This window comes from Dryas octopetala, chromosome 8 (assembly GCF_963921425.1).
Source record: "Dryas octopetala chromosome 8, drDryOcto1.1, whole genome shotgun sequence".
NCBI lineage: Eukaryota > Viridiplantae > Streptophyta > Magnoliopsida > Rosales > Rosaceae > Dryas > Dryas octopetala.
The window spans coordinates 9,791,575-9,845,348 of NC_141373.1; the positions used below are offsets into that span (position 1 = coordinate 9,791,575).

The window sequence follows — 53,774 nt, forward strand, 5'->3', positions numbered from 1 at the left end:
GGGCCGCTCTTTTTATGAATTAGTTTTGAGTTGTCTAATCAAAAGAAAATTACAAGGATATTTCAATTTTTTTGTAGTATCAAAGTAGACAATACATGTATTGGGATAAAAAAATTTCCTAAAGGAAAAAATTGTTGCATGATTTGTAGTGGAAACAAGTTATTGTCTAAAAAGTAGAAAATTGTTATAGTGTGGACATTCATGCATATATATTGAATAATTTACAAATCTATCTTATAAATTTATAATAAAAAGAAGTGAACTCGTCGATCCAATAATGAAAAACAAATCTATAAATTACAGACATCTGCATATTAGTAATTTTCTAAAAATAATGTATCCATCAGTTAACAATGTGGGACGTTGTTTGTGATGGGAAAATTCCTATTCTTTTTGTAATCACTCACTCTACAATGACATTGGGCCATTTGATTTTATAAATTTTTTTTTTTTTCATTTCCCATCGTTACTTTGCTCCCATAATTTATTGGTGTCAAAACAAACTGAAATTCCACAGTAGAATTGATATGAATCTATGATTGATAGATTAGCATCTAATTCAAATAATTAATTTTTAAGCATCTAACTTTTGTAGCATTTTTAAGAAGAAAAAGATGATTAGTGTCACACCACACATCTAACTTTTTAGTTTTTCCCATGTTTTTCCTTCGGGCTCTTTTTGCGTAAAATATTGTTTTGGTCACTTTATTAGTTCTTATTTTCTCCTTAAGCATTCATATTGCTCTGTTTGTTATCTAATTAGTTGCTTAAAACCAGGTTAGTGATTCATTAATTTAATTTCTAGGAACATTTCTTGCAAGGTAGATTTTCTCCTATTGAGGCGTTTCTGAATTGGCAAATGAACTAAAAAATCTAAATCACAAACATGTCAACAGAGGGTCATTATCCAATAAAATCATGAAAGAAAATAATATTGATTATTAGAAAAAGAAATATAAAAAATAATGATAATATTGATTGGATTGTTGCTACTAAAACAAGAAAAATTGTGGGCTCATGTGGGCACCACGTATCTCTTTCCTACACTTTTCGTGCAAGTCTTATCTCATTGATGAGAACTAATAATAAAGTCTTCTTCCCAGTTCTCAGTTTCTCACCATATTAAATACATTATTTATATATGGAGCCATCAATACAAGTCCAAAAAATTCCCAAATTTTGGGTGAGTGTATTCTGATTAAGAAAATGTAATTATTTATAGGCTTTTTGTTGTTTTAATATTTTCATTTTTTTTATTAAAGAAGAAATTGAACTCTTAACTCATTTTTCAATTATTTTCCAGAACTTTAGTTAACCCAAGGCTTGAATGCTTGATGCCTTTGTCAGTTTTAGGCACAAGAAGATGCAAACTTTTCCGATGACATTTTATGCTGATTTTTTTTTTTCAAAAGGTTAGAATCAGAGCGGATGACATCACTAAGGCCTTCCACTATGGTAAACCCATCTTTTGTGACTCAAAACCCATTTTGGGTTACAAATAGTGCTGTGACCTAATTCTCACTGCAATGGTGCTGTGACCTATTTTGGGTCACAATGTTTTATACATATTTAAAATATGCCTAATATTGATTAAGTGATGTTTAATTGATAATTTAAAATTTAAAGTATAATAAAAATTATTATATTGGTTTTATTTTAATGAGATCTTTAAAATAAGGTCAATATTGAATATATTTAAAATAAGAAAATTTCATAAATTAGACAACATAAGCCTTACAACATATAATAATTATACAAATATATAAATATGCTTGATAATTTGATAAAACAAAAAATAATCATACAAATATATAAATGCATAAAAACTTACCACATTGGCATCATTTGCACCGCTTGCACGCATTCGCTCGGCCTCCAATAAGCAAGCATAAAATTTGTTGCAATCACGCGCAATATCTTTGAATCGTGCTTTAACACCGCCAACCTTACGAATGGTTTCACCCCCCATGTTACGCTTGAAAATTTGATAAATTTGTTCCCAAAGCATGGCAGCTCTATTTTGGGCACCAAGACAACCGTCGGGAGACCTCTCTAGGTATGCCATCACTAGGGCTTCATCTTCAGCTACCACCCAAGCATTTCCTCTAGGAGCCATGACAAAGAAAAAAAAAATTTGTGCAAATTTGGTAAACAAAGGTTGTAATTTGTGATGAAACCATATGAGTGTTGTGTGATATATATATAGACCCATTTGAAAATATAGCTGTTGGAGGGTTTGGGGAATTTTTAAAATTTTTTTGAAATTTTTTGGCAATTTTTCGGATACTATTTCTATTTTAAATGATTTATTAATTATTTGTTAAAAAAAAAAATTTGGCCGATCTGGACCGTTGATTATCAATGGTCCATTAATCTAGGCCTTTGATTTGTTGCCCGGCCCATCTAAAAAAAAAAAATGAAGACAATGCACAGCAGCCGTTGATCACCAACGGTCATCTCATCTGGACCGTTGGTGACCAGCCAAGCAAGCCACGCGTCAACAAATGGGCAATGCCAGGCGCGGCCCACGAGAAGATGTATACCAGCAAAGCCACCCGTGACTTCTTCTGTTCAGCCGACAAGCACAGCAGCAATGCCAGGCGTGGGGCCCACCAACTTTTTCACCAGCAGCTGCTTCTCTCTCCTCACGTGGGTAGGCTTCTGCTGGTTTTGGGTCACAGCCAATTTGGCTCACACTGAGACCCGAATTTGGGTTATACTTTGGGTTACTTCCTCTTTTGGGTCACATTTTTCGGCCCATAATGTTAAGGTGTGACCCATTTGTGACCCAAAATGGGTTTTGGGTCACACTTTCCGACTGCATAGTGGTAGGCCTAATACTACTATGACATGAGGTGAACTTACATATTTTTTATTGTATACAACATGTGAGACACTATTACATGACCATATTTGTGTCTCACAAGACTCACATGTTGTATACAATAAGAAATAAGTAAGTTTAGCCCTATGACATATATCAAGTGTCGAAGTAGCTTTTGTAAGTCCCACAGGGCTACGGAACACTCTTTTGGTATGGGTATGAATTGGCATTCTTTCTTGGGGGTTTTAGCTTCAAGCCAAACTAGAAGTCTAGAAGCAATTGCACTATGTAATTCAGTAAGAAAAAAAAAAAAAAAGAAGTAGCTTCTCAATGTTATTCAGATATATATTTTTTTTTTATAGCAAATAGATACTAACATTAAACTAAAAGAGATTACAAACTCTCCACAAGCTTCCCCAATAAATAGAACCCAAGAAGGGTATCAAGCACAAAACTACAAGCTCAATAACTAGAAATAGTTATGAACCAATGCATACTTAGAATTGGGTATAAAAAACATAGCAACTACGAACATGTGAATAATGTGATGAGATATATAAATACACTTGGTATATATAAAGAATATATGAAAGTTTTACTCCGGGCATTTTGAAAGTAAATTAAAAAAAAAAAAAAAACAGAGAGATTACCATTGATCCTTTTTTTTGTTTTTTGGGTATACATTGATCCTTGATTCTTGGGCTCTTTCTTAGGAGGGTGTATTCAATTAGGATTTTAAATGACTTTGGTGGAATTAAAAAGTCTGGTGGTATTCAATCAAAACTTTTAAAGAGTTTATAAAAGTCTAGTGGTATTCAATCAAGACTTTTAAAAAGTCTATGGTATTCAATTAAGACTTTTAGAGTCTATAAAAGTGACATGGTATTCAAAAAGTCATTGACTTTATTAAATGATAGACTTTAAAAGACTTTCATGGATTTTGTAGTGTAAATTATGTTATATTAAAGTCAATAATTCTTCAGAGTTCCCCCTGCAGATTTCAAAGGATTTCAAATATTAAAAATTTATTAAAAAAGTTGTATTTATTTATTTTTTAAAGAGTGATGCTAAACCCCCTAATCTTATTTTTTCATCCACCTCTTAATTTATTTTTTTCTATTTACTATATCCTCTTATATTAATTTTTTTTTTCTCTTATATTTAATTGACTCCTCATCCTGGGTTGGAACCAACAGCGTTGCCACAATACAATGTAACAGTAAGATATTCAAACCAACCACTTCACAGTCTTTAAGTACTCAACAAAATCACAAGATTATATATTCATAATTTGAAAAATAATGTTACTACCACATTATATAATGTTCTCAACCTGTCAATTCAATTAGACGAATTCTAACAACTCGTTAAAACATAATATTTGACAGTCTAACAACATAAAAACATAAAATTCAGAACACTTATAATAAATTATGGAACAAAATAATTTTGGTCCCTACAATTTTAGTCCTAACTTTTTATATTGTTTGCAATATTAGGACAATTTATAACACATGCATCTTGGTCTTGAAGCTCATCCCCATTCTACGCACTCACGGAGGACAAAAAAATAAAAAACATATTGGAGAAATCCTAAAAGAAATAATAAAAAATTATATCAAAGTTATTAGAAGTCTATAAAAATCCTTCAAAATCTATGAGGAAAGTCAGAGAAACTCTAAATATAATTCTGTCAAAGCCTATGTGGAGTTTATGAAAGTCATTAAAAATTCATCAACTCTACCAAAGTCAATAACTTTTAAAAACTCTACAAAAGTCCATTAAAATCTTACTTGAATACACCCCCCTTAGTTTAGGATATAAATTGATGAGGCTTGAACACGAGGAAAATAAGCCAATGGTCAATGGACACCATGGCCCATTTTTTATGTCATTAAGGCCACCAGGGAGATTAGGCATGTACACAATCACTAAATTTTATAAAAGACATTTTTATTACAGATAGTCCTTCAACTTTTATTCAAATATCAATTTGGTCCTAAAAGTGTATTTTCACTCAATGTCATCTCTCATCTTTGCCACCAAACATCAATTTGGTCCCTCCGTCTAATTTTATTTAATTTTCCGTTTAAAATACCATTTTTTCAAGGGCAAATACATCTTTATATTCTTAGACACTTTAAAAATTCGCCAAAAATAATTTGAGAATTGAAAAAATTCCCCGAAGCTTTCTACAGACTCGTCTTGACTAGTACTATTTTTATATGGGGTCAAATTAAAACAAAAGTTTATTTTAATTTTCAAGAAATTAGTTTAGAATTCCAAATTTTCTAGAAAATACTAAATGTTAATTTGATAATTTGACCCTATATAAAAATAATAGTAGTCAAAACAAGTTCGTAGAAATTTTTGAAATTTTTTTTCGTGTCTAGAACTATTTCTGACAAATTTTCAAAGTTTGTCTATATTTGCCTTGAAAAATGATATTTTAAACAGAAAATTAAATAGAAGTGAACGGAGGAACCAAATTGATGTTCAGCGGCAAAAATTAGGGATTACATTAATTGAAATTGCACTTTAGGGACCAAATTGATGTTTTGGTGAAACCTGAAGGGCTATTTGTACTAAAAGGCCTTTATAAAATAGAATTGCACCATCTAACTCATGTATCAAAAATAAACAAGTCATTCTAATTTCTAACCCAAACTCTCCTTGGACCTGGAAAATGGATACTTCACTGTGATACATATGTTAGTCCACAGGTGAGTAGTATACCATTAAAAGCATATGGAGCCTACACCATCTAACTCATTGACATGGTAGAGCCAACACCATCAAACTCCTTGATTATGTAGTTGAAAGGTGTAAATAGTTACATACATTATTCAATGCTTATCAATCTTTCTTCTGCTTCCTCTCATGGCTAATAAAGTAATAAGGTCTGGTGAGTACACAAATTAAGGTGGCATAAACTCTATGCAGCTGCTAACTTCCAAAACAACATTTCTAGTGTTACAAAAAAAAAAAAAAAAACAAAACAACCATGAATTAAGAGAAAATTTCTGGCCTTTCTAACTGGCAACTGACTATCAAAGCTCTCGCAATCAAAGACCCTCAAAGAATCGCATATGGTCTTCAAATGTCTCTCCATGTCGGATCTTGGCCACTGACCCATCTTCTTCAACCTGAAAACATTGCAAAAACTCAGACAAATAAGTTTAAGGAAAGAGAATGGGTGTTGGTGTTGGTGTGTAGAGATAGTTTGTAGTCACAATTCCATACCCAATATTCTGGAGGACGCATTTTAAGATTGTAAGTCGAGGCCATGCTCATGCAGTAAGCACCTGCATCATGAACAACCAGACCAGCTCCCTGCAATGGGAAACTCTAGTTCAGAAATCAAGCACCAAAATCCAAAAGAAGGAAAGATCCAGAGCATAACACTTGAGAAGATCATTGTCATTTCTATAGCTGTGACCCTCCCATAAAAAAGTATACAAATTACCTTGGGTGGAGTTGGAAGTTCTCTATCCTTCCCTAAGAAATCTGCAGACTCGCAGACAGGGCCAACCACATCAAAAGTAGAGATCTCAGCATCAGGTGGTGGAGGAGAAACGAGCTCTATATGCTGCAATCAAATTCGAACAAGTCATGTACCGAAAAAAAGAAATGGCAACAAGTCAATTGTGACCCAAACCAAAAACAAAAGGGTAAGTCTTAAAGAAGGGAGCTATGAGTTCAATACATTTTATGTCACTGCCTATGATTTTTCGAACATTATAGCTAATATGAAGAACAATAGGAGTGTAATATTACAACACTCTAGAACTTTCTAATGCATTAATACAACAGATGATTTTAAGAATATGAGATAAGGCCACCATACAAATTTTGGTCAAAGGTAAATCAAGAACAATGAACTCAAAAAGTTATAATAAAAGCACTTGACAAGACACCTAGAGTATTGATACAATGTTGATAACCGTTTTATACACAAAGTAAAGAAAAGGAACACAGTAAAACCACTAGATGAAAAAAATGATTTACACGCAGACAACACAAACAATAAGATCCAAGAGGTCTACATCATGGATTACTTTTATTTTTTCTCATGCAAGGAAAATTTTTGACTTAACATTAATGAATTTGATATCAACAGCAGTTGACTAAACTTGAAAACTTACTTGATAAGCACCATAGAGACTAGGACGAATAAGTTCTGCCATGCTGCCATCTATCACAATAAAGTTTTTGGTGCCATTTGTCTTGACCCCTGTTACTCGATTGACAAAGCAGCAAGAATTTGCAATAAGTGATCTTCCAGGTTCAATGATAAGATTTAGATCTCGTGATAGGACCACCTCACGAACCTACACCATCAACATCAATGTTGAAGAAATTCAGTGAAATTTCACATCAATCAAGAAAGAACAAAAATAAAGATACAAAAAACTGTTAGTTCTCTTAATTACAAATTTACAAAACCCACAAGGGGGGCCAAGCCTCGATTACTGTAGTAAGAAAATCTGAAGGGAATTCTAAGAGTCCAGGAAATATATAAAAAACAAAGATCCATACTAGACAGTCTAGACCTGGCATATTGGTATGACTAATGATAAGCTTGGAACAAAAACATTACAGATTGACATGGGCAGCTAATCCCTAATAAAATTAATATGATCTTCATAAGCCAAATCCTTAAAGAGGCTATACATTCTTGTAAAAAAAGTAGATGCAACTGTCATGCATGGACTCAACATTATAAGACCCATTCTAAATCATCTCATTTCAAACCTTTAATCTGTATGGTCCCAAGGACAAAACAGAAGTCAGTAGTCTACACTTGAGGTTTCAAGCAGCACCGTATCATGCAAGTGCATACTGCAGGGTAAAGAACACCCTTTTTTTTAAAACTAAATTAACCTAGTATCCCATCACTCATGCACACATGAATTGCATACTAAAAAGCAAGATTCAAAGAGATGATACTCACAGTATTAATGAGATCTCTGGGTGTTGGAAGCACAGCACCAGAATGATGGTAATCTATACCAAGTCCACCACCAATGTTTAAGTAATTAACTTCAAAACCTTGAGCTCGGATTTCGTCAATGTATTTAACCATAAGAACTGCAGCATCCCGAAATATATCCACCTGATAATACAAAAAGAAAAAGAAAAAAAGAGAGCTTTAGATTTTGTAATAGCAATATGGACAGCAACTGAAAATCAATTAAGACGGATTATCAGAAAACAACAAAAAGAAAAATTGGAGGTTAACAATACTGTACAGAGCAATAGGAAAAATAAATGGCAGATAATAATGTCTGCCAAGCAACAACCACTGACTAGCTGAATTGGCAATACACAAATTAGACATCCAGACACATTTGTAACTTCTGTCAAGGTTCACTTTTAAAATTTGTGAACTCTATTATTATGAAGTAAAAACCATTTGGTTATTATGGTTTAGGTTAGCTTATTCCAGAATTACTCATACAAACACGGATTTGAAAAATTTATAAAGATGTTAGAAAAGGATATGAACACAGAGTCATCAGCATACCTTGGTAATGGTGGATCCAAGATGACAATGGGCCCCAACAAGCTTTAGCTCATCAGGATGCGCCTTCACAGCATCCAAAAACCATTGCAGCTTCTCATTTCTAATACCAAATTTGGAATTCTTGTTTCCAGTGGCAACATAAGGATGAACCTAAGAAAATAACACACATAGTCAACAGTATAGAAATGGTTTAAGATTAATGTAAACGTCAAACCATTATTATAGACAACTTTAGAATAACATTCAAACAATAGCCTGAACTTGGTATGGAAACTGAAGAAACTCGTGGGGTAGGGGTGGTTTGCATAGAAGATACATTCAAAGTCCTGATTAATCAAAAAGTACCTCATCTTGTATATTCAAATGGTCCAATTTTTAATATAAAACTTTTTTTGGTCACACTGGAACTTGTTGCTGTTTCAGTTCAGTTCTAATTCATAGGATTCTCTTGTTCTGAAAAGTGCCTAAATTTTTCTCCTTCTTTGACATGCATAGTGGAAAAGGAAAAAAAAAATGAAGATATTCATTAATTTGACATTTCTAGCCACAAAATTTGTTGATTTAGAGGCACCTGATGCACTGATCTTAATTTGTTGATAGAGATGCATCCTGAATTCCAGAGTAAGCTTAAAATTGATGTCAAAATGCTTAAAATTGAAATTTGCCTTGCCACACTTAATTTTGAGATAGATTCATACCCAAGTGCCAAATATCCAGATTGTGATTAATACGAGGTTTATAGTACAACAAGGACATCTGACCAATAAATATAGGTTACTATATTGTATTTAATACTAAAGTAGTAAGTTTACTAAGTGCTGATTGGAATTCTATACCTTCTTTCCTAGACTGCAATGCATTCTTGGATGGCCTCACCATTGGATAAACCAAGTTCTAGAACTTTAAATATTTAGGAAACCATGATTATAGAGTTATGACGCAGCATGAACCTAATATATGGAGTTTTCGCTCAAGCATTGCAATGGCCAAATAATGGCTTTCAGCTAAAGATTTTATTTCCTAATTTTTCTTATAAGCACACTAAAAATCCCACATGTCCAACATATCCAGGGCCTTGATTTATGAATATCATCACAATGTAGTAATGGCATACCTGAGGGTCCACATCTGGGTTGATCCGAAGTAGAACATTGACCCTCTTGCCAGCAATTCTTGCAGCAGAAACAATATTTTCCAAGTCGAATTCACTATCAACATTGATAAAAACACCTTCTTGGGCAGCCAACACCAAGTCCTCCACCAATTTTCCATTCCCATTAAAAATGCACCTGCTCAAACAAAATGTACAAGCATTGTGAAACACAGTTAAACTAAGCAAAGAATTATTCAAATAATAGATAAACATATCACAAAGCAAGATGATTGACAAGGTCAAAGCGACTTAATAGTTGATACTAAGATGAAAAAATGTAACACAAAAAAGCATAATATAAACAAATAAAATTACATGGGTATATAAAATTTTACCTAGTGGGGTCAAACCCAGCTCGAAGAGCCAACCTGAGCTCATTTCCACTAACGAGCACAGCACCACAACCCAAAAGCCTCAAATGCTCCAAAATCTTGAAATTATTGTTGGCTTTGATAGCATACCCAATAACAGAGCTCAAGCCCTCCAAGGCCTCCTTATAAGCCTCAACGTTTCTCGTGATCTGAGGCTTGCTGTAGAGGTAGAAAGGCCGTCTCTCAACGGAATCGATGACCTCCTGCACCTTGAGGCCCTCACAGTAGAGAAACCCATCCGAGGATTTGGAGAAGCAGTGCTTAAACGGGGTCGTTTGAGGGTCTTGGGCTAGGGTTTTGGAAGGGTTTTGAGAAAGCACGGCATTGAGAACAAGGGGTTTTAGGGAGGGTTTGATTCTGAGTGGAGGGATGGCGATTTGGGAAAATGGGTTTCTGTTTAGAGGGTGTTTTAGGGGTTTGGAGAAGGATGATGGGGTGTGGCAATGAAGCTGTGTAGCCGCCATTGACAGATGAAGAAGAAGAAGTAGTAGAGGGACTGTGGTGAGCTGAGCTGCTTTTGACTGATAAAAAGGCAACTGCACAAAGGGCCACGTCAGGGAGGGACCATATTACCCGTGGGCTTGGGTACCCACTGGGCGTGCTCTACGAGGGGCGGGTTTCGAGAACTTTTACAAAACCCGCGTTGAGGTGGGACGGGTCCGGGTAATACCCATTAGAAACACGTCCCATTACATTATATTCGGATACAAGGCGGGTATTGGTATAGGTTTGCGGGTACCCGCCTCATGGGTATTTTTGGCCATCCCTGATTCCCTAGTCCATTCTAGCAACGAACTCTTATAAGATTTTATCCTCTGCGGAGTTCTAGTATGCTGAATAGATGTGAAATGATCTACAGCCGTTGATCAATTGGAATGGAGGAAGATATAGAAAAATGACTGATACAATGGTTGGGAGGGGAATAAGACCGGCTATGATGGTGGGGAGGTTGATGATGATGAATGATTTGCAAGAGTGCTGCGTTGGGGAGCTCCCATCTAATTATTGAAATCACATTTAATGGTCATTATTATTCGAGAAAACAATTAACTTGTCATGTTTAAAGATTAAAGACCGGTTGGATGTAAAAAATTTTACAATACAGTTATCAAATGTCATATTGTTATATTTTTTGTTTTTTTGAATGTTGAATTTATTTTTTCATTATTAGAGTATAAATTTTCTATCATTCAATATATTTTTATTATATACAAATACGAAGAAGAGAGACTTAGAGTTTAGTTCATTTTACGAGTCTTTTTTATACTAAGACCGGTAGTGATTTCGGATTTTTAATTAAGTCATTTTTTTTTTTTTGACGGCTTTATGTCAGATTTTAACTTCAAGATTTTGGGCGAAATTAAAACCTAACATGCAGCCTTTACAAAACCCACTCTATACCCTAGGAGGGGAAATACCTTTCAAATAGAGGGAAATACTCTTCAAATAGGGGAATAACTTTATTATGAATTAAAAGAATTTTCTTATAAATTTTAAAACACCCCTGATCTCCATCTAAAAACTATTTTTCTAAAAAATCTAAGACTAATTATCTCTATGAAGAATGATCCATGACATCTTATTTTTTATACAAATTTTTAATGTGACACTCTATATATGAGTTCAACGATTCGAATCGTTTATTTTTTAGGTCTCTATTAAGAGATCATCCTTACAAAAAATTAAGTAAAACAGAAACTATTTACCATATAAGATTAAATTGTCAATATTTTAAGTGTTTATTTTGTTGACCATTTAATCTTTGTAGGTAAATGATTTTCGATTTACCTAATTTTTTGTAAAAATGATCCTTTAATGGTAGAAATTTTTTAGTGTAACCGATACACCGCTACGTAGTGTAACCAGTATATGTGTCATAATATGGGTGAATGTTATTAATATTATACCCTACTAATATAAATATACCGTTCAGTAATACCCTTACACGTTAGATTGGTTACACAACGTGACGATGTATCGATTACATTGAAAAAATTTTCCTTTAAAAATAAAAATAAACGTTTCGAATCGTTGAAATTATATATGGAATTGACTCTAATAAAAACTTGTATAAAAAATATAATGCCACAAATTCACCCACTACAAATATTATACCAAAAACCTCCTGATCGATTGTATTGTAGAAATTTCTCAAACTTAGTCCAAATTCCATATATAACCGATCTTACACCATCATTTGTCATATATATTTGTATACATACCTATACTAAAGAAAGCTCTCAGTTGTATGACATATTGTACTGTAGAATTTATTCAAAATTAACCAAAATTAATCCAAATCTTATATATAAGTTATAGACATAAATTCAATTTAGACACATAACTATATAAACTATTTCAACAGAGTTCATGAACTTTAAAATATTTCAAATATACACCCGATCTATTATCTAAATTGAAAAATGAATTTTTATCCATTGATTCGTTGAGAGATCAATTAAATAACAACTTGGCTTTTGTTGACCGAGATTACTTGGCGACGTGGCGCTATCTCAGCAAATATTTTTCGCCAAATGAGCAACATAAGCCCACAATTTAATAATAATAGAGAGAGTTTATGGGCCCGTGTCAGGGGTTAGGTGGACCCGTGTCGCTCATTTCCCTCCAAATGAGCGACACAGATCCACTTAACCCCTGACACGGGTCCACAAACTCATCATCTTTTTCTCGCTCGTTGAATACAAGTGAGAGATTTATATTTGAATTTAGGGAAAAACGTGATGTTTTTGGGAGACTAAATGGCCAGGAGAGCGTTTGACAAGCGGAAAAGAGGTGATGGGTGTGTGGGCCCGTGTCAAGTGGACATGTGTTGCTCATTTGGCGGGAAATGTATGCTGAGTTGGTGTCACGTCGCCAATTAATCCCCGTTAACAAAAGCTAAGCTGACATTTAACTGATCTCTCAATAAATTGATTGACGAAATTTCATTTTTTAATTTACATAATAAATCAGGTGTATATTTGAAATATTTGAAAGTTCATGGACCCCGTTGAAATAGCATATATAATTATGTCTCTAAATTGAATTTATACCTAAGTTATATAACCGATTACTCACATTCGGCTTTGATTGAGTTCTATTTGAGATGTGGTGTCCACTCTGTAATTTAATAATTGAAATTGTCCATTTCTTTCGGTCTCCAAGCTTTCAGTGTGGTGTTTATTTTAAGTTTTTAAAGAAAAAAAAAAATCCCCAACTCTCCTACGTGGAGTGATACCTTGTATAACAAGACTGTATTTTATGTTAGAAGTTGGACAAAGAGTTGACTAGAGTTTGTTGAGTACCGTTGTCCTAAAATGATAGATAAGTGTTGTGGTAGATTTAGCGCGAAAAATGGGCAGAGCCGTTGGGAAAAGTTGGTTAACTTCCATGGGAAAAAGATTGAGATTGAAAGGAGTGGCTTCCAATATTTCGCAGACTCACCTTTTCCTCCAACAGAAACCCCAACACTGGCCAGCACTGCAGTCTGTAGACCATGTCCATGGAAATCAAACAAAACCTCTTCTTGTATGTCTCTCTCTCTCTCTCTCTCTCTCTCTCTCTTACCCTTTTAGGTTAAGTCATGTCATCCTCTTTTTTGTGATATAAATATATGCTTACCATTTTCTCTCTAGGCTAGTAAGCTCCCTACATTCTTGTGAAAACTGAAGAGGTATTCTCTCCTCTCCTTACAAGTTACAAGGCATCATCAATCATGTGTGACACTATTTTGGGACCTCTTGACCCACACCTTAAATCTGGTAAGTGATAACCTGCAATCCCATATTTGTATCTTGCATGCGTTATTCCTCAATCTTTGTCAATTGTCATGAACTTTAGGTTTATGTGAGACCCATATATGGGCTTAATCATTTTTATTGAACTGAATATATAGTTTTGGTGGTTATATATGTGGTCTTTCTGCAATTGGATTAATCAATTTTGGAGTTCTTAGTTTTCCATCTCGTAAGGAATAAGATCAAAAAATTTTCCCTAATCAAGCTCAATACAGCTTGCTGAGTTTTACTTCTTGGTACATAGCTCACTGCAAGCATACATCTTTATTCTTTTTTTTTTTTTAGACATTGGAGATAGTCATGTTATGATATTTCTAGAGATGGTTCAAGAATATATCCTTTACAAGTAGATATATCCCACAAATAGGCATAACATATACAGAGCAATTGGAAAAAGATATTTGCTTGTTAAAATCGTTTGCTAGATTCATGGTTTATAAATTTGATTATTTGGTTTATCAGAACCATATTGTTGGGTTTCCCTCAATTCAAATCAGTTTCTTCTTTAGAGCATGTGCATTGCTAGGCTAAATGCAAGATTTAGCCTAAAATGTGAAAAAACCTCTACATTATTGGGCCAAATGCAAGGCAATTCTTGCCATGGCAAGATTCTTGGCTAAATTTGTCCCAAAATCTTGCTATTGCCTTTTGCCTTGCCAAGACAAGTGGAGCCCATAAGAGAGAAAAGTAGGTGATTGTGAGATAGTGGAGTTCACGTGTGTCGGCGCGCGGTTGGAGAGAAGAGAAGATGATGTCTTCTTGTAGGGGACAATGATATAATTATTAAACTATATTAATTTATAAAAGTATATATGAATATACTTAATAAATTAAATATCTTACCTTTTGCTTTTAGCCTTTAACAATATATAAATTTGTGCTTTTGGCCAAAGGCAATAGCTAAATCTTGCATTTAGCCTTGCCTTTTACCTTTAGCAATGTACATGCTCACTGCTATTATGGGGAATGGGGATTGTAATCATTTCACTTTGGTTTCATTTTCATATATCACTTTATGGGAGAAAAGGATTTTAAGCTTCCTTTTTTTGTTTCTTCCGAGAAATAAACCTTCTGTTTGTGAGTCAATTTATCTTCATTATTCTGTGCAGTTCATGAAGAAAACCCTGAAGATGAGAGGAAAATGAGGCTCGGGCATCTTAATAAGAAGACAATTAATGTCTCCTCTAAGTTTAGGAATTCCTTTACTAAGAAGGGTCGAAAGAACGGTAGGGTAATGTCTGTCCCTATTGAGGATGACATTGATGCAGAGGAATTAAAGGCGGTGGATGCATTTCGCCAAGCACTTATCTTGGAAGAACTACTCCCCTCAAAACATGATGATCATCATATGATGCTAAGGTTACTTATTCATGGTTTTGGTTAATTGGCATTAACAATTAGCGATGGTTAAGTTGCTATTATCTTATTATGAATAGATTGTTATTTTCATTATGATGGTACAGATTTTTAAGGGCCTGGAAGTTTGACTTTGAGAAAACAAAGCAAATGTGGGCTGATATGCTCCAGTGGAGGAAGGAATTTGGTGCTGACACTATTATGCAGGTATTCTGCAATCTTTCTATTGAACATGCCATATAGTGGAGAGCATCTACTTTGACTACTATCTATGTGTCTGAACTTTTCCTTTGGTTATATTGTTAAGGACTTCGATTTTAAGGAATTGATGAATTTGGTTATTTTGTTAAGGACTTTGATTTCAAGGAAATTGATGAAGTGTTAAAATGCTATCCACAAGGACATCATGGAGTTGATAAGGATGGACGACCAGTCTACATTGAGAGACTTGGCCAAGTCGATTCTAACAAGCTGCTGCAAGTGACAACAATGGACCGCTACGTGAAGTACCACGTACGGGAGTTTGAGAGGACCTTTGTTTGTAAATTCCCTGCCTGTTCTATTGCAGCAAAGAAGCACATTGATCAGAGCACCACTATTCTGGATGTACAAGGAGTGGTACGTGAAAACTTTTGCTTTTAATCTAAGCCAATTGAAGATAACCAATTATATTGTAGACATACTGATCTTTGAGGTCAGATTTGCACTAGCTTGTGGAGATCTGCTAGTTAGTAGTTGCATCTAATAAGTGGGATGTTATGTTAACCATGATGTTTATTTTATTGTGAAGTTTGTGGAGATCTATAATTTCATTTTATCTTTCCATCCATTTTAATTTTAAGGGAGGTAATTGTTAGTTCATATAATTGTTGTGCAGGGGCTTGCTAGTTTAAACAAAACTGCAAGGGAACTTATCCAGTGTCTTCAGAAGGTTGATGGTGACAATTATCCTGAGGTATCCTGTAAAAAGCTGTATCATTTCAAGTTTGAGTGTAACAATCTTCTTGGTTTACTTCCCTGGCATGAAAGGTAGACTTTGTATTGCAATGACACTTACTGAGTCTTTTGTTTACTGTAGACCCTGAATCGTATGTTCATCATCAATGCTGGTTCTGGATTTAGACTTTTGTGGAACACTGTGAAATCCTTCCTTGATCCCAAGGCCACTGCAAAGATACATGTAAGCAAATCTATTGTTTACCGTAAACTAGTGCCAATTCAAGATTTTGATATGGTAATGGTGCTAAACGAGTTGGTGAATATGCATCAGGTTCTGGGAAACAAATACCAAAGCAAGTTGCTTGAAATAATTGATGCTAGGTAAGTATCCTTGTTGGAAAATATGATTGAGAATATAAGAGTCCCACATTGGTATTTAAAGCCTTGTATCACAGTATAAGATCCTAAGTCTCTTCATCCATTGCCAATTGGTTTTGGGGTGGATGCTCTAACTTTAACAGATATATTTTCTTCAATTCAGTTCTTCATTTTGCTGTGACCGTGCATGCCTTAGTCCATATGTAGTTCAAGCTAAGCTTAGCAAGCCTCCTGATCCACATTAATTATGGGGGAATATATTTGATTAGTAACATAATATTGTATTAACTTCATATTTCTTTCATAACACATCATCCTTATAATGTACCTGCAGCGAGCTGCCAGAGTTTTTGGGTGGTACTTGTACTTGTGCTGATAAGGGTGGCTGTATGTGTTCTGATAAGGGCCCATGGAATGATCCAGAACTAATGAAGGTGATTTACTACTAATTGACTTTCTTTAATTGTAATATCTTTAATCTATTTTTCATAGTCTAATGCGAACAAAAGATCATGAAATCAGTTATTTTGATGAACCAGATGGTTCAGAATGGCGAGGCCAAATGCAAAAGGAGAAGTTTGGCAGACAGTGAGGAGAAGACAACCTCTGAAGATGAGAAGGCATGCTCAAAGGTACTCAGACCTTGGATCAAGTTTGTCTTTTCATTTTTTTGTGTTTATGGCCTCCCTTCTTACCTCTTGTCTCAGTTTTTATAAAAGATCAATTTGCCTGACTTTCTATTTTACTGCTATTTTCTTTTGCTATGCTGCAACATGAAGAGATGCGATTCTCCCAACTCAGAAATTGTTCCAGAGGCTGACATGCAATGTCAAGCGGAGCATCCAAAACTCTTTTCTTTGCCTCAAGAAGTATGAGAACTTACGTGATACCTTTTAGCATCATACTTTTAACTTTTGCGACTAATAAGGGCGTGGCTATTTGCAATTTCTTCTTCTTCTTTTTTTTTTTTTTTTTTTCATATGAACCAAAATTCAGTTTTACAACCCATATAAAAAAGAGTCCATATCCTGTACTTTTATGTGGTCTGTGCCTTTATCATTTGATGTGCTCATTTGCTTTGTCTTTTACAGGTTCCAATCACCAAAACGTGCAATAGGGCCTATGAACACGACAACTTTATGCCAATGGTTGACGTGGCTGCGGATGCAACTTGGCCTAAATCAGTTCAATATCATAAACTTGTCCCCAGTAAAGGTATATATAATGTAATTGATATAATGCTTATTCTTTCAAATGTTGATGCTAAATTATATTTCTTTCTCTTCCAAAGCAACAGATTGCTTCCCTGTGCATGATTCTTGGAAGGATCTTGAAGGATTAAGCAATCACTTTGTATATGGAATCATGGCCTTTGTCATGAGTATTGTCACCATGATTGGATTTATACGAAACATGCCAAAGAAACTCACTGAGGGTGCGCTCTATGTAAACACCGCTTACTACAATGGAATGGTGGTTAAAGGCCACCAGTTGCCTGCCCCTGCCACCTCCAGCAATGACTACATGAACATGATGAAGCGCATGGCTGAACTGGAGGAGCAAGTGATTTTTATCAGCAAGAAACCAGCAGTTATGCCACCCAAGGATGAGGAAATGTTGAATGCTGCTCTCAACCGAGTCAATGCCTTGGAACAAGAGCTGTCAGCAACCAAGAAGGTAATCATCTTGATATTCTTGAGTTCTGTTATTGAAATCTGCATACAAAAATGTAAACCAGATAAGGGAAATCTAAATCTAGATAAAACTAAATGTAATCATGTACATATTCTTTTTTGTTTTTGCAGGCACTTGAGGACATCCTAGTTCAACAAGAGGAGCTTGTAGCCTACCTTGATAAAAAGAAGAAGAAGAAAAAAAAGAAGTTGGTATGTGACTAAATACCTAATATTTGCTTAACCAGTTCAAGTTATGTGTATTCAGATCTATGTAAGTGTTTCACCTTCTAGTTTTTTGGAGTGTAATTCCAGAACCCCTTCTCTTGGTGAGGTGATCCATGGAAGCATTTTCTTGTGTGGCCTGGTGACTGGAAGGGGACAGCTTTGCGGATTTTCTGGCTCAGGTTTGCATGGCTCTCGAGACAGATGAAGTGGAAATGTTTGCCTATCTGTGTCGGACTATTTGGAATGACAGAAATTCTACCTTGCATTGGAAAGCTTCAAGCAGTGAACTGGTGTTATACAGCAGACATTGTTGTAATATGAGGAGTTCCAATGTAGCAACCAAAAATCACCATCCAAATATGCAGACTCCTTCAAAAGCTGTGGAACTACAAGCACTGAGGAAGGGAGCATCCACAAAAGATTGGAATAATTATTAGAGATGTTGGCAGCTGTGGCAAAGCCATCGCTGGGGTACGTATTACCAAAAACTATGGAGCTAAGAGCTATTTGGAAGGAATGCAATTTGCAAAAGATGCAGATTTTGACTCAGTTATAGTTGAATCTGAAGCCCAACATGTGTTCCACATGCTGAAGGCAGAAGAGGACTCTATGGCGGCAGAGGGGATTTAGTTCATTTGGTGAAGGCTTCAGCAATGGAGTTGGAGCAAGGTCGATTTCAGTTTGAACCGATAACATGTAACAAAGTAGTCCATGAATTAGCTAGGTTTGGAAATCACGTTATTCGTGTTAATTTGTTGTGCAAATTAAACAAATAGGAAATGGAAAAGAAAGGAGACAACAAATTAGACAGTTTCTTATACAGGTCAATTAAACAATTTTGTTGTGTCAAAATTGCGTTATTCATGTTTAATACTAATCCGATTCGTATTTTAATCATTCTGGTTAGCAGGTGGTATCATTTTCAGGTTCGTATCAAATAAAAATCAATGATAATCTGCTAATTTGTGTTCTATCACCTGTTTTATTATTAATGTCAACATTTTGATTTTTGGCATTGCTTTTGTGTTTCTGATTGCTCATTGATTTCCGCAACAACCTTATTGTTGGAGAAAATGATCTTTTGCTATTGAAATATAAACTTCTGCATCAGAAAATATGATGCTTTTAGTTGTGAAATATCTTGAGCAGCTTGCACGTACATAGGATGAAAATGATGCTACTCATGCATAAATCAAACACCATCTTCGGATTGTTTATGTCTCATATTTGCATTTTGTTGAATTAATAGTCAGTTTTATACCTTCTGCAAAAACGTAAATATATGATGATTAATGCAAAGGCTACTAACCATGCACACACTAGCTTATTAGCCCTAATTTCCTCTACAGGTAATGTATTGCTCTAATGAACCTAAATTAATAATTTCTGGCCAAACTATCATTGAAATTTTAACTTAGATATTGAGTGCTGCTTCATTTTAACATGGAGAAGTGACAGAGATGCTGTGATGCAAATGTCAATGTATAGTTCCTAATTAATGCAAAGGTATGTCAAAATATTACCACAAGCGTAGTTAGCATGAAAACCTCTTGTACTTGCAAAGCATGGCTCAAATATTTGATCCAAGTTGATAAATTTGAGGTAACCTTTCCAACCGCAACTAATTAAGCAGCTAACCAACAATTGCAAAGCACCATGATGGAACTTAATTAGTTGAGCACCAAAAATTGACTTTAATATCTTAAAACTCATAAAGTCATAAGTAAAACATGACATGGATTTTTCCTAGAAAGCATGGTACATTAATCATTATGATGTTAAAATGTGGATATGGACAGTTGATAATTAAGGTGACTTCGTTGTACTTCTTTGTAAGATTTAGATTGAAAGTCTGACATATGACATGTTAGATTGTTCTAATAATAATATAACCTCTTACTCTATCTTAAAACATAATATGTCAAATTGACTAGAAATAGTATAGACAGTTGCTTGAAACAAAATTGCTCTAAAGAAAAAATCGACATTTCATATTAATATGTTTACTGTTGAATGATACACATGTCACATGCTAAACTATTTGGATCACATCCTTGCATCACATTGTATAGGTAGTGGAACTTATCTCTATTAGTGATGTAGTTCATAATGTGATATGAGAAATGTGATTCACATAACGTTACCGAAAAGAAAAGACTTTTTTTGATCAAATAGACATATTATTAAGTATGCATCAACTGCCACCTTAGCTGGTCTAAAAACGCAATTTGTTTGATCAAATTATTCCGAACTTGTAACATTTGCGTGGAAATAGGCGGATACAGTTGGGAAATGTTGGTTAATTTGCGTGGGAAATTAGAGAATTTTTGAGTGAACGGAGAGGCTTGGATTTCGCAGACTCTCCTTCTCTGCCAGCAACAGAAACCCAAAAGTGGGCAATGCACTGCAGACCCTGTCAATCAATGGAAACGAAACAAAATCTCTCATTCTTGTCTATCTCTTCTTTTCTATATCCGTCATGTCACCCTCGTCTTCCCTCTCTGGCCTTTCAATTCCAGAGATTAATCCGGGCGATATATATGCCTTCCGATTTATCTCTCCACCTTCTACATTCCCTTTTTTTTTTTTTTTTTTCGGTACAAAGAAGTCTAAATCCACAAGAAGGTAGGGGGAGGGCGATAGTTGGAACTCTCTGACCATGGATGTGGGGGTCTAGTGCTCAATCACTGAAGCTATTAGTCCCACTTAACCCCCAACATTCTTGTCCAAAGGTATTTTCTTCTATACCCAACTCTTGCTTTTTCATCTTCTGTATTTCATTCTATTATATATGTATGATTATGATGATTCTTCAGCTTGTTGAACCTCCATGTGAAAAACCCAGATTGAGTTTATGCCTAATTGAATTGGGTTTATGTTAGTTTCCTAGTTTGAGATGGTTCAAGCTTTATGGTTGTAAGTATAAATGGGATCAATGAAATCAGTGAAATACCATAGCTATCTTTTCTTATTGATGATTGTCATGTTGATTTCATTGTAAATGATTTCAATGCATGCTAATTAAGACTATTGTTTTTGCCCTTGGCTTTTTTTGAATGATTTAGTTTTCTGATTTGTTCTCTTTTTTTGTTTTGGTGTACAAGGTTATAGGTAGAGGTATATCCCCTGAGAGCTCTAGTTTGAGCTCCTTGTGAATTGTGATATATTAAGTACTTGACTCTCCTATCCTTTGGCGGTCTCACATCACTTGAGCAACCTCGCAAGATATTAATCTTGTGTGACACTATGTCTGGATCTGATCCTGACCGACAGCTTAAACCTGGTATGTTATGACAATCCAAAATCTGTGCCTACATGCATTCTTCCTCAATTTTTGTCAAGATCTTCATTTTTAGATTTATATGAGATCCATATATAGTTTTAATGATTCTTATGAAATGAATATATAGTTTGATGGTTATATATATGATCTTCTGAAATTGAATTAATCAATTTGGAGCTCTTAGTTTTCCATCTTGTATACGAAATATGTAAATAAATAGAAATATAGTGCAAATAACACATCTTCGGGTTTAGGGTTTACTTAGAGCAGAAGAATGCAAATTTATATGGATTCGACTGAATGTTATGAGGCCTGGTATACTTGCAAACCACATACACTCCAAGCTCCGAGCCAGGCTTCCATGCACGCTCAATTAGGTCGTCCAAGGTCAAAAGAGTGGCTAATAGAATTCCTCCTTGTGTATTCATGTACCTAAGTCCAAGAGTAATGATGATGGTTCTTAGAGAGTATCTGGAGAGAGAAAAACCATCATAATGGTATGTAGGTGGAAGGGAGTGGCACGAAAAATTGCAGAGGAAATTGTGTTCTCATCCATCTATTAATCTCTTTTTTATAGTTAAATTAAGAGATAATGTAGTTTAAGCGATTGAATTCATGCCCTACTCCACTTAAGAGTCATGGTTTTTATCCAAACTCCTACTTAAACCAACTTTATCAGGTTTACAGTCCACCACTTTTGTGGACAGATCACAGGTTTGAATATTATCCAACCCAATATATTTTAACATCTCCTATTCACCCACATAGGGTGAGAAAACCTTATGATTTTTCTCAATCTCTTGTACACTCATCTTTTCATCTTGAAAATGAAATGTAGTACGTCACGAGAGAAAATGAGCAAACAGCGGTTATTAGGTCATCACGCTATTAATCAAGTGCTTCACGCAAAAGCATCTTGAATATTGCACAAAGAAGGAATACTACACCTGGTTAAGCACTCCTAATCCCTCATAATAAGCAATTTTATACCCTAGATGTGTAATGTACTTATGACTTATATCAGTAACAAATACGACATAGAATTTGATCGACTATAAGTCGAGAAAACATGGTGTACTGTCGAATAGTCTTCCTTAACACTTATGTTGGTCCAATTAGACTCCACTGCTTTCCCCGACCCGCCTCTTGAGACCATATAACTTATAGTCCTAGTTAAACATGTTAAAGTAGAGACATCGAGTATCCTCTTCATGACGCTGTCTTAAGTTAACAAAGGGCATAATTAGCTAGGATCAAGAAGATAATAATTCAAGTGACTTACACAGTGATTAAGTAAAGATGCATTGATCACCTCCCACTATCGATCAACATAGAACATACTAATCTATCGATCACTAGGCTTGAGAAATAAATCTACGTCATTCGAATTCTAGCATAGTTGTTATGCAAGCGCCTAACCTTAGTTCCAGCCAAGTACCTTCTTAGAGCCTGTCTAAAATCACATTTTAGTGTAATATAGGCTACAAACAGTTCAAGCTGTGGCAGCGCTTTCACGCGCCAGCAGTGCTTCCATGCACCAAGAGAAGCGTGTGCAAGAAATGCGCCACCTTAGTGGCCTTACCAGACCACCACTAATGGATTTGTCTTGTCATGTGGAGTCTGTGGTGGGTTCTATTTCCCATTGGAATAAATCTTTTTGCACACATTCCCACAGCTGCCATGACTGCAATTAAGGGTCGTAAAATGGCATTGATTTTTTTTATGGACAGAGAATCAATTAACATTGGTTTTGAAAGACAAAATATACAGGCAAGGTACCTCAAAGTTAGAGCTTGAAGAAGCAAAAAATGTTTTCAAGTTTTATCACGTATCCTTAAGAATTAACAAACTATTATTTTATAGTAACTATCATATACATATTTACATTATTTTTTTTTTACAGGAAATACATATTTGCATCATAAAACAAATACTATAGGTAAGGACTCATTTGGGGTTTCATGATATATGAAAGGAGAACAGGGATTTTTGTATCTTATAATGGGTTTCACTTTATTCGTTAAAGTAAAAGAAAAACAAACTAAGTAAAGCCGTTTTAACACTTTTACACTATGATATTAACCAAAGTACAAGTCCTGGGCTAAAATGTCTAAATGTGCAAAAATAAAATAGTAAAAGAATTTTGGGCCAACATAACCCTTGGGCTCCAGGGAATCCCCTGTGTGGTTTCACTCTTAGATTTGCTGGATATTGCGATCCTACCAGTGCTACATATGAACTATGTACACTCCAAGCTTTGAGTTCGGCTTCCTTTCACGTTCTAAGGCCCTTCAAGATCGGAAGGTGGTTACTGGAGTTTATTCACATATCCAAGTCCAGAGCAATGATGATGACTCTTTGAGAGACTGTTTAATTAGACAGAAAATCACCCTTAACTGTAGGTGGAAGGGCAGGCATATTATACATTTGTAGGCCATGTTTATCAGGTTGGGATTCACCAACTATGTTGGGGGATCATGGGTTCAGATATTTTCCAACCGAATATATTTTTAACAGGATAAGATCAAAACTTTTTTCCTTATTAATCAAGCTCAATACAGCTGGGCGAGTTCTACTTCTCAGGTACCATAACTAAAACAACATGATTTCTGATCATTACAGCTTATTGCAAGCATACATGTCATTGTTCTCTTTGTACACAATGGAAATGGTTCAATACTCATTACAAGTAGATATCTATTTTTAATAGGCATGCCAATACAAAGCAATCAGAAAAAGATATGATTTCAGATTTGATTCTTTGAATTGTCAGGACCATATTGGTTTGGTTTCCACCAATTCAAATCACTTTTGTGTTTTCAATGTGGATTGTGACCATTTTGAAAACTCTAGGAGAAAAAGAAAAAGAAAAAGAAAAACCCTTGTGTTTGTGAGTCAACTTAGTTTCATTATTCTGTGCAGATGAAAACTCTGAGGATGAGAAGAAAACAAGGCTTGGGTCTTTTAAGAAGGCAATTTCGAATTCCTTCAATAAGGGTCGAAGGAACAGTAAGGTAATGTCCTTCCCTATTGAGGATGACATTGATGCAGAGGAGTTAAAGGCAACGTATGAAATACGGAAAGTACTTGTTGCAGAAGATCTTCTGCCATCAAAACATGATGATCCTCATATGATTCTAAGGTTAATTATTCTCTGTTTTGATTGGCACTAACAATTAGTGATGCCTGAGTTGCTATTATCCAACTATGAATAGATTGTTATGTTTACGTATGATGGTACAGATTTTTAAGGGCCAGGAAATTTGACATTGAAAAAACAAAGCAAATGTGGGCTGACATGCTCCAGTGGAGGAAAGAATATGGTTCCGACACTATTATGGAGGTATTCTTTAATGCTTCTATTGAACTTGTCATATAGTGGAGATCATCTAGTCGGACTAGCTACTATCTATGTGTCTGAACTTTTTCCTTTGGTTATTTTATTAAGGACTTTGAGTTCAAGGAAGTTGATGAAGTGTTGAAATATTATCCGCAAGGCCATCATGGAGTTGATAAGGATGGACGACCTGTCTACATTGAGAAACTTGGTCAAGTTGATTCCAACAAGCTGATGCAAGTGACCACAATGGAACGCTATGTGAAGTACCACGTACGGGAGTTTGAGAGGACCTTTGTGTGTAAATTCCCTGCGTGTTCCATTGCTGCAAAGAAGCACATTGATCAGAGCACCACTATTCTGGATGTTCAAGGAGTGGTATGTGAACACTTTTTCTTTTAATCTTAGCCAATTGAAGATACCCAATTATATTGTAGATATGATGTTCTAATTTAGTTCAGTTCAGATTTTAGCTAGCTTTTGGAGATCTGCTAATGAGCACAGCTAATCAGTTGGATGCTAAAAATGTGGTTTTTTTATTGTAATGTTTGTGGATATAATTTCATATTACTTTTTACATCTATTTTAATTGTAAAAGAGGTGATGGTTAGTTCATACAATTGATGCGCAGGGGCTTACAAGTTTAAACAAATCTGCAAGGGAACTTATCCAGCGCCTTCAGAAGGTTGACGGTGACAATTATCCTGAGGTATCCTGTAAAAAGCTGTATCATTTCAAGTTTGCGTGTAACAAGCTTCTTGGTTTGCTTCCCTAGCATGAAAGGTAGTTTTTGTATTTTACAACGCTGATTGAATGTTTTGTTTACCGTAGACCCTGAACCGTATGTTCATCATCAATGCTGGTTCTGGATTTAGGCTCTTATGGAACACTGTCAAATCTTTCCTTGATCCCAAGACCACTGGCAAAATCAATGTAAGTTTTTGTCTTTTGTTTACCATAAACTAGTGCTAATTTGAAATGTTGATTTAGTAATGGTGCTAAAGGAGTTGATGATCTTCCATCAGGTTCTGGGAAACCAATACCAGAGCAAGTTGCTTGAAATAATTGAAGCTAGGTAAGTATCCTTCTAAGAAAAATATTTTTCCTTCAATCCAGTTCTTCATGTTTCTGTACGTCTTTTAGTCTATTTCCAGTTCAATCTAAGCTAAGTAAGGTTCCTTTCATAACACGTTGTACTTATAATGAATCTGCAGTGAGCTGCCACAGTTTTTGGGTGGTACTTGTACTTGTGCTGATAAGGGTGGCTGCATGCTTTCTGATAAAGGCCCATGGCATGATCCAGAAATAATGAAGGTGATTTATTACTTTTAGAATATGAAGTTATTCTTCTCCCACAACCTAATAGCATAAGCTTTTGGAAAAATTGGTAAACCAAAAAGCTTTTATCCTGGTACCGGAGCAGGAGATCCTAAATTCGAATCCCTGCAATTGCAACCTATCAGTATTAAGTTGAATTCCACATATAGGGCTCTAGTGGAGATAGGCCACATGGCCACATGGCCACATGGCCACATGTGAAGGGGGGAGGGGGTGGGGGGTGTGTTAGAATATAAAATAATTGTTGTTACACAACCTAACAACTTAAGTTTTGAGAATAGTGGTACACAAACTAACCTTATGAACTCATTTTTCTTTGATTGTAATATGTTTAATCTATCCTAATTCATAGTCTTATGTGAACAAAAGATCATAAAATCTGTTATGTTGATGAGCCAGATGGTTCAGAATTATCGTGAGGCCAAATGCACAAGCACAACTTCGCCAGGCGGTATGGAGGAGGATAAGATAATCTCTGAAGAGGATAGGGAGAACAAAGTCACTGAAGAGGAGGAGGTGAACATAATCTCTGAAGAGGAGAAGGAGCAGATAATCTCTGAAGATGAGAAGCCTTGCCCAAACGTACTCAGACCTTGGCTCAAGTTTGCCTTTTCATTTTTGTGTGTTTATGGCCTCTCTTCAAACTGTCTTGTCTCAGTTTTTACAATGGATCAATTGCCTCATTTCTGTTTTATTGCTATTTTCTTTTGGTATGCTACTACATGAAGAGATCCGATTCTATCTGCTCAGAAACATTTTTAGAGGCTGATATGCATTATTCAGGGGAGCATCTCTCTCCTCTGCATGAACAAGTAAGTTTAGCAGACTGAAACATGAGAAATCTGTGACACCTTTGTTGTCTTTGCTACTTTTGGCTTTTAGCATCATACTATAAGTCTTGCAACTCATAAGGGGGTGGCTATTTGCAAATTCATTTTTTTTTCCATATAGATGAAAATTCAGGTTTACCAACCCTTTCTGAAATCACTGGTCAGCTCGTTTCTTAGCTTCTTACAACTACTATATTTTATTGCTACGACCAATTGCATATGTCAGATTCTCATTCTCATATTTATAATTAGTTAAGACTTAACTGTCTGCCTCTCTCTTTGTCAAAATTTCTGTCTTATAATAGTTTTACTTTGGATCCGGCACTTGCTGGGCCTTTATCATTTAATGTGCTCATTTGCTTCATCTTTTGCAGCTTTCAACTCCTACGGCCTATCAGAATGCCCACGCTGAGCCAATGCTTGGCAGGGCAACTGAGAAAGAGCTGAATGCTGCGCTCAACCGAGTCAATGCCTTGGAACAACAGATGTCCAGAACCAAGCAGGTAATCATATATCTTGGTTTTTTTTAATTCTGTTATTAAAGTTCATATGAAAAAAAAAAATAAAATAAAGAAAAGAGAGGTCTGAATCTAAGAAAACTAAATTTAATCTTGTACATTTTCTTTTTGTGCCAATGGTTCACAAGGCTGGGGCTGAGAAAGAGGAAAAGCTGAAGGCTGCTCTCCAACGCGTCAATGCTTTGGAAAAAGAGCTGTCAGAAACCAAGAAGGTAAGCATTTTGATATTCTTGAATTCTGTTTGTGAAGTTTGCATACAAAATCAAAACCAAAAATGGAAAGGTCTAGACATTTTCTCTTTGTTTCATTTTTGCAGGCACTTGAGGAAGCCGCTCTTAAACAGGAGGAGCTTCTAGCCAATGCTAATCAGGAAAAGAAGTTTGTATGTGACTAACCAGTGCAAGTTTGTGTACTTCAGATCTATACAATTATTTTGACCTTCTGGTGTTTTGGACTGTAATTGCAGAGCCTATTCTGTTGGTGAGGTGATCCATGTAAGCATAATCTATCTAGTGTGGTGGATTTAGAGGCTCAAGTTTGCGCAGTTTGAATTCTTAGGAGGGATGAAGTACTGGAAATATTTGCATCTCTGTGTTGGGCTATTTGGAATGGCTGGAAGCTTCAAGCAGTGGACTGGTGTTATATCAGCAGGCATTGTGGTTATATGGGGAGTTCCAAAGTGGTAACCAAAATCCACCCCCCAAATATGCAGAATCCTCACAAAAGTAGGAGCCTCCTCCTGGGTTACTTTTTAAGATCAATGTATATAGATGCAGCAATTAAGGAAGGAAACATCACAGAATCAGAAAAACAAAACAAAACAAAAAAGAAAAAGAAGAAAAAGGAAGGAAACATCATGCACCAAAAACTATGGTAAAACCATTGCAGGAGTATTTTTCACCAGAAACTTAATATGGAATGCAGGTTCAGTAATAATGGGTGAACCACATGAAGAGGACTATGACTGCAGAAGGGGATTTAGTTTTATTTGGTTTTCACTTGTATGTGATTTGGAGAGAACATGTGGATGGAGGAGGGCCCTCTGTGGTTCCTTCTGTACATTGCAAGTGATGCTTCTGCAATTGTAACATCTTCAGTTTAAAGAGAATTTCAGTTTTGAGATAAAAAAAAAAGGTTAGTAAATTAGGCTCTAGTCTCCAGTTTTATTTTTCATTTTTGTAAAAAGTCTTGTACCAAATGTGTAATTAGATGTCATCCTTACTTTGGTTTTTTTCTTTTTAATTTAGGTCCCTAGTCAAAGCTTGATATATTTGGGCCTTGGACGTCTTTCAATATGAAATACCCATATTCCTATTGCTTTAACTTTTTTCTAAGCGAAAAACTTGATTTTTCATTTTTTTTTTTTTTTTGAGAAAACCGGCCACCATTGGAATGGTCGTGATGGTCACTACCAGATTTGGCCACCACAGAGGCGCATGCGACGCCTCTTGGTAAGGGTGAGATGGGTATGGTAAGGTTGATCGAAAGGGGAGAGATGGGTATGGTAAGGGTGAGGATGGGTGGTAGAGTAAAATTCAAAAAATCAAATTAAAATATATTTTAATTTGATCTTCTTTGAGAACTTAAGTAAAGGACCAAAGAGTAGACCTTCTGGGATTTTATGGAATTTTAAAGTGGGATTCCCTTCTATTATAAATTTATAACAGGGTCATCGTTATAACAGATAACTGATTGCCCAATATAATCCATCTCTGAGAGTCATTGCTCCAACATGCAAAACTGACACATTAATTACCCAAATGCATTTTAGAATAATTATTAGGCTTTTTAGCAAGATGCCTACCTGAACTTTGACTTGATTTGCATGTTACCACCTAAATTAAAAATTAAAATAAGTTGTCCCCTGAATTAAATTTTGTTTGCAAGTTACCACTTTCATCCAAATCTTCGATTTTTTGGTTTTTTCATAGAGAAGAACTTGGGTGGGGAAGCTTTTGCCACCTCACCATGCTGAGTGGCAAAGCCCAACCAATTACAAGTGGCCACATGTACAACTTTTTTTTTATTTCTCTTTTCCTATTTTTACAAACTTTGAAAATTAATTAAAAATAGTTCCGGACTCAGAAAAATACACGGAAAATTCTTACGGACTCATCTTGACTAATAGTAATTTACTATGGAATCAAATTATCAATTTGCTCTCTAAGAGTTTCCAGAAAATTTAGGAAGTCCAAATTTATTTCTAAAAAATTAAAATACTCTGAATTTTTTAAAAATTCATAGGATAATCTCCCGAACTCCAAAAAATACAATGTATGCACCATTGGTCTTCTAAAAACTAACACTACCTTTCTCGTGAACACTTGCTACCCAAAAGACCAAGAGGTCTTAGAGGAAAATAAATTCAAACTCCGGAATGTTAATTTGTATGAAAGGTAATGTTAATTTCTAATACTACCTTTGTATTTTTAGAAGTTCGGGAGATTATCCTATGAATTTTTAAAGAATCCCGAGTATTTTAATTTTTTAGTAATAAATTTGGACTTCCTAAATTTTCTGGAAACTCTCAAAGGGCAAATTGATAATTTGACTCCATAGTAAATTACTATTAGTCAAGACGAGTCCGTAAGAATTTTTCGTGTATTTTTCTGAGTCTGAAACTATTTTTAATTAATTTTCAAAGTTTGTAAAAATAGGAAAAGAGAAATAAAAAAATGGTTGTACATGTGGCCACTTGTAATTAGTTGGACCTTGCCACTCAGCATAATGAGGTGGCAAAAGCTTCCCTACCCAAGTTCTTCTCTATGAAAAGACCAAAAAACCCATGAGGATTTAGATGGAGGTGGTAACTTTGCAAACAAAATTTAATTCAGGGGGCAACTTGTTTTAATTTTTAATTTAGGTGGTAATATGTAAATTGAGTTAAAGTTCAGGTGGGTATCTTACTAAAAAGCCTAATTATTATTATGAAATTGTTGACATTATGATTAAGAGGAAAAAATGATCAACTAAACAATTAAAGAGTCCATGATCATAAACCAAAAATATTATTGGTGTGCATATCAAGATATAACATTGGGAGAACATATTATAATGTAATATGATCCTCTTAGAATGTGGTTTGAGTGAAAGCAAAAATTTGTAAACCATGAAAGTATGTTTGTGAGCTTATAAGTTATAAGTTATAACTTATTTGGAAGTGGAAACTTTAGACCTTTCTTTTAATAGAAAGATCATAATGGAGCCCTTCCAATTTGAGTTGGGTTTGTGCAATCACAATGTCTTGTAACATAAACCTTTCTTTACACAGGTTGTTATCATAGTTTCGAAAGTACTCTAGTGAACCAGTAGAAACTTACTGTGTTTCACTTATGAACTTTTATTCACTTATGAATTGTCATTTCAAAAAATGATAAAATACATAGATTAAGAAAAAATTTGTCAATTCAATACAATATACAAATGGACTCATGCACATGAAGCTGAATAAAAATAAGGGTTTTTTTAGAAGCTAGCCCAAAAACAAAAAGGCCTTGATAGGCTAGTTTACCTGAAAAACACGAAGATAGGTTGATCTGTTTTTTTAATGTGAGAGAGAGAGAGAGAGAGAGAGAGAGAGAGAGAGAGAGAGAGAGGAAATTTACTTTTAAGATATAGAGAACAATCTAGCATGTTGAATTAAAATGTTACCTACATTATTTCACTCGTATTCACCGTATAAATGTATAATAGAGTTATTATTTTAGATTAGACTCATCAAGATAGAAGGTATCTCTTACCTACAATCTATTAAATATATGTTTATGGTTGCACTACAAGGAGAATGTGAGGATGTATGTCAGTGGTTGCATTTACGATGAGCCCAAACTACAACATACCATTTATAGAGATCAAACCAACTTTAAATTTGGTTGAACTGAACCACTGTTCGATTTGGGATGCGGTTGCATATAGATTTAACTATTTAAGCAGTTTACAGAACGGTGTAATTAATCTTTTAGGCAGAAGGGAGAAGAAATGTAGAGGATACAAAGAGGAAACTTATACCACCAACTAGAGAGTGAGAATTTGAGAGATCGAGGAGCTTTGATAAAGATGAACTGCTTAATTTGAACATATTTTAACCAAATGAATTAATATTACACCAAGGGGTGAGAATATGGAGCATCTGTTTGAGAGAAAGTTTTGATAAAGAAGAACTGCTTTGAATCTGTTTTAACCAAATGAATTAATATTACACCAAGGAGTGAGATTATGGAGCATCCGTTTGAGAGAGAAGTTTTGATAAAATGAATTGCTTTGAATGTACGAATCTAAATGTATTGGTACTCATATGAGAGCTTCTATTTTGATGGGTGAGAATCACCCATACCTGAATCATGCACACCTGATCGGGATGAGATCCTAATAGAAATTCTCTGTGCTAATCTTATATAAGAAGTTTTTCATATGTAAAGGATTATTGTATCGGATCCTAGATTTTCACGTATATATATAGGCCCATGTTCGAACAAACTTCCTATATAGAATTGATATAAAAGATTCTTGTATAGGATCTCGGTCAAACCAAAGGTGTATGACCCGTAGGGGTGGGCGCGGTGCGGTTCGACTCACTTTTCTCCCGGAACTGTGTGCCGCGCCGGACATTAATACACGGTGTGGTTCGGTGCTTAAAACAGTGAAAGAAATAAAAAAACCAAACCAAACCAAACCAAACCATTCAAGGTGGGGTGCGGTTCTCCATCGCGGTTCTAGGCCTAATGGGCTATTATTCAGATTAGCACTTTTGGGCCTCACATTTATTTTTTTAAGCCTAAGCCCAATTATTTAATGATGCAAACCCATCCTAATTAACAAGTTTTGGCAACAAAAAAATAAATTTACAAGTTAATTCAATGAACTTAACAAAAAAGACTCACACATTAAACTTTGCTTAACCTGTTTAGTACTTAAAACTTAAAAGTTAAAAACAAAATCAATTATACAAGTATACAACCAATGACTACAACTACAAGTTAAGAACCTGCTTAAAACAAAGTTACTAACTTACTAGTTACTACAAGTTATAAACCTTATATGGCATATACCCTATACACTTATATAGTATATAACTATATATTATACTCTAGAACTATAAACAATTAAAAAATTTAGTATATAGATTATAAACTATAAATAATATACTAATTTTTTTATATAGAATATAAAGAATATACTAATTTTATTATATAAGGTAATGGGAATAACTAAAATTATATACTAAAATATTATTAATTTATTATTATATTATATATCTAGAAAATAGGTCATAGGGTTATATAAAATATATTTTAGGGTCTAAACCCTAAAATATAGCTACGTTAATATTAATTCTAATATTTTATTAGGGTTTAGGGTTTATGGTCTAAAGTGTATAAAAATGTGTACAAAAAGTGTATAAAAAGTATATAATAATGGTATAAATATATATAAAAATATATATAAAATGGTGTATATATGTATAAAAATATATTTTTTGCAAATATGCGGTGCGGTTCGGTTCGGTGCGGTTAAATAAGGTGTAGAACCGGAACTGGAATTGGAGAGAACCGATGCGGTTCGATTTTTTTGGTTGGTGCTGACTTTTTTTGGTCAACGCGGTTTTTTGGTGGTGCGGTTCGGCCGAGTTTGGCGGTGCGCGGTTAAAATGCCCACCCCTAATGACCCGTGTGTGGATGCAAGAATCCTTGCTATTTTGACCCACCACAACTATTGTCTTGACCTCTTTTAAACATTTTCTCAAAAACTTTCACTTATATCCTTATATGCAATATAATAAATAATAAATTACTCATAAACTCAGTTTTTGAAAGATTTTTAATTAGAAACCCAGTCAAATAAAAAATTAAGTTTCAACTCAATTTGTTTATGTACGCAGACACGGGTCAGAAAAACTACACTACGTACTGAGCGCTCGGCATCACACCGAGGGCTCGACAGGGAGAGTGCTCAGCAGCCTATTGAGCGCTCGGTGCATGCAAATGCAGATGCATCTTTTTTGCATACAAATGCATCTTTTTTTCTTGCAAATGTAAGTTAGCTTATAGCTAGATACGAGTTGTATCTACAAGAGCCGAGCGCTCGGCAGATGTTTCACCGAGTGCTTGGTAGATGCTTCACCAAATGCACGGTGGATAGTTTGAATTTTTACTTAAGTTTTGGACTGGCTGGAGTTTGACTTAACTTTATTTCTTATTTTGGATTTCTAATTAAAAAACCCACAGCCACTCTCTCCTCACCGCCGTTCACCCCTCCCCTCTCTCTCTCTCTCTCTCTCTTATATTTTTATACTTTTTTTTTTTAATATTGCTCAGTGTCTAAATTTACTATCTTATCTTAATTAATTAGATTGCTTCTTTGTAGCTCTTTTTCTGAGCGAAGGCATTTTGAAAATTTAAATAGATAATAGATAAAATTGCTAAATCTCGAAAGAAAACCAAAAGAATAGAAAGGAAAAGACTAAAAGTTGTTATTACTTATTAGCAAACAGTTATTTTTCATCCCAGACAAAAAAATAAAATAAAAGACAGTTAATTTTCAATAAAAATAGTTATATTGAACGGCGTGGCTTGCATTTCGGCATTTGGCGACTCTCTTTCTCTGTCAACAGAAACCCAACCCGAGTGTCCATGCACACTGCAAGAGCTAAATCGAGCATGTCATCTTCGTTGTCTCTCTGGCGGCAATGTCAGGTGCTCTATATATTCTCCTCTGTTTTCTACATTCTTGTCAAAGTATATTCTCTTTTGTTGTCCCCCTTGCATTTTTATCAAAGCAGTCGAGCAACCTTGCAAAACATCTGTGAACCCATGTCAGGATCTCTTGACCGAAACCTTAAACTTGGTAAGTGACAACAATCCCGTATTTGAGGATTGCATATAGGGTTTTTCTGACATTTGATTTTATAAGGACCAAGATAAAAGTTCAAATTTTTCTCTACTCAACCAGTCAACCTCAATGCAGCTGGGTGAGTTTTACTTTATGGGTTTAGCTTGCATTACATTCATGGTTTACAAATTTGGTTGTTTGATTTTTCAGAACCATATTAGTTGGGTTTCCTTCAATTCTAATCACTTTTCTGTTTTCTGTGAGAATTGTAATAATTTTATTCACTTGGCTGCATTTTCATTTGGCAATGTCTAGGAGAAAAAGATGTTTTAGCCTTATCTTCAACAAAAGGAAAAAACTAACATGCGTTTTTGAGTCTATTTTATTTTATTTTTCATTATTCTGTGCAGTTCTTGAAGAAAATTCTGAGGACGAGAGGAAAACAACAAGGCTTGGATCTCTCAAGAAGAAGGCAATCAATGCCTCCACCAAGTTTAGGCATGCCATGAAAATGAGGGGTCGAAGGAGCATTAGGGTAATGTCTATGTCTATTGTGGATGACTTTGGTACAGAGGAGTTACAGGCAGTGAACGCGTTTCGCCAAGCACTTATCTTGGAAGAACTACTGCCCTCAAAACATGATGATCATCGTATGATGCTAAGGTTAGTTATTACCTGTTTGATTGGCATTTAAGATTAGAGATGGCTGAGTTGCTGTTATCTGAATATGACTAGATTGTTCATGTATGATGGTACAGATTTTTAGAGGCCAGGAAATTTGACATTGAGAAAACATAGAAAATGTGGGCTGATATGCTCCAGTGGAGGAAGAAATTTGGTGCCGACACCATTATCGTGGTATTCTTTAAAGCTTCTTTTGAACTTGGCATATAGTCGTGATCTTCTACTTTGACTAGCTACTATTCAATATTCATGTGTCTGAAGTTTTTTCTTTGGTTGTTTAAGGACTTTGAATACAAGGAAATTGATGAAGTCTTGAAATACTATCCGCAAGGCCATCATGGAGTTGATAAGGATGGACGACCTGTCTACATTGAGAGACTTGGTCAAGTCGATCCTACCAAGCTGATGCAAGTGACAACAATGGACCGCTATGTGAAGTATCATGTACGGGAGTTTGAGAGGACCTTTTTGTGTAAATTTCCTGCTTGTTCCATTGCTGCAAAGAAGCACATTGATCAGAGCACCACTATTTTGGATGTGCAAGGAGTGGTAAGTGAAATTTTTCTTTTGTAAGCCAATTGAAGATACCCAATCATATTGTAGACAAAATGTTTGTTTAGTTCTTCAGTTCAGGATTAACTAAATTTTGGAGATCTTCTAGTGAGTATATGTGATCCAGTGGGATGCTAAACATCATGATTATTTATTGTAATGTTTGTGGAGATAAAATCATGCTGCCTTTTGCACCCATTTTAATTTTAGAAGAGGTAATTGTTAGCTGAGTACCTTCAAAAGTTGTAATCATTGGTTCATTGCTGTGCAGGGGTTTAAAAATTTCAACAAATCTGCAAGGGAACTTATCCAGTGCCTTCAAAAGATTGATGGTGACAATTATCCTGAGGTGTCCTTTTAAACTGTATGATTTCAACTTTATGTGTGACCAGCTTCTTGGTTTGCTTCCAAAGCAAAAAATGTAGTTTTTGTATTTTATGGCGCTGATTGAATCTTTCATTTACTGTAGACCCTGAACCGCATGTTCATCATCAATGCTGGTTCTGGATTTAGGCTCTTATGGAATACTGTCAAATCTTTCCTTGATCCCAAGACCACTGCAAAAATCAAGGTAAGCATTTGTCTTTCGCTTACCTTAAACTAGTACTAATATAAGATTATGATATAGTAGTGGTGCTAAACGAGTTGATGATTACACATCAGGTTCTGGGAAACAGTTACCAGAGCAAGCTTCTCAAAATAATTGATGCTAGGTAAGTATCCTTCTCGGAAAAACATATTTTCTTCAATTCAGTTCTTCATCTTCCTTTACATCTCATGGTCTATACCTAGTTCAAGCTAAGCTTAGCAAGCTTCATGATTCACATTATGTGGTAACATGCTAATATATTTGTTTAGTAACAAAATAGTTTTAACCTCAAATTTCTGTCATAACATGTCGTCCTTATACTTTACCAGTGAGCTTCCAGAGTTCTTGGGTGGTACTTGTACTTGTGCTGATAAGGGTGGTTGTATTCGTTCTGAGAAGGGGCCATGGAATGATCCAGAAATAATGAAGGTGATTTACTACTACTTGATTTTTCTTTAATGGCAAAAAATATCGATTTATCTTTAATTGCAATATCTTTAATCTATCCTTCATAGTCTAACTTGAACAAAAGCTCATGCTGTTATTTTGATGAGCCAGATTGTTCAGAATGATGAGGCCAAATGCACAAGTAGAACTTTGTCAGGCATTAACAAGAAGACAATCTCTGGAGATGAGAAGGCATGCTCTAAGGTACTCAGACCTTGCCTCATGTTTGCCTATTATTATTATGGCCTCTCTTCGAACTGACTTGTCTCTGTTTTTATAAATAATCAATGGCCTGACTTTTTCTGTTGCTATTTTCTTTTTGTATACTACCACATGAAGAGATGTGATTCTCTCAACTCAAAAACTGTTCCGGAGGTTGACGTGCAATGTCAAGTGGAGCATCCAAAACTCTCTCTTGTTCCTAAAGAAGTAAGTTTGGCGGACCTCCATCCACATTTGGCAATTGTGACTGAATGAGAATTCTGTGATACCTTATCACCATACTATAACCTTTTTCAACTCATAAGGGGGTGGCTATTTGCAACTTCATTTTCATTTTGCATATGAACCTGAATTCAGGTTTTCGACCCCTTACAAAAATAGTCCATATACTTCTATGTTGTCTGTGCCTTTATCATTTGATGTGTTCATTTGCTTCATCTTTTGCAGGTTCCAATTACCAAAAAGTACAATAGGGCCTATGGGTTTGAAAACTTGACTCCAATTGTTGACAAGGCTGTGAATGAAACTCGGCCTAAATCAGCTCAATATGGTAAATGTTTTCTTGCTGAAAATATAATCTAAACAATATAATGCTTATTCTTGCAAATGCTAACTGAATTATATTTATTTCTCCTCCACAGCTCAAGATAGCATTCCCATGCATGATGCTTGCAAGGATCTTGAAGGACTAAGCAATCACTTTGTTTCTAGAATCATTGCCTTTGTCATGAGTATTAATGCCATGGTCTGGTTTGCACAAAGCATGCCGAAGAAACTAACTCATGACGCTGCCCTGTCTGGAAGCTCTGGTGCCATCTCCAGCAATGACTACATGACCTTGATAAAGCGCGTGGTTGAAATGGAGGAGAAAGCGTATGTTCTCAGCAAGAAACCAGCAGTCATGCCACCGAGAAAGAGGAAATGTTCAATGCTGCTCTCAACCGAGTCAATGCCTTGGAACAAGAGCTATCAGCTACCAAGAAGGTAATCATCTTCGTATACTTGAATTCTGTTATTGAAGTTCACATACAAAAAAAACAAAAACAAAAAACCCAGAAAAGGAAAATCAAAATCTTGTGAAAACTAAATGTAGTCATGTACTTTTGTTTGTGTCACTTTTTGCAGGAACTTGAGGATGCCCTTGTTCGACAGCAGGAGCTTGTAGCCCACCTTGACAAGAAGAAAAAGAAGAAAAGGAAGTTTGTATGTGACTAAATACCAAATAGTTGCTTCTGATCGACCAAAAACCAAAACCCAAATAGTTGCTTAATGCTTAACCAGTTCAAGTTGTGTATTTCAGATCTATGCAAGTGTTTTCACCTTCTTGTTATTTGGACTTATTGCAGAACATACTCTCTTGCATGTAAGGGGGCAGCTTTGCAGATTTTCTGGCTCAGGTTTGTATGTCTCTCTCAGGAGGGATGAAGTGGAAATGTTTGCCCATCTGTGTTGGGCTATCTGGAATGACAGGAATTCTACCTTGCATGAGAAAGCTTCAAGCAGCGGACTGTTGTTACATCAGTAGGCATTGTCATTATATGAGGATTTCCAAAAAAACCACCCTCCAAATATGCACCCTCCTTACAAAAGTGGGAGCATCCTCCTGGGTTTGTTCTTTAAGATCAATTGTAGATGCAGCTTAAGGAAGGAAACATGCACTAAGGGATTGATTGTTGGTGTTGCACCGAGGCGAAGGACTACATTTTGCAAAAGAGATTTTCCCTCATTTATAGTCAAAATACAACACCCAACATGTGATCTACATGCTGAATGCGGGAGAAATCTTTAATGTATGCACTTGGGATTTGGTTGATTTGGAGAAAGCTCAGCAATGGAATTGCAGCAATGTCGATTTCTGCTTAAAAATAGTGTCTCATGAGTTGGCCAGGTTTTCACTTTTATGTAATATGGAGAACATATGAATGGAGGGTCCTTTGTGGCCCCTTCCCTACCTTGCAAGTGATGCTTCTGCAATTGTAACATATTCAGTTTAGAGATTGACAGAGTGTAATTTAACAATGAAAAAACTGAGTTATATATGAGGCTACTATGACGCAGACAACGTTGAATAGGTCTCAACCAATTTTTGTGGTCGATACAACATAGATTACAATCATTATAAACCTATTGTCCTTTGTTCCTCCAACCCTCAAACTACAGCCACTTGCAGTAAACATAAATCATTTCTGATCCCCTAATCACCTAGGATCATAGTGAACGATCCAGAGTTCAATCTCCCAAAACATATATGATCAATCAAAACAACTGTAAAAATTACATTTACTCGATCAAACCAAATAAGTAAGATTGATTATATATGTACATGGTAATGTTCTTTTGTTTTCATATTATAAATCTGAATCATACATTCAAGAGTCATAACTTTTTTTATATAGATTCACAATCTGACAACATCAAATTGTTACATTGCCAAACTATTTTAAAGAAAATATTACGGTATATGCATGTACATATACATGTATAAATTAGAGTTGACTCATATAGCATAGATTAACAATCTGATAAATAAACATTTATCTATATGTATGGACCGATTCATATGTGTTATATTTTGCTGCATGCATACGTTTGCACATGAATAATTTCATATGTATATATAATATAGAAAATATATATTCCTCGGCAATATTTTTGAAAAACCCTTGAACAACTTGTTCCCATAGGATTAACGTGCTACACTCAAACATTGTCTTCAGATTTTTTTGGTTCCACATTTGCATGTTATTGGATAACACACAAATGATAATTTTGTCTGTCAAAAAATTATTGAAGCTCTCAAGGACACACATTAATGTATAGCAGGCACTTTCAAAATATTGCCACAAGTCAACATGAAAGCATGGCATAACTCAAATATTTGATCTCAATTTATAATTTGACATAACCCTTCCAACCCTTTTAAGCAGCTGGCCAACAATGGCAAAGCCCCACGATCAAAACTTAGTGGAGCACCATAAGTGACAACCAGAAATTTGACTTCAATATCTTAAAAAAAAAAAAAAAAGGTGGTTGACTTTCTCCTCCAATCTTCAACAACCAACTGAATAGTAGCTATAACGATTAGAAATAGAATAAACCCCAGAAGCAAACGACACAAAACTACTTTCAAAAAGAATCATTTTAATTCAGTAATGCTACACTTACCACATTTTTATACCACAATTTAATATCATTTTACATGGCATTCATACATTGGACACTAAAAATTAAAAAATAAAACTTAAAAAAGAAAAATGAAATACTCTTCCAGTAAAGTAATGACACATCAAGTGGAATACAAATGTGGGAAAAAAAATGTGGGACAACTAGCATTATTGATTTTAATTTCATGCATATATAAACTCTTAAACAATAATGCTAGTTGTCCCACATTTTTTTTCCCACATGGTTAGGGAAGAGTACTGCAAGTTGAATTGGAAATTTCGATTGTTTTTTTGTTTTGGTATAATTAAATAAAAAATTAAAATTCCAAATTCTAAAAATTCTGAATAAAATCATATAAAGTATTTGAAAATTTCTCTTACTCTAAAATTTTAATTCAAAAATTCCGGAATACTCCGAGCATCACTGGTCCAAAATATTATGAACTTTTCATATGTTTCTAGTAAATTTGTATACATGTCATAATTCTATATATACATTCTCTAACATGTTTAACATCATGAAAACACCTTAAGTAAACTTTTAGTATGTTTCTAGTAAATTTTTATACATATAATGATTCTAGACATTCTCAAACACCCAGTATGCAAAGGCGATCTGTTTGTATTAGTCACAAATATTAGATAGATTAGTCCTATGTTCCGAGAAGTTATTTGTGATGATAATATCTCCTATTATACGTTGTACGTTGTTAATTTGTTTTGTTTTGTAATACTTTGGAATTACTTATGTAAAATATAGTACTGTTCATAATATTACATAAATATTTGTCAGTTTGTGTATGTAAAATATTAATTCATCATCAGGTTTGGCTCCTTCTATAGTGCACTAAGTAAAAGCAAATCTGGTTAAGATTGTCTCATATTCATAACGTTTTACAATAAATAATGAATAATATCTTGAGTTTTTTCACTAATTGCTAATTTGTTTTGGATTAGATTTTCATACTTCTTTATGGTACACGAGTGTATAAACAGACAAATGTGCTCCATGTCACCCTCTCAGAATATAAATATGATTTTGTTTTAATTAAGTTGTTTTCTCAATTTTCTTTATATTGAACATTTATGGGATGCTACGTCTCCATTGGGGTAGTTTCAAATTTTGGAAATCTGAAAATTTTTAATAATTTTCCAAAATTTCTAAAAATCCTAGTTTTGAAATTTGGAAGGTATTTGAAATTTTGTAAACTTTTTTCAAGGCTTATATTCCAATTTGATCCATTGAAAATCAATCGAAGAGTCCAACAATGCACATGATAGTATAATACAATAATTGAAAAAAACTACAAGAAAATACATAAATACAAAGTTTTTTTTTTTTTGCCAGGACATAAATACAAAGTTAACCAACTACAGTAGTTATTGGTCGACTAATAATATCTTCCTGGACGTGTTGGAGATCAAAATCCCCACATCAAAATTTCAAAAACAAAATATTGTTACTTGTTACTTTGTTAGTAAACAATTAATTTCTTTTTCATAAAAGGTAAACATATTATCTTTTAATAACAGAAATTGTGCGGAGAAGGACGGAGCCGTTGGGAAAGGTTGGTTAGTTAAGAATGAAGGGAGTGGCTTGCATTTCGCAGGCAAATGCAACATGCAAAGGTGGTCATGCACTTGCAGACCATGTCAATGGTTCAAATGGAACAAAATCTCTCTGTTTTTGGTGTCAATCTGTTTTTTCTAAATCAGTCATGTCATCCTCGCTGTCCCTCTTGGCCGTCCATTTTCAGAGATTAATTCGGATCATATATATGCCCTCCCCTTTATCTCTTATCCCCCAACATTCTTGTCAAAAGGTATTACTCACTCCTCTCTCCCATACCCAACTCTTGTTTTTCCCTCTTCTATCAAACCCATTATGTTTTTGTTTGATCTTTAAGTTTTTGAATCTCCATAGCTACATTTTCTCTTTTGAGTACTTGTCATTTTGAGATTTATCTTGAATGTTTTGGTTTTCTGATTTGTTTACTTCTTTTTGGGTGTGCTGCAAGGTTTCTAGGTGTGGGGTTATCATATCTCTGAGGGCTCTAGTTTGCATGAGCAATTTGTGATATATGAGTGCTTGACTCTCCAATCCTTTGGCTTTCTCAAATCGGAGAGCAACCTGGCAAGATATTAATCATGTGTGACACTATGTCTGTATCTCTTAAACCTGGTAAGTTATAAGTTTTAACATCCAATATTTGTGTCTACATGTAATTATTGTCATGATCTTAAAAGAGAGTTTTAGATGTATATGAGATCCATATGAGGTTTTACTGAATTAATCATTTTTGGAGTTCTTAGTTTTCTAGCTTGTATGAGGAATATGATCAAAACTTGAAATTTCCCCTTAATCAAGCTTAACACAGCTGGGTGAGTTTTACTTCTTCGGAACCAAACAACATAATTTGTGATCATTATGTTGTTACTCGTACACAGCTCATTTCAAGCATACATGTCATTCCTATGCTCATAGACAATGCATAGTCATCTTGTTATATTAAGAGAGAAAATTGTTCAAGAATATACCAATTACCAGATATTTCCTTCTGATAGGCTCAGAAAATACAAAGTAAACTGGAAAAGATATTTGCTTGTTGAAATTGTTTAGCTTACATATTCATGGTTTACAAATTTGATTGTTTGGTTTGTGAAAACCATATTGGTTGGGTTTTCCCTCAAGCCAAATCACTTTCATGCTTTTATCGGCCCATGGGGATTGTATAAATTTCCTTCGGTTAATTTGATTGCATTTTCATTTAGCAATGTATAGGAGAAAGAGCTTTCTTATCTGTTTTTTTTTTTTTTTTTCATTCTGGAAAAAAAAAAAACACTTGTGATTGTGAGTCAATATATTTTCATTATTCTGTGCAGTTCTTGAAGAAACTTCTGAGGATGAGAGGAAAACAAGGCTTGGGACTCTTAAGAAGAAGGCAATCAATGCCTCCTCCAAGTTTAGGCATTCCTTTACTAAGAAGTGTAGAAAGAACAGTAGGGTAATGTCTGTCTCTATTGTGGATGACATTGATGCAGAGGAGTTACAGGCAGTGGACGCATTTCGCCAAGCGCTTATTTTGGAAGAACTACTGCCCTCAAAACATGATGATCATCATATGATGCTAAGGTTAATTATTCCCTGTTCTGTTTAGCATTAACGATTAGAGATGGTTGAGTTTCTACGATCTCATTATGACTAGGTTTTTATTTTCATGATTGATGGTACAGATTTTTAAGGGCCAGGAAATTTGACACAGAGAAGACAAAGCAAATGTGGGCTGATATGCTCCAGTGGAGGAAGGAATTTGGTGCTGACACTATTATGGAGGTATTTTTTTAATGCTTCTATTCAACTTGGCATGTAGTCATGATCATCTAGTTAGACTATCTACCATCTATGTGTCTGACCTTTTTCTTGGGTTATTATCTGCAGGATTTTGAATACAAGGAAATTGATGAAGTAGTGAAATACTATCCACAAGGGCATCATGGAGTTGATAAGGATGGACGACCTGTCTACATTGAGAGACTTGGTCAAGTTGATTCTACCAAGATGATGCAAGTGACAACAATGGACCGCTATGTGAAGTACCACGTACGGGAGTTTGAGAGGACCTTTGTGTGTAAATTCCCTGCATGTTCCATTGCTGCAAAGAAGCACATTGATCAGAGTACCACTATTCTGGATGTGCAAGGAGTGGTATGTGAAAATTTTTCTTTTAATCCAAGCCAATTGAAGATGCCCAATTATATTGTAGACAAACTTAGCTTTAGTTCAGTTCAGAATTTAGCTAGATTTTGAAAATCTACTAGTGAGTACATCTAGTCAGTGAGATATTAAACATAAATTACATAATGGTTTATTTTAGAGATAAATTCATTTTTCTTTTTTCATCCCTTTTAATTTAGAAGAAGTAATTGTAGTTCATATAATTTATGTGCAGGGGCTTAAAAATTTCAACAAATCTGCAAGGGAACTTATCCAGGCCCTTCAGAAGATTGATGGTGACAATTATCCTGAGGTATCCTATAAAAGCTGTATAATTTGCATGTAACAAGCTCCTTGGTTTCCTTGCCCAGCACTTTTGTATTTTATGACACTGATTGAATGCTTTGTTCACTCTAGACCCTGAACCGTATGTACATCATCAATGCTGGTTCTGGATTTAGGCTCTTATGGAACACTGTCAAATCTTTCCTTGATCCCAAGACCACTGCAAAAATCAATGTATGCTTTCGTCTTTTGTTTACATTGAACTAGTGCTAATTTAAGATTTTTATGTAGTAATGTTGCTAAATGGGTTGATGATTTTGTATCAGGTTCTCGGAAACAAATACCAGAGCAAGTTGCTTGAAATAATTGATGCTAGGTGAGTTTCCTTCGACGCAAAATATATTTTGTTCAATTCAGTTCTTCATCTTCCTGTACATCTTTTATTCTACATCTTAGTTGAAGGCTTGAAGCTAAGTATTACCAAGCTTTTTGATTCACATTATGTGGTAATATATTTGTTTAGTAACACAATATGGTATTAACTTAAAATTTCTGTCATAACACATTGTCCTTATACTGTATCAGCGAGCTGCCAGAGTTTTTGGGTGGTACTTGTACTTGTGCTGATAAGGGCGGTTGTATGCGTTCTGATAAGGGCCCATGGAATGATCCAGAAATAATGAAGGTGATTTACTAGTAATTGCAATCTCTTTAATATATCCTTCATTGTCTAATGTGAACAAAAGATCACAAAATATGTTCTTTCAATGAGCCAGATGGTTCATAATGGTGAGGCCAAATGCATAACTAGAAATTTGTCAGGCATTGAGGAGAAGACAATCTCTGAAGATGAGAACTCAAACTCAAAGGTACTCAGGCCTTGGCTCCATTCTTTCCTTTCATTTTGTGTGTTTATGGCCTCTATTCAAACTGTCTTGTCTCAGTTTTTCTAAATGATCAATTGCCTGACTTTCTATTTGCTTTTGGTATGCTCCACATGAAGAAACGCAATTCTTTCAACTCAAAAACTGTTCCAGAGGTTGACGTGCAATGTCAAGTGGAGCATTCAAAACTCTCTCATGTGCATAACGAAGTAAGCTTAGCGGACTTCTACCCACATTTTGCAATTGTGACTGAAACATTAGAATTCTAGGATACCTTTGTTGTCTTTACTACATTTAGCATCATGCTATAACTTTGGCAACTCATAAGGGGGTGGCTCTTTGCACCTTCATCTTTTATTTTTCATAGTACTGAATCAAAATTCTGTTTAAGAACCCCTTTCAAAACTAGTGCAGGTCCTGCACTTCTATTTTGCCTTTTCCTTTATCATTTGACGTTCTCATCTGCTTCAACCTTTGCAGGTTTCATTCACCAAAAAGTATGACAACTTCACGCCAATGGTTGATAAGGCTGTGGATGCAACTTGGCCTAAACCAGCTCATTATGATAAATTTTCCCTCCGTGAAGGTATATATAATCTAATCTAATTAATATAATGCTTATTCTTGCAAATGTTGACACTAATTATATTACTCTCTTTCAATGCTACAGATTGCTTCCCCACGCATGACACTTGCAGGGCTTCTGAAGGACTAAGTGGTCAATTTGTTTCTGGAATCATGGCCTTTATCATGGGTATTGTCGCCATGGTTCGATTGTCACGAAACATGCCAAGGAAACTCACTGAGGCTACCCTCTTTGGAACCCCTGTTTACTACAATGGAATGATGGTTAAAGGCCACCAGTTGCCTCCCCCTGCCATCTCCAGCAATGACTACATGAACATGATGAAGCGCATGGCTGAGTTGGAGGAGAAAGTGACTGCTCTCAGCACGAAACCAGCAGTCATGCCACCCAAGAAGGAGGAAATGTTGAACTCTGCTCTCAACCGAGTCAATGCCTTGGAACAAGAGCTTTCAGCAACCAAGAAGGTAATCATCTTCATATCCTTGAATTCCGTTAATGAAGTTTGCATACCAATAAAAAAACCAAATAGGAAAATCTATATCTTGAGAGTAAACTAAATGAAATCATTTACATTTTCTTCACTTCCGCAGGCTCTTGAGGATGCCCTTGTTCGTCAGGAGGAGCTTGTAGCCTACCTTGACAAGAAGAAGAAGAAAAAGAAGTTGTTGGTATGTGATTAAATGCCTAATATTTTCTTAATCAGTTCAAGTTATGTGTATTTCATATGTAGCTAAGTGTTTTGACACCTTGTTTTTTTAATGTAATTGCAGAACCCATTCTCTTGGTAAGTTGGTAGCTCCAGTTATTTGATTGGATGCTCTGAATGAACTCCTCAACATTCCTTGTTACTATTGGTAGCTGCTGGTGGCGATGTTATACTGTCAGCCCCACGAATGCTTGTCATATGCATTCGGTTCTATGTTTGCTAGTTTGATGTTGTAAAGTTGAAGCTTTTGTACATTATTATCATACAGTGTGTGTGCCTTTCTTTCACAGTTGTGTATACTTTGAGTAAAAATGGGCACAGCTTTTGTTTAACAAAGATTTCCAGTGTCCTCTCCATTTTAATTCAAGCGCAAAGATAGTTGTTGTGGTGATGAAAGATTTTGAATCCGGAAAACTTTCATTTCAGTTTCAATACATGACATTCGTTGAGTGCATGGTCATCATGACATGCTATGACCATCCTAGAAATGATGATGCTATACACCATGACAAACATTCAGAAAAGAAGTGTCCAACAAAATTACATAATCGTTTATGCTTTGACTTTCGAAGTTGGTGGTTCCAAATATTTTCCCTGTAATTCCAAAAGAGTGTCGTCCCGTTTACCTGCTTTAGAATTTCTGGGTTGCAGTTTTAGGGATTATTTGGTATTAGATCTCTAAGAAGAGGTAGTGTAACTAAGAAATTGGGCTTACTAGAAGCATGGCTCTTAAAACACAAGAAATTACAAGAATAAATCACTTATGGTTGCAAATTATTGCTAGTGTAAATGTGGAGAAAAAAAATTTATAAAAGAAGTTTGGTCGAGAATAAGATACAAATAATTGGGTTCAGAAAAACTCACTCTAAACAAAAAGAAACAAAAGCAATATTAATCACTTAAATACAAAAGAGAAATAAACTCATTTACCCATAACCATAAAGATCAAGTAGTTGTGAGGTTCGAGTTAAATGGTATTTGATTTAATTTACTGAGAATCTCTGTAAAGTTGATGAGAAAAGAAACAAAAAAATGTTTTTACAAGTGACACATGCTCAACACATTAGTATTCAAAAGCTGCAGGTGCCATGGCCCCTCTTAGTCCCTTCCATGTTCCGCCCCTGCATATTGGGCTCACATATTTGAGAAAAGGCTTGGCAATTCCTCTTTTGTACTCTTTCCACCAGTGCGACACTTCTACCAGCAAAACCTCTTTTTCTGATGACAAGCAGCAAAAAAATTGTCTCAAACCTCATGAACAGAAAAAAGTAATATATATAGAGGGAGACAGAGAGAGAGGAGAGAGAGAGAGAAGAATAAATCTACATAGATACTGTACAGTCAACCTACCCGGAGCTTGGCTTGGAGCTTGGCTTCTTCTTGCCTGTCTATATACGCCAGCAGCTCTTCTTGCCTCATTAAAGCTTCATGCAGAGCCTGCTCCACAAGAAACACACAATCAATCAACATATGAATCGTTCTGAAACTAGTCCAGAAACTAGTCCAGTTAAAAACGTGATGTATCTGACCGAAAAGAAAAAATAAAAATAAACAGACAACATGATGAAACCAAGAAACACCCCTGCTGTTGTGCACACCTTAAGATATACCCAACATGCACAATGAGATACCAAGCACAAGCAAGGGGAGCTCAAATATCCCCAAAAGGGGGCTCCCATTTTGATCAGTATTTCCATGAATCATATAAAGCATCCATACCTTTTTAGTAGCAATTAACTCTGCTTCCAAGGCATCCACACGACAAACAGCAGCATTCAGCAATTCCTCTTTCTCGTAAGGCATCTCAGATGGCTTAGCTTGGAGCGTATCAACCTTCTCCTCAAGCTCCACCAGCTTTTTAAGTACAGTGGGGAGAAGATCTGTCCCTGTAAATGTTGATGTTGATGAAGGAGGACGGCACTCTTCCTTGTTTGTTGCATCAAAAGTAAGTTCAGGAATGTTTTGATTGTGATTAGCCAATTTGTCAGGAAGCTTCCTAGTTACTTGGGAAGCCACTGAGCGGAAGAGAGTGAGAAAAGTCATGAAGAAGGCCATAAGCGCTACCAAAACCCGAGCTCGAATTCCTTCTGGATTTTTTGGGATGTCAGGTAGTGGAACTGTGCCTGAATGGAAAAGGATATTTCATTCTCTCAAGTTAAATCATGTCACATACCTAAAAATTTTATACAAAAAGAAAATAGAAACAACAGAATGGTAACAAACATTGCAAGGGCATTTGGTTGTGACTATATAAATTCAATAAACATATAATCAACCATCTGGGCTTTATCTAACGGGTAAAGGATGAATTGGGGCAGGCTATGTACGAAGATCAAAACCATAATATGCGAAATGAAATTCCACAACACTCCCATTTTTGTGAAGGATATTCTTCATAGAGGGAAAAATCTATTAACTTTCATTAACTAAGAATGAAATTCAAAAATAAGATATAGTACGCTAGACTTGCTGACCTAAGAGTTGTTAAATAACATTCAACTTGCCATTTAACTCTCTAATAGTTGTTAGTATATAGCAACAATAAGTTAAATAAAAAATGTTATATATGGGCAGTAAAGACTAGGCTAGGCTTGCTCTGACCTTTGGAAGCATGAGGTCTCTGGAAGGCCACTTGCTTTTTCCAACCAGCATCAACAGCTTTGTCAACCATAGGAACATATTCATCAAAACCCGAAAAGGTACCTGCAGAGCTTGCCTTGCCAACGACCTTAGCCTGCATATTTATTAAGCACATTAATGCCAAATGTGTTCAACCATCAACACCGGGAGTAATAATTTCCAGGCTAAGCTTGTTAATTACATATCTGTACATAACTCAACTACCCTCGGTGATCCAACAGCACTAAGACTATCAGGCAAGAGAAAATTTTCCTGTAATGTATATTTGTTTCTCATGCCCAAAGGGAATCTCCACAACCACTTCCCTAGAAGAGCCGCATTTCTTTTTCCAAATTGCCCACCCCTAAACCTGCATTCTCCTTAGAACAAGATACAATTTTCCACCTCACCAAATGAACTACATTAATCTTTTCCCTTCTCAATTAGAATACTCTTAAAGAGAAGGGACAAACCAAATTACTTGTACACAATTAGTTCCCTTTTTTCCTTTTATTAGTTAAAATAAGTTCTAAAGTGCCAATGATATAAATGAATATATTAATCATAATAACTACATAATAAAAGGTTAAACCTACCTCTTCACGAACAGGAGTCAATCGAAGATGAGAATAACTCTTGAAAACTTTTGGGGATGCAATATCTTCTGCTTCAGATCCTGACTCAGCAGTTGATGTATCGCTACCCTTTACCTGCTTCAGAACATAGCCACCAAAAATATGTAAGACACTTAACTAATACAAAAATAATCTCACTTTTTGTTCAGTAATTAATAAAAACTATAGAAGTTCTACCATTGGGTATTGTGGTTTGGCATAAGCAAGAACCTTCCCCTCGCTGTTAAGAACTTTAACAACCTGCCTTGCATGTCCTGCTTCACCATTAAGAACCATCTGCGACAAAGAGCACAGACAACCAATTGATATCAATAAAAAGCCCATAAAAAGTTAACAAAGAATGCAGCACAAAAGAAATATAAGAGCAAGATATAACCTTCAATATATCATGGTTTTTCCATGGCCCCTTATCAGATCGAAGGCAACCTCCCTGATCAGCACAAGTACAGCTACCGCCCAGAAAATCTGGCAACTCACTGCATATTTTCAAGAAAATTCGGTAAGTTTTAAGCTAAAGTAATTATAAATGCAAAATAGGAAGCAGAATGAACTTTAGAGAAATTTACAATAATTAGCAAAAAATTTATATATGTATATATATATATATTGAGAGAGAGAGAGAGAGAGAGAGAGAGAGAGCACTTTTTTTTTCCACATGCATACATGATTCCACCTGATCATAGTTGGCACAAGAATATTACCCTATATCCATGTGTGTGAGTGCACGTGTGTGTAAAGATGGCACAAATATAGCATTACATATGACAGATACACTGCTGCCCCCTCACCTGGCATCAATGATCTCAAGCAATTTGTTCTGATATTTGTTTCCAAGAACCTATAATATTGTACAAAAAAAGAAAAAAGAGTTGTAAATAGTATAGCATGCGATTAAACCCAATGGTTTTAATTATAATAGTTCCAATACAAGGAAAGAATAATTTCTACATACATGAATCTTTGATGTTGTTTTAGGATCAAGAAAAGTCTTCACGGTGTTCCACAGAAGTCTAAATCCAGGACCAGCATTAATAATGAACATTTGACAGAGGGTCTGCACCAATTAAGAACAAATAAAAGGTTCAAGTGTGATATTGAAATTTAATTTCTAATCCATATAAAAGCCACTATGACATAAAGTTCCAAGACAACTGAGATTGCATACCTCAGGGTAATTGTCACCATCAACCTTCTGCAACCGCATAATTAGTTCTCGTGCAGACTTTGTAAAGTTCTTGAAGCCCTTAAAACAATTAAAACGAACAAATACAGAATGATTAGATATTCTGATTGCACTAAATATGAACAGTAAGTATAGTAATAGCTGATTGAAATATACCACGCCTTGAACATCTAAGATTGTGGTGCTTGAATCTATGTGCCTCTTTGCAGCAATAGTGCAAGCTGGAAACTTTATTGCAAAGCTTTTCTCAAACTCCTGCACATGGTATTTCACATATCGATCCATAGTGGTAACCTGCATTAGTTTGTTGGGATCTACTTTACCCAATCTTTCAATGTAAACTGGTCTTCCCTCCTTATCCACACCATGATGCCCATGAGGGTAATAGTTTAGGACTTCATTCAATTCTTTGAACTCAAAATCCTGAAAGAAACATCAACATGGTAAATGAATGAGGAAAAACAGTTACCAAGCACTGGAAAATCAAATCCAGACACTTTTCAGCTGCAGTTACCTCCATAATAGTGTCAGCACCAAAGTCCTTTCTCCATTGCAGCATATCAGCCCACATATGCTTTGCCTTTTCAACATCAAACTTCCTTGCTTTCAAGAACCTGAAAGTAATTCATCCTTGAAAGGTTTATATTTATAAGACTGGCAAATCATATCAAAAATATTACTTGGAACTTCATCACACTAAACAAAACTAAGATGCAAGACAGTATGGACCATATTCAAAGTATACAAACAACCAAGTGCACTTGAATAACACATGCAAAGCAGCATGGATATAAGGTCAAGACAATAGCGTCGCAACCCGCATGAGAAGATTACTTGGCAAACCACCCACACTGACATTATAAATTGAGAACCACCTAATCACCAGGTACATCACTGTACAAGATCAAATTATATGCTTAATCAGAAACCCAGTTTTACAAAAGCTACCTCTGGGATATTCATTTGCAAGCACATTTATACCAACATGCTGTATGGCAATCGTAACTATTACAAATACTATCCCCTTTCCTCTCCCAACTCTCCTAATATATTGTAAAAAGGTCCTTCCAATACAAGCAAAAGTACCAACAACGATCTCAAGTTTAAATCAGTGAATTCCACCATATGGAACTAACAAACTACCAAGGAAACCATCTCTGCCCTCTACCACCATATCTACTATATTACTAGAATCATTGACTACTATATTTCAAGAAACTAGTTTACCATCTTACAAAAGATTTAAAAAAATAAAACCCTTGTATCTTATATGTATCACATTTAGATAGCACTTATTTGACCAGGGAAGTGGCACCCATAGAAGTATATCACTCAAGGGCACAGTTTTCTTCAGTCAAAATGTACTATACTATCCAATTAAATGAACATCCAGAAGTTTTTGTATGCATTAGGATATGAAGGGAGAACAATCGAGCACCTCAACATCATATGATAATCGTCATGTTTTTCTGGCAGCAATTCATCCAAAATTAGTGCTTGTCGAAATGCATCAACAGCCTGCAGCTCTTCAACATCGCGAACGTCTTCAATGGAAACAGAGCTGACTCGACCATCACTTTTTCTTCTACTGCCCTTTTTCTTGAGAGAATGCTTGAATTTGGTAGAAGCATTTATTGCCTTCTTCTTCAGAGTCCCAATTCTAGTCCTCCGCTCATCCTCAGAGTTCTCAAAGTCAGACTTCCTCTCCCTTCTCTCATCACTACCATAAAACCCTTCAAAGCCTGCAGCACAACAACAATACAGTATTGACATTTAACAATTCGCTGTGCACCCATTATCATAAACATACATCTGAATATATGAATATGATCATCATAATCATACTCATCACGCAAAAATGGAAAATCAATAAAAATTAACATAATTAAAAAAAAAAATTTTTTATGAACACCAAAATTCACCAAATTATTCTTTAACTAATTAGAAAGCACATTTTGTACAGAATAGAAAAAGGAAGACCAGAAATAAAAATAAATAAATCACAAAAATATCCCTTTCATTGTCACATTAAAAGAACTAATTTTCACACACAACCAAAAAGAGAGAAAGTTATAATCAAAGTTCCTTAGGGTTTCTCTTCTTTTTCTTAGTTTTCTCAGCTTTCAAACAGAAGCAAACCCTAGATTCAGCAAACTGAGCACAACCACTGTAGAGCACAAAAAACCCTAGCTGAACAGCAACGAAAACAGCAAGAAGAACACGACCGTACCAACAGAAAACAAGAGAGAAGGAGAGGAGGATAACTCACAAGGCCTGGCGAACCGATCCAGTGGGCCCGACATTCCTTCGGCTCCGATCAGTCACACGCATCAACGCAATGAATACAACCCTACCAAAAAGAAAACAGCCGCATTCCGATCAGAAACCCTATAAACCGCGAAATCAAACCCCGAACTCAAAGCAAACCAAGAGCGTCGCCAATGTTGTACCTTTTTCGTTCGTTTCAGGATTCACGAGGATGATCCGACGGTCATCAATGCTCGATCAACAACAAGGAGCTGCCCTAGTCGATCCGTAGCTGGAGACCTCGTCCTGTTCTGTAACGGATCTCAGAAATTGTCGAAGATTCCTTCGAAAATAAATAAATAAATAAAAATATAAAATCGCAGGCGAGCGACGGCGAAGAGAGAGAAAGAGTGAAGATAGAGATAAAGAGAGAGAGAGGGACTATTTCAATTCTACTTATATAGTTGGACTTTGGGGAGCTGTAAAGAGGGAGGTGGGACCCAGTACGTTGAGGATAGGTGGGAGGGACACGTGGCGGATGAAGAGAAGGAATCTGGTGCCGGCGGTAGTTGAACAGTACATTTTAAATTCCAGTGTTTGTGTTTTGTAGTAATTGAGTAGTAATGATTTTGTCACTGCTGCTGCCCCGGTCACCCGGTTAGAGGTTCCTATTTATGGCATTTTCTTCTTATATTTTTGGCACGTGCTAAAAGTTGGATGAGAGTATGAGACAACCCTACCCCTACAATTTTACACTTTTATTTTTTTTTCCTTCTTTATTTTAGTTTTTGTTCTGTTTTTTAATTTGTAAGGTGGAGATAATAACTATTCAACTATGGTGTCGGTAGCTAATTTTTTATGCTTTCCTTTATTTTT

General features: G+C 35.4%; 5 protein-coding genes and 2 pseudogenes across 6 annotated transcripts; 5 read left to right on the top strand and 2 right to left on the bottom strand.

Annotated features, from left to right (window-relative positions):
* Positions 1–5,605: 5,605 nt before the first annotated feature.
* LOC147277019 (diaminopimelate decarboxylase 1, chloroplastic-like) lies at positions 5,606–10,390 on the bottom strand. Its single transcript, XM_086253496.1, has 8 exons — positions 9,840–10,390; positions 9,466–9,640; positions 8,352–8,501; positions 7,779–7,940; positions 6,970–7,155; positions 6,291–6,413; positions 6,068–6,157; positions 5,606–5,970 (listed from the first exon to the last, which is right to left on the bottom strand). Exons 1-8 carry the CDS (start codon positions 10,337–10,339, stop codon positions 5,890–5,892), a joined length of 1,467 nt encoding a protein of 488 aa, XP_086109622.1. The 5' UTR covers positions 10,340–10,390; the 3' UTR covers positions 5,606–5,889.
* A 3,200-nt stretch (positions 10,391–13,590) lies between these two features.
* LOC147277020 (phosphatidylinositol/phosphatidylcholine transfer protein SFH3-like) lies at positions 13,591–18,522 on the top strand. Its single transcript, XM_086252868.1, has 14 exons — positions 13,591–13,636; positions 14,782–15,031; positions 15,136–15,235; positions 15,380–15,646; positions 15,906–15,983; positions 16,107–16,208; positions 16,299–16,348; positions 16,680–16,779; positions 16,885–16,977; positions 17,125–17,214; positions 17,437–17,560; positions 17,643–18,022; positions 18,151–18,231; positions 18,334–18,522. Exons 1-14 carry the CDS (start codon positions 13,591–13,593, stop codon positions 18,349–18,351), a joined length of 1,779 nt encoding a protein of 592 aa, XP_086108994.1. The 3' UTR covers positions 18,352–18,522.
* A 2,099-nt stretch (positions 18,523–20,621) lies between these two features.
* LOC147277021 (phosphatidylinositol/phosphatidylcholine transfer protein SFH3-like) lies at positions 20,622–28,685 on the top strand. The gene is made up of 15 exons (XM_086252884.1): positions 20,622–20,978; positions 21,351–21,529; positions 24,452–24,671; positions 24,773–24,872; positions 24,978–25,244; positions 25,498–25,575; positions 25,698–25,799; positions 25,892–25,941; positions 26,081–26,180; positions 26,604–26,786; positions 26,933–27,016; positions 27,409–27,537; positions 27,681–27,764; positions 27,869–27,934; positions 28,019–28,685. Exons 2-15 carry the CDS (start codon positions 21,493–21,495, stop codon positions 28,034–28,036), a joined length of 1,518 nt encoding a protein of 505 aa, XP_086109010.1. The 5' UTR covers positions 20,622–20,978; positions 21,351–21,492; the 3' UTR covers positions 28,037–28,685.
* Positions 28,686–34,361: 5,676 nt separating this feature from the next.
* On the top strand, positions 34,362–35,178 carry LOC147277022 (phosphatidylinositol/phosphatidylcholine transfer protein SFH3 pseudogene; annotated as a pseudogene).
* LOC147277023 (phosphatidylinositol/phosphatidylcholine transfer protein SFH12-like) lies at positions 35,167–38,122 on the top strand (annotated as a pseudogene).
* Positions 38,123–42,099: 3,977 nt separating this feature from the next.
* On the top strand, positions 42,100–46,451 carry LOC147277024 (phosphatidylinositol/phosphatidylcholine transfer protein SFH3-like). Its single transcript, XM_086254119.1, has 14 exons — positions 42,100–42,220; positions 42,922–43,171; positions 43,273–43,372; positions 43,478–43,744; positions 43,989–44,066; positions 44,171–44,272; positions 44,365–44,414; positions 44,624–44,723; positions 44,815–44,907; positions 45,042–45,131; positions 45,403–45,508; positions 45,593–45,972; positions 46,099–46,176; positions 46,279–46,451. Exons 1-14 carry the CDS (start codon positions 42,187–42,189, stop codon positions 46,294–46,296), a joined length of 1,746 nt encoding a protein of 581 aa, XP_086110245.1. The 5' UTR covers positions 42,100–42,186; the 3' UTR covers positions 46,297–46,451.
* Positions 46,452–47,105: 654 nt separating this feature from the next.
* LOC147277025 (phosphatidylinositol/phosphatidylcholine transfer protein SFH8-like) lies at positions 47,106–53,313 on the bottom strand. Of its 2 annotated transcripts, none has more exons than XM_086254118.1 (15): positions 53,102–53,313; positions 52,921–53,001; positions 52,090–52,393; positions 51,166–51,265; positions 50,808–51,074; positions 50,634–50,711; positions 50,421–50,522; positions 50,257–50,306; positions 49,845–49,944; positions 49,646–49,744; positions 49,430–49,543; positions 48,816–48,948; positions 47,934–48,337; positions 47,565–47,651; positions 47,106–47,432 (listed from the first exon to the last, which is right to left on the bottom strand). In XM_086254118.1, exons 2-15 carry the CDS (start codon positions 52,952–52,954, stop codon positions 47,412–47,414), a joined length of 1,893 nt encoding a protein of 630 aa, XP_086110244.1. In that variant the 5' UTR covers positions 52,955–53,001; positions 53,102–53,313; the 3' UTR covers positions 47,106–47,411. The 2 variants fall into 2 exon arrangements, with proteins under 2 accessions (XP_086110244.1, XP_086110243.1); XM_086254117.1 differs by having other exon boundaries at positions 49,430–49,546.
* Between the last annotated feature and the right edge of the window lie 461 nt (positions 53,314–53,774).

Excerpts from the sequence above, each read along its gene's own strand:
- LOC147277019 (XM_086253496.1), bottom strand. The coding sequence starts at position 10,339 with ATGGCGGCTACACAGCTTCATTGCCACACCCCATCATCCTTCTCCAAA. Across the intron at positions 7,156-7,778 it reads CCAGAGATCTCATTAATACT|GTTCGTGAGGTGGTCCTATC; the intron begins GTGAGTATCATC and ends TTGATGGTGTAG. Across the intron at positions 6,158-6,290 it reads AACTTCCAACTCCACCCAAG|GGAGCTGGTCTGGTTGTTCA; the intron begins GTAATTTGTATA and ends TTCCCATTGCAG.
- LOC147277020 (XM_086252868.1), top strand. The coding sequence starts at position 13,591 with ATGTGTGACACTATTTTGGGACCTCTTGACCCACACCTTAAATCTG. Across the intron at positions 13,637-14,781 it reads TGACCCACACCTTAAATCTG|TTCATGAAGAAAACCCTGAA; the intron begins GTAAGTGATAAC and ends TATTCTGTGCAG. Across the intron at positions 15,236-15,379 it reads GTGCTGACACTATTATGCAG|GACTTTGATTTCAAGGAAAT; the intron begins GTATTCTGCAAT and ends TATTTTGTTAAG.
- LOC147277021 (XM_086252884.1), top strand. The coding sequence starts at position 21,493 with ATGTCTGGATCTGATCCTGACCGACAGCTTAAACCTG. Across the intron at positions 21,530-24,451 it reads TGACCGACAGCTTAAACCTG|ATGAAAACTCTGAGGATGAG; the intron begins GTATGTTATGAC and ends TATTCTGTGCAG. Across the intron at positions 24,873-24,977 it reads GTTCCGACACTATTATGGAG|GACTTTGAGTTCAAGGAAGT; the intron begins GTATTCTTTAAT and ends TATTTTATTAAG.
- LOC147277024 (XM_086254119.1), top strand. The coding sequence starts at position 42,187 with ATGTGTGACACTATGTCTGTATCTCTTAAACCTG. Across the intron at positions 44,067-44,170 it reads ATGGTGACAATTATCCTGAG|ACCCTGAACCGTATGTACAT; the intron begins GTATCCTATAAA and ends TGTTCACTCTAG. Across the intron at positions 44,273-44,364 it reads AGACCACTGCAAAAATCAAT|GTTCTCGGAAACAAATACCA; the intron begins GTATGCTTTCGT and ends ATTTTGTATCAG.
- LOC147277025 (XM_086254117.1), bottom strand. The coding sequence starts at position 52,954 with ATGTCGGGCCCACTGGATCGGTTCGCCAGGCCTT. Across the intron at positions 51,075-51,165 it reads GTGCTGACACTATTATGGAG|GATTTTGAGTTCAAAGAATT; the intron begins GTAACTGCAGCT and ends TGTTTCTTTCAG. Across the intron at positions 47,433-47,564 it reads AGCTCCAAGCCAAGCTCCGG|AAAAAGAGGTTTTGCTGGTA; the intron begins GTAGGTTGACTG and ends GCTTGTCATCAG.